Raw genomic sequence first — 60,948 nt, forward strand, 5'->3', positions numbered from 1 at the left:
TTTCTTTCTCCAGGGAACTCCCACCCTTAGGCTAAAAGTGGTAATATATGAATGTAAATGATTTGTACCAGTGTCAGTTTCTTGGTTGTGAAACAGTGCGCCTCAGATTGGGGCTTGAACCCACATGCTGGGATTTGAAGCCAGCCAAAACCTTAATTGGGAATGAACCCATGGTCTTTTACTTAGAATCACTCACCTAGTGCCGGACTTCCCAGTGATAAAGAACCCACCTGCCAGTGCAGGAGACATAAGAGACGCAAGTTCTATCCCTGGGTCAGGGAGATCCCCTGAAGTAGGACATGGCAACCCGCTCCGGTACTCTTGCCTGGAGAATCCCATGGACAGAGGAGCCTGGCGGGCTACAGTCCACGGGGTCGCAAGGAGTCGGACTTGACTGAGGCTACTTAACACACATGTAGCTAGTGCCGACTTACTGAGGCTCAGGTTCTTTGTGTTTCAGCGCAGGATGAATTCAATGAGAGGTAAAGTGACAGGCAAGTAGTAGGTTTATTAATATAGGATATTTGTGAGAGATGCAAGCGAGCAGGCAGGGGAGCTCTCCCCCAAGAATTAAGTGGGCTACGATTGTGTAATCAAAGGAAAGTGGGGGAGGAGGGAAAGACTTTTCTTTGAGTAGAAATCAGGCTTGCATCACTAGCCCCTCTTTCATATCAGGTAGGAGAGTGTCTGACCCTATGAGGCCAAGCTAGGATTACCACGGTGCTCATTCAAATCAGTAGAACAGTTGTAACCCTTTTTTCACCTAATGACCTGGGGCATATCTTGTGCTTTTACTTATGGCTTCATAGTTAAGCAAGTATATGAGGAATATACATACTTAGAGGAATCTAGAGAAATTACATATTTAGAGGAATTCTTGTTTTAGAGATATTCATATGAGTTCATCAAAAAGATGCTAACAGTTACCTCAGTTTTACCTTATAAAAAAGGCTATGGATTAGTGAATTCCCTAGCAGTCCAGTAGTTAGAATTCCATGTTTTCATTGCCAAGGGCATGGGTTTGACCCCCGGTTAGGGAACTAAGATTTCACAGGCCACAAGGCAAAGAAAAAAAGAAAAGGAAATGCAGTATTGTTGACTATAGTCACTATAATGTATGTTAGATCCCCAGAATTTATTCACCTTCTAGTTGCAACTTTATACCCTTTAAGAACATCTAATTCCCCCATTTTCCATCGCTGGTAGCCACCATTCTGCTCTATACCAGTTTGCCTTTTTTAAATTCAACATTTAAGTGACAAGTGATCCCATACTATATTTGGTAGGCTCTGTCTGGCTTATCTCACTTAGCATAAGGTCCTCAAGATCCATCCATGTTGTCACAAATAGCACGATTTCCTTCCCTCTGATGGCCGAATAATATTTCATTGTATAGATATGTATCAATCACATCTTCTTTACCCATTTTTTCATTGAAGGACACTTGGGTTGTTTCCGTATGTTGGCTATTGTGAATAATGCTATATAATAAACACAGGATTGTACATACACTTTCAATATCCTATTTTCATTTCCTTTGGATATACACCAAAAAGGGGAATTGCTGGATTATATGGTAGCTCTATTATAATTTTTTTTTTTTTGAGGACCCTCCATACTGTTTTCCATAGTCCAGAACCAATTTATATTCCCACCAACAGGATACAAGGGCTCTCTTTTCCCCACATCCTTGCCAACACTTGTTATTGTTATGCCCGATGTCCGAATCCCTGAGCGGGAAGAGAGAAGGCCTCCAAGACAATGCAACTGGCAAAAAGGGAAGTTTATTGCTGACTCGAGTCAGGGCTCCTGCCGCATCCAACGCAGTGGTGCGGGGTCAGAGAGCCCCGAGCCCAAGCTGTTACACAAATTTATAGGGTTAGCACACGCTGTTGGTAGTTGGTTTAAGCGGATTGGTTACAAGTTTGCAAAGCAATTTCATTGGTCAAAACTTTCACGCGCGCGTGGGACTTTCCCGGGGGTTTCCGCCCCGTTCCTAATTGGCAAACAGCCGTCAGTGTTAAGTGAAAGCTGATTGGTTGTATCCAGGTGGCCTGATAATCTTACCACCCAGAAGTAGGAAGGCCTACTCCTAATCTAAGCTGCCTGCCATGGCGTTACTTCTGCTCGCCTCACAGTTATATCTTGTCTTCTTGATAATGGCCATTCTAACAGATGTGAAGTGATATCCTATTGTGGTTCTGATTTGCACTTCCCTGGTAATTAGCATCTTTTCTTGTATCTGTTGGCCATTTGCATGTCTTCTTTAGAAAAATATTGATTCAGGTCCTCTGCTCACTTTTAAATCAGACTGTGTTTTGTTATCAAGTCTTATGAGTTCTTGATATATTTTATGCATTAACCCTTTATCCACATGTGGTTTGCAAACACTTTCTCCCACTCTGTAGATTGTCTTTTCATATTGTTAATTGATTCTTTTGCTGTATAATTTGATTTTTTTTTCTTTCGCGCTTTTGGTTTCATATTCAAATATATCATTGTCAAGACCAATGTCAAGGAAATTGTTCCCAAGTCTTTATTCTAGGAGTTTTACGGTATTAGGTCTTATGGTAAACTCTTTAATCCATTTAAAGTTAATTTTTGTGAGTGTTGTATGCACATTTCCTGATTTCAAACAAGTGAAAGTGAAAGGCGTTCAGTTGTGTCTGACTCTTTGTGACCCCATGAACTGTACCTTCCAGGTTCCTCTGCCCATGGAATTTTCCGGAATACTGGAGTGGGTAGCTGTTCCCTTCTCCACAGATCTTCCCAACCCAGGGATTGAACCCAGATCTCCTGCATTGCAGGTGGATTCATTACCATCTGAGCCACCATGGAAGCCCGATTTCAAACAATACTGTGTTTATATATATATATATATATATATATATATATATATATATATATATGCGTGCATGCTCAGTTGTGTCCAACTCTTTGGAGCCCCACGGACTGTAGCCCACCAGGCACCTCTGTCCATCGGATTTTCCAGGCGAAAATACTGGAGTGGGTCATTTCCTTCTCCAAGGGATCTTTCTGACCCAAGGACTGAACCTGCATCTCCTGTGTCTCCTGCATTGGCGGGCAGATTCTTTACCACTGAGCCACCTGAGAATCGCTAAGTAATAGAAACTAATAGGAACTTACATGGTGGTGTAGGTCAATTAAACCTCAAAAACAAACTCATAGAAAAAGAGATCAGATTTGTGGTTAACAGAGGCAGGGAGTAGGGGGTGGGGAAATTTGATGAAGGCAGTTCAAAAGTATAAATTTCCAGTTATAAAGTAAATAAGTATTAAGGAGGTGATGTGTGTGTGTATGCTCAGTTGCTTCAATGGTATCCAACACTTTGTAACCCAATTGGATTGTAGCGCGCCAGGCTCTTCTGTCCATGGAATTTTCCAGGCAAGAATACTGGAGCAGGTTGCCACTTCCTACTCCAGGGGAGCTTCCCAACCTAGGGAATGAACCTGCATATCTTGCGTCTCCTATATTGGCAGGTGGCTTCTTTATTGCTGAGCCTCCTGGGAAGTCAAAACAGCACCAGTGACATTCTAACTGCCTAATCAGATTTCTGTGATGTGACATGGTTGACCATACCCTGAAACTGACACAGGGAAGATGTGTTACTGAGTTGATCACTGCTGTGGGAGACTGGGGCTGAGTCCAGCAGGGTGCCCTCTGAGGATCCACACAGAATGCATTTCCGAACTGTCCCTTTCTTAAAGTTGAGCCACTGAGGCATATATTTCCTGATATCCATCCTTCACTGCGTGAGGACTACCCTGAGGGCGTTCACTTCCCTTGTCCTGCGCTCTGGTTGCAGGAGCACTGCCCGGAGAATGAGCCTTCAGAGAAAGCCCTAAGGCAGAAAAACAGCATGTCCTATGACCGCTGCCTGAGAGTGCCCATCCTAGTTACAGCGGGGGTCGGAGGTGCCCAAGGGACACCACATCATCCCCTGGTGCCTCCAAATCGGACCTGACTCCTGTATTCTCAAACTCAGTTCATTCTCTTTTTCCTCTCTTTTCTAATAGTGGGAGTGTTGTATGAGATGAGTAAGAGGAATACACTGGTAAGCTCCCAGAGGAGGAAGGGATTGGAAAAGAGTTTAGGCATTTAGGCAGAGGAACCTAACTCTGGAGGCTTAAGTTCTGTCATGTCTAGGAATACTTGAAATGAGATAGGACTCAAGGGCGAGGATGTGACAAGCATTCGTATGTGTGTGTGTGTGTGTGTGTGTGTGTGTGTGTGTGTGTGTTAAAGGCATTCAATGATGCATTTGTTTGTGAAAAAAATAATTTTTGTCATTATTCAGCATTCAGTTCAGTTCAGTCGCTCAGTCATGTCTGACTCTTTGCGACCCCATGAACCGCAGCACGCCAGGCCTCCCTGTCCATCACCAACTCCTGAAGTTTACCCAAACCCATGTCCATTGAGTCGGTGATGCCATCCAACCATCTCATCCTCTGTCGTCCCCTTCTCCTCTCGCCTTCAATCTTTCCCAGCATCACGGTCTTTTCAAATAAGTCAGCTCTTCGCATCAGGTGGCCAAAGTATTGGAGTTTCAGCTTCAACATCAGTCCTTCCAATGAACACCCAGGACTGATCTCCTTTAGGATGGACTGGTTGGATCTCCTTGCAGTCCAAGGGACTCTCAAGAGTCTTCTCCAGCACCACAGTTCAAAAGCATCAATTCTTCAGCGCTCAGCCTTCTTTATAGTACAAATCTCACATCCATACATAACCACTGGAAAAGTCTCTGCTTTTTAATATGCTATCTAGGTTGGTCATAACTTCCCTTCCAAGGAGTAAGCGTCTTTTAATTTCATGGCTGCAGTCACCATCTGCTGTGATTTTGGAGCCCAGAAAAATAAAGTCAGCCACTGTTTCCCCATCTGTTCGCCATAAAGTGATGGGACCAGATGTCATGATCTTAGTTATCTGAATGTTGAGCTTTAAGCCAACTTTTTCACTCTCCTCTTTCACTTTCATCAAGAGGCTCTTTAGTTCTTCTTTGCTTTCTGCCATAAGGGTGGTGTCACCTGCATATCTGAGGTTATTGGTATTTCTCCCGGCAATCTTGATTCCAGCTTATGCTTCCTCCAGCCCAGTGTTTCTCATGATGTACTCTCCATATAAGTTAAATAAGCAGGGTGACAATATACAGCCTTGACATACTCCTTTTCCTATTTGGAACCAGTCTGTTGTTTTTTGTCCAGTTCTAACTGTTGCTTCCTGACCTGCATACAGATTTCTCAAGAGGCAGGTCAGGTGGTCTGGTATTCCCATCTCTTTCAGAATTTTCCACAGTTTACTGTGATCCACACAGTCAAAGGCTTTGGCATAGTCAATAAAGCAGAAATAAATGTTTTCTGGAACTCTCTTGCTTTTTCGATGATCCAGTGGATGTTGGCAATTTGATCTCTGGTTCCTCTGCCTTTTCTAAATATTTAGCATTATATGGAATTTAACTTTTGGTTGTGAATTTACTATAGAAGGAGGGTTAGGGAGATTTGAAATGACCATCAGAGTAACAAAGCTCACATGGCTTTGTTGTGAATTATCTACACTTGAATACAGGAAGCCTGGCACATCTATATTAAAATCTATTTGTTTACTCATCTATTTAATAACAGAAACCCTGAGTTTTAGCTGGACATATACTATTCCTCTAATGATATTTCTCAGGTAAACATGTGGCTGGATATGGTGATATGATGAAATTCTCCCCTGTGGAAAAATGGCAAAAGTGGTGTAAAAGTGCTTTAAAAGGGAATTTTTTGCTCTCCATTTCCTCTCTTTGCCCATCCCTGCAGGCTGCAACATAGATGTAACCCTGGTGGGTGTGCTCCATCCATGAGAATGAAGACAACTCACTCATTAGGAGCTGTGGGGACAATGCTGAATGAATCCAGGCTCATGAAGAACCTCAGTGGGCCAGACCCACCCTACCAACACTTCATAACTCACTTCTGGGCTGAATGGAGAGAAATCAGTCTCTGCCTTACATCTTAGGGCCTCTTTTGTATAGAAGTTTGGCCTGTACCCTCACATGATATGCAAGCCTTTCCTTTCTCAGATCCCTCACCTCTAAACATACAATTACAGATCCAGCTCTTATGCCTGGCCCTTCCTCATCAAGCCCACAACAACTGCGCTGGGAGCGACAGTAGTGAGCAGGAACTGAATCTGGGTTGGGTACAGTGGAAACAGTGGCGGACTTTAGTTTTCTGGGCTCCAAAATCACAGCAGATGGTGATTGCAGCCATGAAATTAAAAGACGCTTACTCCTTGGAAGGGAAGTTATGACCAAACTAGACAGCATATTATAAAGCAGAGATATTACTTTGCCAACAAAGGTCTGTCTGGTCAAGGCTATGGTTTTTCCAGTGGTCATGTATGGATGTGAGAGTTGGACTATAAAGAAAGCTGAGCACTGAAGAATTGATGCTTTTGAACTGTGGTGTTGTAGAAGACTCTTGAGAGTCCCTTGGACTGCAAGGAGATCCAACCAGTCCATCCTAAAGGAGATCAGCCCTGAATATTCATTGGAAGGCGTGATGCTGAAGCTGAAACTCCAATACTTTGGCCACCTGATGCGAAGAGCTGACTTATTTGAAAAGACCCTGATGCTGGGAAAGATTGAAGGCGAGAGGAGAAGGGGACGACAGAGGATGAGATGGTTGGATGGCATCACCGACTCAGTGGACATGGGTTTGGGTGGACTCCGGGGGTTGGTGATGGACAGGGAGGCCTGGCATCCTGCAGTTCATGGGGTCGCAAAGAGTCGGACACGACTGAGTGACTGAACTGGAACTGGGTGTGTGTGCTACGCTCAGCAATCCCAAGGACTGTACCCCACCAGGCTCGTCTATCCATGGAACTTTCCAGGCAATAATACTGGAGTAGTTTGCCATTTTCTACTCCAGGGCATCTTCCCAGCCCAGGGATCGAACCCGTGTTTCTTGTGTGTCCTGCATTACCAGGCAGATTGTTTACCACTGAGCCACCTGGGAAGCCTGGATGCAAACGAGGAATCCTAGCCAACAGATCACTAGAGGCTAGAAGCCAGAAGCAAAGTGGCCCTGGCTGTTTACCCCATTTGAAAATAAGAATGTTTCAAGGAGGCAAAAACTGTAATAGGAACAAAGTTTATTGTTAGAGACAGCATAACATCTGGGAGAGTACACAGAGAAATAGTTTATTTAAGACAGAAATGAGCAAGAAATACACACCCAGAGAGAAAAGGTATGGACATCCTCTCTAATGAGGAGGAGCACAACAAGTCAGAAAGTAGGGAGAGAGATACACCTGGAGAGGAAGGCAGGCATCCGGAGTGAGGAGGAAGAGTCATTCAGAAACTAGGCAGAGATACACCCCAGAGAGGAGTGCGGAGTCCTGAACGAAGAGTGCAGTAGTCAGAAGGCAATTTCAAACACTTACATAAGGCAGTTCTTCTGGGTCTTTGTTTACATTTGGCCAATTATCTAGTTTCTTTCTCCGCACCTCATTTGTCCTTGGACCCTACCCAAGATGCATGAGCAATGTTTCGCTAAGATGGATAGTGGGTGCCTATCCACACTTATTATGGGGTGGGGCTCTCTCCCTTTTCAACCCCCACGGAGCCTTTCTGCACATGTGCAGGCAGGGAAGTTTTCCTTGATCTCAGGAGCGGGCACTTTATCTCTTTACTTTAGCAGTGCTCAGCTCTTGCCACTAGCTTCGTCCTTGGAGTGTCTGGGTGAGAACGAAGCTTGACTTTTACTCCACTTGATAAACACCAGCCGTCTGGCCCAGGAGCCCATCTGTCTCCTACCGCGGTCTCACCGTCTGGACTCCATCTGCCCTCGTTTAACTGGTCTTGCCCCTCTGCCTTGCACTGTCAATACCTCCAGGAGAGGATTCTTTTTTTTTTTTTTTAAATTTTTTATTAGTTGGAGGCTAATTACTTCACAACATTTCAGTGGGTTTTGTCATACATTGATATGAATCAGCCATAGCAGGAGAGGATTCTTGACAAAACAAATTCAACTGTCAAGTCCCTACTTAAAAATTCTCAACTTTTAATTCTCAAACCTCCAATGCAGAGGGTGCAGGTTCAATCACTTGTTGGAGAGCTAAGACCCCACATGCCTTGAGGCCCCAAACCCAAAAATGTCAAACAGAAACAATATTGTGACAAATTCAGTAAAGACTTTAAAAATGGTCCACATAAAAAAAACTTTAAAAACCCTCAAAACTATAGGGTCTCTGTTGAACAAACCACACATAGATCCCTAACCGAAGTATAAAGTGAGAGGAAAACATGGCCCCATGATACCTTCTCTGTACAAAGAAAGCCGTAAGGATACTGAGACTAGGTCAGGCTGTGCCTCGAAGTGACAGCCACTGCTATTTGCTAATTTCCCCAGAATTAAGGGATAGTTTGCCACCTGTCCCCACCCCCAGGGTTGTTAAAGAAAACTCTTAAGAGTCCCTTGGACTGCAAGGAGATCAAACCAGTCCATCCTAAAAGAAACCAGTTCTGAATATTCATTGGAAGGACTGATGCTAAAGCTGAAGCTCCAGTACTTTGGCCACCTGATGGGAAGAGCTGACTCATTGGAAAAGACCCTGATGCTGGGAAAGATTGAGGGCAGGAGGAGAAGGGGATGACAGAGGATGAGATGGTTGGATAGTATCATCAACTCAATGGACATGAGTTTGGGTAAACTCCAGGTGTTGGTGATGGACAGGGAGGCCTGGCGTGCTGCAGTCCATGGGGTTGCAAAGAGTTGGACAAGACAGAGCAACTGAACTGAACTGACATGATGTATTGTCTGTTTGGTACTGGAAGACTTGGCAACTTCTGTGAACACTATATCTTGCTTTGCTTTGTTAAAATTTTTGTTTATTTGGGTACATTTATCAACCTCTATGGTTCTAAAAAAGTTTATCAATAAATGCCCTTAGAATTGCTAGTTAGCCATATTTTATATAAACAATTTTGCTTCATATACATTCCTGCTCTATCGTATTTGCTATAATAAATATTCTTTTAATGTTATGATGAAAAGATGCTGACACTCTTAAGCACATATTAGAGAGATCAAATGAGAGGACTAAGTAAAACAGCCAAGAAGCAAGTGATAGACTTTAGGATTTCAAAGACCAGTTAACTTTCTTTTCACGTTTAGGGGACTGACATAGAACTGCAAGCTTTTTATATTTTTAATTCACGGACATTAAAAAAAATTCAATTAAATACTTTTAGTTTACAACTTACTCATTGTTTTACCTATTTTCCTCATTTCAGCATAAATTGGTGAAAATGACATCAGGCAAAATACTGGTTTCTAGTTTAATGACCAGTGAATAGCAAATTTATATTTTTAAATGATACCTTAAATAAATTCCTTATGGGTAGATGCCCTTTCCAAGCACCTGTTTACCTGGTCATTATGAGATAAAGAACTCTTATAATTTAGATACCTAATAAACAGCTGTGATATCAAGTTTGAAATACCTGGAACCTATAATTTACTTTGAACCTAATCCCTGGACTTCCCTTGTGGCTCAGACAGTAAAGTGTCTGCCTACAATGAGGGAGACCCGGGTTCGATCCCTGGGTTGGGAAGATCTCCTGGAGAAGGAAATGGCAACCCACTCCAGCACTCTTGCCTGGAAAATCCCACAAATGGAGGAGCCTGGTAGGCTACAGTCTATGGGGTCTCAGAGTCAGACTCGACTGAGCAACTTCACTTTCACTTTTCACTTTCATGCATTGGAGAAGGAAATGGCAACCCACTCCAGCACTCTTGCCTGGAAAATCCCACAGATGGAGGAGCCTGGTAGGCTGCTGTCCATGGGGTCTCAAAGAGACTTCACTTTCTTTCACTTTAGACAATAATCATATCACATGTCAAAGGTTTCATATACGTTAGCTCATCTGACCCATTTCTTTAAGTCACTTACATTTAGTTCCTTAACTGTTCTCAGGTGTAACATCATGAGGAAATTTGAAATTCACCAAATGTCAATTTTGTCTTTGTTCTGATACTCAGATCCCTTTCAGGTGGAAAATGCATATGATTTCTTTAAGCTCTATTTTAATAATGCCCTTCCCCCCTCACAAACATTTGAGCAATATGTCTCTTGCAAAATGCTAATTCCTTTTTTGTAGAGTGTTCTTGGGACTGTTACAGTGTTCTTACCCTGGGTGTGCAAATGAACTGCAGAAATGTCTAACACCTTTGAAATTATGAAAACATAAACATGTACATTTTTCTGGGGAATGGGTCAAAAGATTTCATCAGATTATCAGTAAGATTCAGGTATGAAACAGGGTTAAAAAAACCACACACACACACAGAAAACACTGCTCAACTAGAGGATATAGAAGGAAATTATAATTTAAATTTAATACTAAACCCAAACTGTTTACTAAATTAGTCCCTTTTTTCCTTGTCCTTTTGAAAATACCAATGCTAACCATTTGAATGTTTAAATTATTTGAAATAATTTGGGTTCTCTGAGCTTTTCAGACTACAGGCAGATAGATACAAAAAATAAGTAAGATCATTCTTAAGTTTTACAAAGAGTAATCAAATGACATTATATTAAGCATTTGCTAAAATCTGTGTCGATTAATTGGAAAACCGAGACAAAGGAGCTTTCCTGTGATGAAGGGATTTCAACACTGCTCTGCTAGTTGTGTCACTATAGAAGTAAGGATTTTGTATATTTAGCACAAACTAAATCAAGAGGTCAGAAGGCCTGGGGTTCTAGTGCCAGTTTTATTTGTAACTAACCATGTACAAATCACTTATCTATTAAAAAAAAAAAAAAAAGGTTAACATCTATCCTTAATTCACAAACATATTATGAAACCAAAATCTTTTCTAAGAAAAGTTCTTTGTAAACCAATATTTTACTACTAATTAGCTTATACCTAACTCAGAGGACGAGAATGACACATGAGAGAATGTCTCTTATCAATTGGTTGCACACCTTAATTCTGTAGATGGATAATGTGGTTGTGAACAGCTTGTTTCTATTTCGATCTTACAGAACAAAAAACTGTCAACAAGAAGTTACTGATGAAGAAAAGTTGGCCAAAAAATATAATTAAGATAGAGTTTTCCATGTTAAGAGCAGTGCTTGTTGACATCCCTCTATGGAACAAAAACTACAGCACCGTTTGCTGTTTTGAAGGAACATATGCCGCTAGAGTAAGAATCTTATTTCACTGAACAATGTTAGACAGGAACCTCCTGCAGATTCTCCCAGTGGCCCACTGAAGTGGCTAAGAAAACATTATTTGTGTATTTGGCTTTTTTAAACCATTTTCTCTCTCCCTCCCTTTTCTTAGTTTCAAAATCCTGTTCTCCAGGATACACTCCTCAGTACTCTGCCTGGGTGAAAAGAAATATCAGCATTTGGTCACTAGAGAACAAATATAGAAGAGGAATTAGTATGTTATTGAACAATGATTCAAGAAGATAAACTAAGTGAGTATAAAAAAATTTATAGACCATAAGCATTTGTACATATACACTATTTATCATGTATATGTATTGTGACAACCATATGTATTAACAGACCCTCAAAAAGTAAGCACCTATATGTTCTCGTATTTTACAGTATCAAATTTGTGCAACCTAAGTCTCTATTTCTAGATCTTCCCTTATTATGGTGACATAAAACAAAAAAAACAAAAATCAGACTAGAGCATGGTTCACAGAGAAATATAGGAGAGATACAAATAAATAAAATAACCAGGTACACCACTGCTTAGGGAAGTATTTTAGAGGAAACATACTCTTACTTTTGGCCCCAAATGTCATCATCCACTTATGTTATTTGTCAACTTTTAATATAAAAATACCTTCAAGCTGATAATCATTTACAGTGACTTACAAAACTGACAGAAAATTTCAATGCTACATAAAACAATTTTATACACAGCTTAAAATTTTAAAGTTCTCTTCTGGCACTTGATTTTAGAGTTGATAGACACAATAACTACTACTGATCTCAATAAAATACTGTTTTTAGCTTATACATATCTTCAAAGCCATATCACCTCACAAAAATCACTTCCTGCCAAAGAAATCTCTAAGACAAACACCAAAACTATACAGCCAAAATGTTGTAGGAAAGCATATAAACTTTTTAAGACAAGGCATGACCAATGGATTAAAACTTTACATTACCCAATCCCACGTCCAGTGAAAAAAACAACTGTTCCTCTGACTCAGTGAAACATGTATCAGGTATAGATGAAAAAATACAGCAAGTTATCTATTGTTTTTGGTTTAGAAGGGTCTAAATAGTGGTACTACTAGAATGGATGCTTTTTAAGACAGAAAAATGGTCACATTTTAGCAAATACACATTTTATATTCCAAAAATAAAAAGGAAAAATTTTTTAAGTCAGTGGAATCCTGATTTTTCTTACTTTTTGTGAGTGCTTAAGACCATTCTGTCCATTATCAGAATGAAATCACTCTTTAATAACCTCAATTATATGTCCAATTGTTTGTCTTTGCAAAAGAGAAGAAAACCAAACCAAATTTTAACAAACTATACTAAACTTAGAATACTAAAAACTGACTATGTGAGAATTTGGGAAATCTACTACTTTCATTATTCAGAAGGAAGATATAAATCTTTGAAACCCTGCCAACAATTTCTAGTCCAATTTTCTACAAAAAAATGAAAAAGCTAACTTTTCCCCCACAACACTAAACAGAATTTAAGAATGAACAGAAGACTAAATTAGATAATCAAAATATAAACTGTGTAATTAATGAAAACTATTCACTAGTGCAACAAATTCTTGAACATGGAAAAAAACCAGCAAGCATTCTAATCAATTACATGGTTCATTTTTTTTTTTTTTTGCATATTTTAATCTTGACTTTCAGCACAGTAAATTATTATAAAGCTGATTTCATGGACTGTTTACATTTTGTAACATCACATTAGCAATTCAAACATTACCCTTTCTAAACCAAATCTGCAATCCTAATCAAAGTTTTCTTTTTTCCCCAGAAAAGGAAAGGACATCTTTTTAAGATATATTCATAGCAATAGAAACATCTTAGTATTTCAAAATATTTACAAAGAACCCTGCTGATCCTGTGCATTTCGCTGAGGGGCTACCTGTACCCAGACTTCATCATCAGAAAAAGAACTTGAACTTCCTGACTCAGAGTCCAGTTCACTGAACCCATCTAAGTCCCATTCAGTACTAGACTCACTTCGTGCATCATCTTCCTCAGTGATGAAACTCTGACCAGGTTCAAGGCAGGAAGGATAAACACGAGCACAGAGGCAAATAAAGCCAGAGTCAAACTGTAGAAGACCTAACATGGTCCCTATATTAATCCACTGGTCTTCCCTTGTATCATATTCATACACAGTTACCCGGTTCTTTTTCCATTGAGGGGTTGTAGAAGTGATGAGGAGCAACTTTTGGCCATGATTGACAATCTGGTAGTTGTGGGTCTCCGAGTCCAGGGGAATATTACTAATACGCCTCCATTCTCCCCTGGCTGGGTTATACACCTTCATGACTGGGATGTCACAGATGCAATAGATCTCATCGTTGAAGACACAGGCTTCCTGAAAGTCACTCCGTTTAAGAGAAGCACAGTTCAGCCACATATTATGGCTAGGATCATAGCAGAGCATGCGCTTACTGTTCACGGCATAAAGATAGTTCTGCACCACTATGAGTTCAAAGGAATAGAAGGAATGTGGTACAGGGGCCACTAGGGCCCACTGGTTCCTCTGAACACTGTAGCACTCCACTTCCTTTAGTTTCACTCCAGTAATGGGGTCCCGCCCACCCAGGATATAGATGTAGCCATTGAGGTATGCCACATCCATGCCCTCCCGGCAGAGCAGGCGGTCAGCAAGTTGCTGCCAACTATTCTGGGCTGGTTTATACACCCAGAGGTCCTTCCTGGGCTGGGCGGCCAGATAGATGTCATGGTCTGGAGAGACACAGACAGCTGAAGAGGTGACAGTCTTAGTGTGAGCCAAACTGGTCAAAGGCGATGGCATTGTGTAAATGTCCCCCGAGTATGGGTCATAGCACAGGAAGGGGTCTCTGGGATGGCCAAAGAAGATCACCATCTCCTTGGCACACACACCCAGCCTCTGGGGTGGATTTTCTGCTATGGACACAACAGAGCTGCCGCCGCTGCTCTCCGGCTTGGGCACCAGAGCCTTGCACAACGTGTCACCGTATCGCATCTGCCGGGCCCCTTCAACAAGGTCCAGACAGTACTTCTTCACAATGGGCTTGGTCAGCAGCTCTTCCAGGTAGCCCCGATCTTCATCAGAAAAGTGGGTCCAGCGCACACACTTGAAGACTTCTGCAGCGCTGGGACCCCGCTCCTTGGGAGCCGCCTCCAACCACTGCACCGCCACGTGACACACGGTCCGCTCACTCTCGATGTCTAGACTGTCCAGGCGCAGGACAGCTAGCAGCTGGGCCAGGGTCAGATCTGCCAGGGACTCTTCCCGAATCGAACCCATACGGCTGAGCTGCTTGAAGTTGTGGGCTATAAACGACTGGGCCTGTGATCGCAGCTTGTGATGGTCGAAGGCGTCAGCGAACTTGAGGATGGCCGTGCAGTTGGCTAGATCAAGGCGGCGGGCTAGGAAGGAGGCACAGGCTTCCCGCACGTACTCCAGCTGCAGCATGTCGGAGGCCGCGTAAAGGCGCTGCACGTTGGCCTCACTTAATGACACGCGACCGGTGTAGCAGTAATCAACCAGCACCTCGAAGGACTCGGCGTCCACGTCGTGCATGGTCACGTTCGTCTGATGGCTCTCGTACATGCCGCCAGTGAACATGCTCTTGAAGTAGGGACACGCAGCCGCCAGCACGTTACGGTTGCAGGAAAAAAGGCGGCCCGTGCCGGGCCCGCTGCCGGGGGTGACCACCTCGATGGTCACATCGCAGAGCAGCCGCGCGTCGTAAAAGGACTTGAGCTGGGCCAGCAGGGCTGCAGAATGGCCCATGTCCTTCAGCTCCTCCGGGCCCGTGAAAAAAGCCGAAACCGAGGGCTTGGAAATCCTCTTGGGACGCCTCCCGCCGCGGGGACTGGCGAGGCGGCGAGAGCGCGGAGCTTCTTCCCGGGACTGCATGGTGGAGCGGGCGGCGGGGAGCGAAGGACGAGAACCGGGCTCTGGCGCCTCCTCGCTCTTTTCGCTGACGCCGAGACCACTACGTCCCTGAAAAGACTGCCGCGCTGATTTAAGTCAGCCCTGCTCCGCGGTGCCGCCTCCCTTTATCGCGTAGACAGTGCCTGACTCACCCGGTTCCAGTTCCACGCCCTTTCTCCGCCTCAGCTCGCCCTCACAGGACCTACAAACTGGAACCAAGCGATCCGCCACCGCCGCGCTGGCAATACCGGTAGGTGCCCAGGAGAACTACGGCTCCCAGGTTGCCTTTCGCGCCTCGAGGCATGCCGGGACCCCGCGGACTCTGCGGCTTAGGCGGCCTCACAGGAGCCGCTATGCATGTTGGGATCAGTAGTTCCAGTAATATCGCGAGGCTTCTGGGGGTCTAATGCTTTAACTAACAGAATCAGCAAGCGTTTATTCCAGATTTGATGGTTTAGAGCTGTGGGTTTGAAGTGTAGAGTGGAAGTCCCGTTTTAATATTCATTAGTTGTGTAACTTTTCTGTCAGAACTTTTCCCAGTGTGGAAATTGGGGATAATAGTATTTCATAGGATTCTGGGAGAATGGAATGATCTAAATTTCATAGGACATAGAATGCTTCAATAAATACTTGTTGATTAGATCAATAATTGCTTACACCGTGACTAAAATACAAACGTTGAGTAATTGTTGGCTTTTCATTTAGAACTTATGAAAAATGAGGCATCCACTTATTCGAAACCATGAGCAATTTCTACACAGAAAACTTCCAGTGTTTACTGTTGCTTCTTTTCAAAGGTTCTGAAGAGTATTAAAGTATTTTCAGTACTAAATGATATGTAGGTCCACTAGGATATCTTAGACAAAGATGAGATCCTAGAGAGCAGCATTTCTGATGGTCTTAAATGGGCAAATCAGGCACATTCACAGATATGTTGACATCTCACCTAATCAACAGTTCATCAACTAGGGAGCAAAATTATTTTCATAACTTCTTAATAAGAGGGTTACTCATATTTCTTCTTTCGCATCCTTTCCAAAAATCAATTGAAGATTCTATAATTGTCTTTACTAAGAAGTTCCAAAGAAGAGTTCTAAATTAAAATATTTAAACAAACATACCTTGTATTGTACAAAAACCGAAGATCCTCAAAACAAGGTATTCATACATGCTTACATATTCCTTGAAATAATATAGTAGTTTATGCTGTACAAAAGTATTTGTATATGACAGATCAACATTTAAATATTTAAAATCAAGTGCTTAGATTTTTTTAAGTTAAGTTAGGGGTTAAGTTTAGAGAACTTTTATTTAAAAATTAGTCTGCTCCTGTGGCTAGTTTGCCTGCCATGTGTTACCATAACCTAGTGAATTAAATCTTTAGTATTAGTACCTGAATAGGTGAATAACGCACAAAAGAATAACTCTTAGTCAAACTGTCTTTCTTTTCTGATTAACTGATGAGGGCCTAATGGAAACACTCCAGGATAGAGACATTAAACTAAGTGGGGCTCTGGGCCCCAGTATCTCTTCTGTACCTTCCTTGGGTGTCTTTCAGGTACCCCAGAGAGGATTAAGTTATTAGTAACAATGATTGCTTTCCCTCCTGCACTAACACCAGCTGGGAAAAAAGCAATTAAAACAATTTTTAATGTCTATAAAATATACTTTACATAAAGGCTACCATTTTAACAAATTTTAAATTTTTCATTGCTTTGGCATTAAGTATTTCACCTTGTTGTGCCACCATCACTACCATCCAACTGTTTATATCTTGCAAAACTACAACTTTGTCCCCATTCATAAAGTCTCTGTCTTCCTCCCCCAAATCCCTGGTAACTACCATTCTACTTCAGGTCTCTGAATGTGACTACTCTGTGTGCTCAATAAGTAAAAATAAAATGTTATTACAGCTTTGCCCATCAAAAAGCAGTGAAAAACAAAATAAAAATGCAAGTCAGAGACTAGGAAAAATTATCTGTAATACATATTATACTCAATAAACATATGAAAAGCTGTTCAACATGCAATGTTGTTCATCATCAGATGAATGCAAATTAAAGTCACAATGAGAAAACATTGCACACCCACTAGAATGACTAAACTTAAGATCGATAATATTAAAAATAAAGGTCAACAATACTAACCAACAAAAACATTGTATGTAGGGCGATTATCCTTCAATTAAACATTTTTTTAAAAAGGTCAACAATTTAAATGTTGGTGATAATAAGGAGCCATTGGAACCCTCATATATTAATACTGTGATTATAAATTGATAAATCCACTTTTAAAACCTGTTCAGTAGTTTCTTTGAATGTTAAATGCCCAACAATTTCACACCTATGCATCTGCCCAAGAGAAATTAAAACATGTCTACAGAGACTTGTGCAGGGGTTCCCTGGTGGCTCAGTGGTAAAGAATCCACCTGCCAATGTGGGAGACATAAGTTCGATCCCTGCACATGCAGCAAAGCAACTAAGACCAGGAGCCGCAACTACTGAGCCCGTGCTGTAGAGCCCAGGAGCCACAACTACTGAAGTCCAAGCGCCCGAGAGCCCGTGCTCTGCAACAAGAGAAGTCTGAGCACCGCAACTAGAGAGTAGCTTCCACTTGCTGAAACTAGAAAAGCCCACCCAGCATGAAGACGCAGCACAGCCAAAAATAAATAAATGAAGTTATTTTTTTAAAAAATGACTTGTCCAAGGATGTTCATAGAAGCTTTATCCATAATAGTCAAAACTGGGAATAGTCCAAATATGCATCAATAGAATGAAAGAAAGAAATTGTGGTATATTCATACAGTGCAATACTACTCAGAAATAAAAAGAAACAATCTGATACCTGCAATTGTAAATTGATTATCAAAAATTTTTAACAGAAGAAACTAGATATACAGGGAGTATATGCTCTATGACCATTTATGTGAAGTTCCAGAACAGTGAAAATAAGTTCTGATGAATCAAAACATGAAAGAGGCAGCCACTGTTGGGGGAGTGGGTGGAGGTAACAGATTGCTCGGTTGATTGGAAAGGAACACGAAGAAACGTTCAGGAGTGATGGAAATGTTCTCTTCTTGATTAGGCTGGTAGTTACACAGGTGAATGCAACTGTCCAAAATAACCCAATTGTAAATACAATGATTACAAAATGAGTACAGCCATGTGGCCTCCATTCAGGTCCGGAAATAGAACATTACCAGCACCCCAGAAGCTCAACCCCTGCCAACGCGTGTTTCCTAAACACTGTTGCACCCCAACACTAGAGACAAATGATTTTAAAAACAATTTCTTTATAGTAGTTTGGTGATCCTAGGTCCTTTGACTCAATTTCAAACTATCTCTAAGGTTTGTTTATTTATTTTAATATTTATTTATTTGGCTGGGCCAGGTCTTAGTTGCAGGAGGTGAGATCCAGTTCCTTGTATGAGTGGGTGCACACCTGCTCAGTCGTATCCGACTCCTTGCAACCCTATGGACTGCATGCAGCTTGCCAGGTTCCTCTATCCATGGCAAGAATACTGGAGTGCGTTGCCATTTCCTCCTCCAGGGGGATCTTCCCCGCCAGGAATCAAACAGGTGTCTCCTACGTTGGCAGGCAGGGTCTTTACCACTGAGCCACCTGGGAAGCCCCCTAATTCCCTGACCAGCGCTCAAACCCCAGCCGCTTGCATTAGGAGTATGGAGTCTTAGCCACCAAAACAGCAGGTAAGTTCCAAAATGTACTTTTTAAATAAAGTTTGTTACTCCTTGCTATTTTAAAGGTGTTGATTATAGGAGGCAATGAACTTTGGCTTTCCAGACTGTTTTACAAGAACCCTGATTTATCTTTGGCTTAAAGGCCCAGCGAGAGATGCAGGAGACACTGGTTCGCTCCCTGGGTCAGGAAGATCCCCTGGAGGAGGGGATGCTTAAAGGTCCATTCCTAATATTTTTCTACTTACAGTTAAAAATGTCAAGTTTACCTTTGTAGTTTGGGGGACTAAAGGTCTATCTGCATAGTGTAGGATTGTGAGTTTAACTGAATCTCATTGTCTGAAAATAAAGTATAGAACAACTGAAAGTATTCATTAATTAACTAACAGATGTCCTAGATCCTTGCTACTCCAAGTGGTGTCTGTGGGCCATCATGATCATCCGTCCTCACCTGGGAGCTTGTTGGAAATGCAGAATCATAGGCCCCAAACCTACTGAATCAGCATCTGCCTTATGGCAAGTTTCCCAAGTGATTTGTATAAACACCAAGGTTTGAGAAACATTAGGGCAGACTAATGAAAAACATTAAGGTAGACTATCTTCATTTTGCCTTGTTTCACACGATGTTTAATACTTACATTTCCTTAAATAAACGTTTCTCTGTTACATAACATGCCTGAAAACAAAAACCTGTTTCTGGACTTCCCTGATGGTACAGTGGATAAGAATCCTCCTGCCAATGCAGGGGACACGGGTTTGATCCCTGGTCCGAGAAGATCCCACATGCCATAGGGCAAGTAAGCCCGTACACCATATCTACTGAGCCCACAAGCCTAAAACCTGTGCTCTGCAATGAGAGAAGCCACTGCAACGAGAAGCCTGCACACCACAAGAGTAGCCCCGCCGCTCCTACCCCGCCCCGTTCACTGCAACTAGAGAAAGCCTTTGCTCAGCAACAAAGACCCAGCGCAAGCCAGATAAATAAATAAATAAAAAATTTAAAAAGAGTGTCAGCTAATAAATTTAGAATAAATGAAAGTCTGAGAGCATCACCATTTTGTAACTCTAAATGCACCAGACGTCTCAGGCAAAGCAAGAATCCTTCACTGAGGTTAAATCAATGAGATTAAAGGTCATTAGGTGTATCAGTTACATATTTGGGTGTAACAAATTACCCTAACAATTAGTGGCTGAAACCAAGAAACCATAATAATTGACTCCGTGTCTGAGGGTCACATCCTGGAGTAGGGCTCTCCTGAAATCATAGTTAAGGCTGTCCACAGTCATTTCAGGACACAACTAGGGGTACACGGTCCACTTCCAAGCCCACTTGTGTGCCAGCTGGCAGGCTGTTGAGGACTGTTGGACCGATCTGGACTCAGTTTTGTCAAACAATGAAGCTCACTCCATAGGGCTGCTAATGACAGCATCTTGCTGCCACCAGCACTAGTGACCCAAGAGAGAGGCAGAAGCAGAGCCAGAAGCGAGTCTTTCTACAACCTCGTATCAGGTGTGACAATCCCACCACTTCCATCGTATTCTACCGGTTAGAAAAGAGTCAATAAATCTGGTCCACATTCAAGGGGAGAAGATTACACAAGTGCATGAAATGCCAGGAACAGGGATCACTGGGGTCATTTCAGAAGCTGCCTTGCACAATGAGAAATCAAATGTTTATATGATGACAAAGTATTACCCTGCAGATTATATACTCATTATTAAAGAAAGCATGGTGAGCTTGCTCCATTTCCATTACTATGGAGAGTCTGCCAGCTTTCAGACTTAGTATCACTAACAGCAGGAACTTCCTGATATGATACAGTATCACAATATCATCTATGAAGTAGTCTTACCAAACGTGTTTAATCTGAATTTAACTCATCTTTAGACATAATATTACATTATAGTACATTAAATTCTCCAGGCCAGAATACTGGAGTGGGTAGCCCTTCCCTTCTCCAGGGAATCTTCCCAACCCAGGGATTGAACCCAGGTCTCCCTCATTGCAGGCGAATTCTTCACCAGCTGAGCCACTAGGGAAGCCCGTAGAATATTTAGAGGATGAATGTAGGTTACCAACAGCATGAGCAAACAGCCAGACAAATTTAGAATGTAGGCTATTCTACAAAACAACCCTGTGGGACTCTTTGAAAGGTCCATGTCATGTGGGGAAAAAATTGGGGCATAATTAAAAAACTAAAGAGATACTGGCAAATGTAACGTGTGAATCTTGGTTGTATCCTGAATTGGACAAAACAAACAAAAACAACTAAAAAAAAAAACATTTGGGGGATAATTGAAGAAATTTTAATTTGTAATAGCTATTAGGTCATATAATACAATTATTATTATTATTAATATACATTTAGTGTGATAATACATTGGGCTTCCCTGATGGCTCAGAGAGTAAAGAATCTGCCTGCAATGCAGGAGACCCAGATTGTAAAGAGCCCCTGGAGAAGGGAATGGATACCCACTCCTGCATTATTGCCTGGAGAATCCCATGGACAGAGGAGCCTTGTGGGCTTCAGTCCATGGAATCGCAGAGCTGGACATGACTGAGCATCTAACATTTTCAATTTTCAGTGTGATAATGGAATTATAATTTTGTATGAGAATGCCCTTATTCTTAGGATGTGATAAAATATTTAGGAGTAGTGTTATAAGATCAGAAACTAACTTTTAAATGGTCCAGGGATTTCCCTAGTGGTCCAGTGGTTAAGACTCCATGATGCCAATGCAGGGGACTTGGGTTTGATCCTTGGTCAAGGAACTGATTCCATATGCTGTGAAGTGCATCCAAAAGATAAATTAAAAAAAAAAAACACTTTTAAATAGTTTAGCAACCACTGTATGTGTGTAAATCAGAGAAAGAGAAAAAACAAATATGACAGATATTAACAATAGTTGAAACTAGACAATATAGCATTCATTGAACTAGTTCTTTAAAATTATTTAAATAATTTAAAATTATTTGTAAAACTTTTCTGAATACTTGATTTTCAAAATAAAAATTTCAGAAAAAATTTTCCTCTCATCTTTATTTCCAAATAGTTCAATTGGTCTTAAAACTCTATTTTAACCAGTCTTTTCTGGCATATAGTTCCTTTCTGAGGAACTCTCTAAAACAACAACCACTCTCTTTTTCACTCAAAACTTCCCAAGAACGATTACTAAATACAGTGTGCCGCTCTGAATTAGGGTTGGTGACATATTTTGGTTCCCTGTTCAGCTGGAAGCTCTGTAAGGTAAGGACTAGGTTTTACATGTCACAGCACAAAACCGACCCCAGTGAATTACTCATATTACACCACATTTGTGAACATTTATTCAGAACAATAAGAAACGGAAGCCAGAGAGTCTGCTTTAAATATTGACTTGTAGTTGGCACAGTACAGAGTTCATTCAGCTCTTACAGGGCGTGACCGTCTGTATACTAGTGCTCACCATTATTGACTCATATTCTTCACAACTTTTATTTGTTTTTTTATTTAAAAGTAGTAGTTTAAGTCCTAACACCGACATGAATAATGGTACTTTGTCTTTAAGGAAGTCTGTAAGTTTATATCACTAGATTTTACCATGGGCAAAGTCCTGAAGATTTAAAATGTATTTAAATTAATTTATAGATGGTTAAAAAAAAAAGGTATATACAGAGAACAAATGATCTGCTCTAAATCACATAGTCAATTCTCAATACTTTCTTTTTCCAACGATGCATACTTCGGTTCTACATGAAGAGTTGGACTGTACTTTACAGGAAACTTAAACTCTTAGGTCAAGAAACATGACTTGATTCATTAAAAAAATATTTTTGTGAGTATTGTGTACTTTTAGCTGCACTTTATCAACTTTCATAAAGACTTCCTTGCTTCAGTGTGCTTCTTGATGTAGGCCCATTTCATTTCTATAATAATAAATTATAAATCACACTTTATTTGACTAATTTAAGGTTTTCATCCAAAAATTCAGTAATGGCTTCTTCATCCGCTGATTGAAGCAGTCTTTGAATTAGCTGATCCAAGCACTTCTCCCCACATAAAAATTCCTGGTAAAAAACAGTTACCATGAAAACTTGATTACTAGAAACAAAGGAGAAACACAACAAAGAATTAAGCATTTATGTATTTTGTTTCTTTAAAGTCATTATTTAATAGCAACAAAAGATTACTAATCTACAATGTAATGAACACAATTGCTAACGCGGGAGGATTCCCTAGTTAATATTGACTTTTTATGTAAAAAGTGAATCTAAAAAAGTAAATGGAATTATACTCTTTCTTAATAGTTTAGCATTTTTAAATTAGCCAATCTTCCAAATTAAAATTATTTAATCCAGAAATGCTTTATAATAGTTGTGTTTTTTCTTAAATTAGGAACACATTGGCTTTAAAATCTAGACGTCCTGTGTAATTGAAAAATATTTATGCTGAAATATTTGGGGGACAAGTGTCTTGAGTCCTACAACTTGCTTTCTAGTGGTTCAGCTGCAACACAAGTGTATACATAGAAAGAGGAAGTGGAGGCGGAAGAGAAGGCAAGAATAGCAAAATATTAACAAAGGTTGCATCTAGGTCTAGGAATATATATATGAGCTAACTGTTAAACATGTGTGCTTGAACTGTCAAAATTAAAAGTTAAAGAAAAAAACCCTCTTCTGTTAAACCTCCAAATAATTCCACTGGGTGGAAATTGTTTCAGTTAAGACTTCCCAGCAGTCCTCCCTGAAGTTTCTCTAAGAAATGAGTGAAATAATGACTATGAGCACCTTTCTTGTGTTTCTGTGTAACAGAGTTGTTGGGATTAGTGATTTAGCAGAGCCTCCTCTTTTGGAAACACTCAAAATCCAGACATTCACTTAACAGAAATATTTTAATATTGACATTTGGAACACGGACCATTTTAAGTTTAGATGTAGGCATGAACTACTCTTATATTTAGTCTTTCCTGAGTAGTCTTGAAGTTAAATTTCAGATTAAGTGTACACATTTATCTCTCAAATTAAACTGTAGGGGGAAAGATATGCCTTACCATCTTTGTAGTCTACAAAACACTAGCAAAGAGTAAAATGTCAATTAAACTTGATGAAATTTTAAAACTGATTTATATACCATTTTGAACATAATTTGAAAATTGCTTATGAAATTAGTGTGCCCTGTAAGCTCAAATTATTATGATTATTGCCAGTGTGATTTCATCATCTGAAAATTATGTTAAAAGGGTCATTACTCTTATTGATAATCACATCACATTTAGAGTTCAATTGGATTACCCAGAGTGCTAGTGATACAAAGATGAAAGATGAGGGAGCTGTGTTTCCAGCTTTCAGAAGCTTACAATCTAGTGGGAGAGTTAGGTAACACATAAGCATAATACAAGGTAAGAAATTTTTTAAAAAAGGAAGAACATTTTGAATTAGATCTTAAAAAGAGAATAGTATTTCTCCAAACAGAGACAAACAGAGCACTTAGTCAAAAGAATGAGTATGAAGAGAGGTATGGAAACAGTACAATGGACACCCAGGGCAAGAGTGAATTCCCAGTGTGATTGGAAGGTAGGACAGGAGATGGGCGGGTGTAAGGCACCTGCACCGGGGAGTTCAGAAACAGAATACAAATACAAAATAATACATTACACGATGGCGGTGGTGTTTAGTCGCTAAGTCGTGTCCGACTCTTCTGTGACCCCATGGACTGTAGCTCTCCAGGCCCCTCCGTCCATGGGATTTCTTAGGCAAGAATACTGGAGTGGGTTGCCATTTCCTGACCCACAGAATCTTCTGGCCCAGGGATCGAACCCACGTCTCTTGTATCTCCTGCTTGCATGGTGATTTACCACTGAGCCCCCAGGAAGTGGCTCAGATATTACATGGTAATCTGAGCTTACTTTCTAGATAAGTAAAAAATATATATATATATCTACAAGGGAATTATCTACAAGGGAATTCATTAATAAACTTATTTCTGGCTGACTTCAGAGAACCCAAGGGCAGGAATGTACAAGGCTACTGCCACCACCCTGGGAATGAAGCTAAGCCTCAGGTATAAATTATGTGGGAATTCATACTGAGATAGGCCTGGGGGCTGGGACCCTTTGCTGCAGCGCTGCATGCTTGCAGCACTGGACACACCTCTCCAACAAAATACAAAGAAACTGAATGGGCCTAAAAATAACTTGCATGCATGGGCAGCTGGGGCAAATTCTGGACCCAAAAGATACAAAGAGACCGAAAAACCCAACTGTGATTTTTTGAGGGGCTTGGAGCAAAAAAAGAAGCTTGGTACTGTACATAACACCGTAACACCACCTAAGGGGTGGGCAAAACACCTAAGCCACCCCTACCCTCACCCCACATAAAAAACAAGCTCATCCCTGCATCCAGAAGAGGGTACCTAAGGGAACCTGTTATTTGTTCCTGCCCCAGCCGTGCTGCAGCAGGGCCTGAATGAAGCCTTACCCGAATTCCTAGTCTGGCGGCTACACAATTTATATTGATTAGTCAAGGCCAAGAACCCTCATCACTAACAATACCATCAGGATTCTCTGTATCCCATCTCCTAGTTTTGCTCCTTTCACTACATCAGCTGTGGGGCGTCCCTGCTGGTCCGGTGGTTAAGAATCCCCGTCCCAAAGCAGGGGACATGGGTTCAATCCCCGGTGGGGGAACTAAGATCCCACATGCCCCAGGGCAACTAAGCCCACGTGCTCTGAAGCCCACGTGCTCTGAAGCCCACAAGAAGATCTCGTGTGCTGCAACTAAGGCTTGACACAGCCAAATAAATAAATGCATATTAAAAAAATTAAAAGATCAATATAACAGCTTTCCAGTGTTCCCTCACTGAAGACTGCTGCTCGCCATGGCTGGAAATACGGCTTCTAACTTCTTGTAAGCTTTACGTATTTCAGCTTCATCCACCAAGACAGAAGGAGCATTTTTGTCCCTTAATTTAAAAATCCTGGGAAGAAGCTCATTGACTGGGGCTTGTCTGGATTTCCTTACCAGACAAACCAATTATTATCTTGGGCCAAGATCATGATCGTGGAAGAACAGAGCCCTCCATGAGGAGCTTTGTACACGGAGCAGGGAGGAGGCCTGGCTGTAGAAAGATGGAGGAGGGCTGAGCAGAGACCCTCAGGCGCCCACTTTGTTTCCTCTCAACTCCTCCATTCAGCCCTACGGCAGCTGCCCTGGGGGTAAGGCCCTTATCGCTTTTCCTGCCTCATCTGTTGGGTTGGCCCAGAAGTTCGTTTGAGTTTTTCCATAAGATGTTACCGAAAAACCAAACATACTTCTGGGACAACCAATACAGCTCTTCAGTTCCTAAATCATTCAGTCTGACTAGTTTCCTTCTCTGTCCTGGGTACAGATTTTCATTTGTTTTTTGAAAGATAGGACCAGTACCATTTTATTTAGTGTTGTAGGAAATTTTAGGTTACTTCTTAAAAACGAAAGCAAAGAAATTAAAAATTCCCAAAGTAACAAGGCAGGAGATAAAAATTCTATAATCCAAAAAATGCCGGGTGAGCTTTCAATCAGAGGGAGGAAGAGGTCACTTCAGTAGCTCATACATCAGCGGCAGAGAAACCACAGGGTTGAGATGGGTGTAGACCCTGGAGGTTAAGCTCTCCACCCGCCTGAGGCAACAGATCTTTCAGCCTCGAGAGGGACTATTTGTAAGTGAATAGGTCTAACAGAGCAGGGGCTCCGGGAGGGAAGATCCTGCCGAATTTTACATCAGCTGCTTCTGGCCTTCAGTCTGGCAGGCCCCTCTTCCCTCTGTGCCCCTCTGAGCCCCTGCCGTCAGCAGAGCTGGAAACCACACGTGTGCCATTCACTGCCCACACACCCCCCACTCCGGGTCCGTGGCTGTTTGTGTGGCGAACGGCAGACTTTCCTGCTCCTCCATTTCGCTACCTGGGAAGGCTGACACACAGGAAACACTCTGACTTTCCTGTTTCAAACACATAGCAGGACGTCTGTCCAAGTCCAAGGCTTCCCACTCCAGTATTCTGGCCTGGAGAAGTCCACGCACTGTATAGTCCATGGCGTCGCAAAGAATCGGACACAAAGAAAGTCACAGTGACTTTCACAGTTCTCTTTATAGGGCTAGAAATAAATCTAGTAGTGCTATAAGTTGTCTGAGAGGTTTACAGTGGTTCCCCAGGACTGTATGTGGGAGGGTATTAAATAAAACAGCTATCAGTAATTAAAAGCGAATTAGTTCAATCAAGTTACAGTATCACCCTCCAGATTAAAGAGTCCTGATATTAACTAATGTTATCAGCAAACGTGATCCTGAGAAGGAATCCTGCCGCCAATCATCTTGCCTCTTAACTTCGATACCAGAATGAGCACAGAGGGAGTTCTGTGTAGTAATTGCTCTCACCTCAAGACCTGCCCACCCCCTTGGTCTGGGACATTCTCCCCCTAGGAGAGATGTCGGGATTTGATGAGATTCTGTCTCAACAGGGACCAAAAAAAATGAGTAATATGGAAAACATCCTAATATTGGGTTACCAACAATGAAATTACCTTAAGAGTCTGAGTAGTTTAGTCACTAAGTCATGGACGGAGCGACCCCATGGACTGCAGCCCACCAGGCTCCTCTGTCCATGGGATTCTCCAGGCAAGAATACTGGAGTGGGTTGCCGTTCCCTTCTCCACAGATTTTAATGTTTTACTGCAACAATTTTTTTTTTCATATCATTTTCAAACCTTTTCCCTTCACTAATACGGAGCATTTTCTTTCTTTGCCTTTAAGTTGGTTAGTGATTAGTAGAGCATACCAATATGACTGTCCTTGTTCTTTCTAAGGCTGGCATGATAGTTTAGTTAGTAATAACATTAGTATTTAGGCCAAGGTCATATATTTTATAACTATAAAAGCCAGTTAACCTCTGTTTCATGACTGAGTACACTGCTGAGCACTTCTAAAATATATTCCTGGTCACAAAAATGTAGCTGTCTCATGGTAAACCATCACCACTGTAAGAAAAACAACTGAAAAATTATGTTGTAACTAGAACAATATGGCCAAACATGTTTGGGTGTTACTACTGTGTGTTTCCTGAGGAAAGGGAAGTTGGTAAATATTTTCTCCTTTTCAACAGGCTATGATGTTCCTATGCAAGACAGCTTGAAATTGCTGGGAAGACAGAGGAAGTGGCATAAGAAACACAGAAATTTCTAAATATGTTAAAACCATAGATATTTCTTTTGTAAAATCAGGACTTTAATTCTGTGTATAAAATGAGACAGAATCAAGTGAAAGAAGCCAGAGGTATCACACCTTAGCAAGGACAAAGATCAAAACCTTCTACCTCCTGCCTTTTCCACACAGTCCTTCAAGGGAACTTATTTTCCCCTTCAATGGAAGAAAAAAACATTTTTTTTCTGTCCTTTGTCATTAATGGATTACTGTCAATGATCCAGGCGACCTGGGATTTAGTTAGGTTAAAGTTCAAACCAAACTGACAGGGTCTTTTCCCTCAAGGCATCATTGTAACACCTGAATCTAACAATACACTTTGTGGTAGGCAGAATTCTAAGACGCCCCTTGGCGTCTACACCTTGCAAAACCCCCTTCCTTAAGAGCAGGCGTAAGCTGCAGTGACGATCTCTCCAGTGATCAGATGACTAATTAGTGATGCTTTTCCAGGTGGGGCTGACCTAAACAGGCGATCCCTTAAAAAGGCCATTTCTGCAAGAGTCTCCGAGAGAGAGGGCCCATCGAGGGGAACCAGACAGCATGCAACTGTGGGCGGCCTTTGGGAGCTGAGAGCAGCACACCGCTGATGACCAGCAAGAAGATGGGGCTCCAATCCTACAACTCAAGGAAATAGAATTCTGCCAGCAACCACATGAACTCGGAAGAGGACTCCAAGCTCTAGAAAGGCATGCCGGCTGGCCAGCACCTTGATTTCAGCTTTGTGAGACCTAGAGCAGAGAACTCAGCTCTGTCATTCCTGGATTCCTGACATACAGTAACTGAGATGATAAACAGGCATTCTTTTAAGGCAATAAATTTGCAGTTACTTGTTATACGGCAATAGAAAACTGATAGACGTCTACTGAAAATTCATTAATACACTGTGATTGCATAACAGAATTTTGAATTATATTGGCATAAAGAGTGTATTTCTTATCAGCAAACTAAGAAAAATGTTTGCAGATTTGGGGTACTGACACAAACTATCTCAGTTACATGGTAATATTTCAAAGATTACTCTAGAATTTGAGTGTACTTTCTTCAAAAATCAAAGGCATATGAAACATACTCAGCGATATTACCTTAATATTACGAACTTCATACGCTATCCTGTGGTCAGTGACTCTATCCTGGGTGAAATTATATGTCCGGATTCTCTCTGACTGGGCTCTTGTTCCCACCTGTGCCATAACAAAAAGCAATTCATATTTTAACTTTATCATTATCTTTATCACAATGGAAAAAGTGCTTGCAAATTTTCTACTTTAACAGTTTAATTATTTTCTAAATTCAAAGATACAAAGTGACCAGGAAAAAGAATGGGCAGAACTTACTGTTGAAGACTATAGATTTGTAAAGCTTAGTTATGGGATAAGAATCAATGTTTCTTTGGTACCTCAAACTCCAAATATTTAAAACCAAATTATCTTTCTGTATCAGTCAGTTCTTCCTTGTGGTTTCTGTAAATGACCCCACAGTAGGGAACTTGACATCCTACAGTCTTTGACAAACATCTCATGGGGGCTGACTATCTGCCAGGCTTTGATACAGACACTGAAAGGGCCTTCAACTCATCTCATTCTCTAAGTCCCCAGTTCCAGTGGTTTCAAGGGTCTTTTATTATACCCTGCCCTCGCCATTTTTATTATCGTTCAAGGGCTTATTACTTTCACTATATTCCTGTAAAAATCTCCTGATTAATCTCCCACTTCTCTGTTTACAGTGAGTTGCCCTGCTTAGTTTTCCTGAAGCAGTGTTTTGTTTTTTGTTTTTTTTTGGTCAATTTCCTTTTTTGGCTCCTTGACTACTAAGCACTCACAACTCAGCATTCAATGTACTTCATAACGTGGCCAACTTTCCCAATATTATTTCTGAAAATTTGTGAACCTCAAAGATACCACTTACTATGCCATTTCATTATTATGTGCAAGTCTGTTAACTCAGCTAAAACATCACCTCAAGGGATGTGCTTCCGAGCACTCTCATACTGTCTCGACTTTTCTGGTCCCAACATGAAAAATAAGTTATCTCCCTCCTTCGAAACCCCATGCACTTGGAATCTTCCTCGCGGCACACCAGTCCACGTTATGCTGTGGTTATTCGTAGTCCAGTCTGCTCACCTGCCCTCCCTCCCTCACATACAAGGCACACAATACCCTGTCTCACTCACTTCCACTTTTAATTTGACAATTTATTGTATTATTTATTGAAGCATAGTTGCTATACAATATAAGTTACAAGTATATCACTTTCACCTTTTAAGATTAAAAAAAAAAAGACATTCCTACAACTTACAAAGCAAACAATATGAAACTAAACAAGATCTTAAGTGTGGCTGAGCATCTGGGAAATTGCTGAAAGATTCCAAAGCCTAACATAAGAAACACTAAATTATGGGTAATATATTTTTAAAACATTCCCTAGGCCTTCCATTCTGCAACCAGCCAGGTCTGGAAGCCACTGTCCCCAGATACCATATTAGTGCCTTGGATCCCCCCAGATCAGTTACATCAGAATCTCAGCACCCACAAAGCTCTGCAGGTGCCAGGTGGAGCCAGGGCTCAGAGCTTGGCACAGTGCCTTCCATAGAAAAGCTCCTGCATATATTGGCAGAAGAAAAACTCCTAATCATTAGAGACACCTACTAAAAAACTTCACACAGATGGACAAAGGGAGGCAGGAAGGTCTTTTCTGGCCTTTCAAACCAAACTACTGAAGAGGATACAACCCCCCAAATCTGCAAAGGCTGATCGCCAACACTTACTTCGAAAATTACTGTGTGATGTCAAATGGCAAGTAAAACCCAATGTCTGGAACTTCCCTGGTGGTCCAGTGGCTAAGACCCTGTGCTCTCAACTCAGGGGGCTCAGGTTTGATCCTTGGTCAGGGAACTAGTTCCCACATGCTGCAACTAAGAACCAGTGCAGTCAAATAAATAAATATATATTTTTTTAAAAAACCCAATGTCTTTCATTAAATGTGGCAGAGCTGATAGTGTTTAAGATTGATATATTATTTATCCTGTCACTTTTACTATCTGCAAGTTAGTAAGGGAAATAAGAAGGGCAAAAGTGTGAAAGACTAGGACATCTACGTGAAAAGAATAATTGATGTTTCAGTTCAGTTCAGTTCAGTTCAGTTGCTCAGCTGTGTCCGACTCTTTCTGACCCCGTAAATCGCAGTATGCCAGGCCTCCCTGTCCATCACTAACTCCCGGAGTTTACTCAAACTCATGTCCATCGAGTCAGTGATGCCATCCAGCCATCTCATCCTGTCGTCCCCTTCTCCTCCGGCCCCCAATCCCTCCCAGCATCCAGGTCTTTTCCAATGAGTCAACTCTTCACATGAGGTGTTTAGTTTTATACAATCTCATTATCCTAACAGGCCACAAAATCTCCCATATTTACTGAAGTATAACTACCTGCAAATAACACACAAACAGTTATTTCTGGGTTCCACTGTCTCTTCCAGTTTCTTTCAAAGACAAACTTTACTTTTTCAGAAGTTAAAATCATACAACACTTGGTTTACTTAAAACAATGACATTTATTCATTTTGCTTAAAACTTATCTATGTATATATTTGTAAAAATAATAATATAAATGTAGATAGTACAAAATTTTAAAAGTAGAAGAGAGTATAAACAAAAAATAAATATCTTTTCTATTCCTTGTTCCCAGACTACAGCAGAATCCATCACTATTACCAGTTTTTTGCATGTCATATATTTTTGATTTCACATAAAATTATAATAAAAGCATAGGTTTTTAAATTAAAAACCTGAAAAATCTCTTAATTTCTAAAGAATTGTCTTTTACACTGATTTCCTCTTAAAGATAACTATGATATAAACAGAACACAATTGGGAAATAATTTTCAGTTTATATGTATCTCTTCTTATTTGTAAACTGGCATGTCTGAGTTTGGCCATAACCAACCAGTATTAAATTATTGCTATTTACAAATGAACATGTTTTCCAGTGCTCCAAGGTACTTCCGTCAGATTAAGAATATTTACTCCATTTCCCTACACAAGATGACGGCTTTCTGTACAGAGCCATTGAGTTATTTCACTCAATAAATCTTACCTGCAGTTTTCTCACACTTCGTTGCTGGCACTTGTCTTTCTCAATAATCTGCTGGTAGAGTCTCGCTCTCAACACACGCAGAGCTGTTTCTTTGTTTTTTATCTGTGATCGTTCTTGCTGGCATTCCACTACGAGTCCTGGAAAATAACAGGGATCAGAGGTTAACAGGGTGTGTGCACATGCTCAGTCGCTCAGACGTGTCTGATTCTTTCTGTGGCCCCATGGACTGCAGCCTGCCCAGCTCCTCTGTCCGTGGGATTTCCCAGGCAAGGATGCTGGAGCAGGCTGCCACTTCCTGACTCAGGGATTAAGCAGGTGTCTCCTGCACTGCTGGCAGATTCTTTACCACTGAGCCTCCTGGGAAACCCTGAAGTGTCTATTACATCACAATAAAACTGATACAAAAGATAGAACTGAGGAACGTTTTAAAGGGGGAAAGGTTAATCAGGAAAAGAATGAAGAACATTTCAGATGAAGTACACACTAGAAACTATACATGAGTTATGATGGTAATTGTTGTAGATGGCTCTTTAGATTCTGATATCTAAATAAGGTGTTTCAGCTTATAATACAAATACACATTTATTGAAAAAAAATCTGCATTTATATAGATCCAGGTGGTTTTAACAAAATGTGGTCCACTGGAGGAGGGAATGGCAATACTCCAGTATTCTTGCCTCAAGAACCTCACAAACAGTAAGAAAAGGCAAAAGGATATGACACCGGAAGATGAGTCCCCCAGGTCAGAAGGTGTCCAATATGCTACTAGGGGAGAGCAGAGGGCAATTACTAATAAGCTCCAGAATGAATGAAAAGACTGAACCAAAGGGGAAACGATGCTCAGTTGTGAATGTGTCTGGTGCTGAAAGTAAAGTCTGATGCTATAAAGAACAATATTGCATAGGAACCTGGAATGTTAGGTCCATGAATTAAGATAAATTGGACATGGCCAAGCAGGAGATGGCAAGAGTGAACGTCAATATCTTAGGAATCAGTGAATTAAAATGGACGGGAATGGGCAAATTTAATTCAGATGACCATTATATCTACTACTGTGGCAAGAATCCCTTAGAAGAAATGGAGTCACCCTCATAGTCAGTAAAACAGTCTGAAATGCAGTACTTGGGTGTAATCTTAAAATGACAGAATGGTTTTGGTTGGTTTCCAAGGCAAATTATTCAACATCACAGTAATCCAAGTCTATACCCCAACCCCTAATGCCAAAGAAGCTGAAGTTGAACGGTTCTATGAAGACCAACAAGACTTTATAGAACACCACCAAAAAAGTCTTTTTTATCATTGGGGACTGGAAAGCAAAGTAGGCAGTCAAGAGATAACCCAGAATATAGAAAATTTGGCCTTGGAGGAGTACAAAAGGAAGCAGGATCAACGCTAACAGAGTTTTGTTAAGAGAACACACTGGTCATAGCAAACACCCGCTTCTAACAACACAAGAGACAACTCTACACATGGACATCACCAGATGGTCGACACCGAAATCAGATCGATTATATTCTTTGCAGCTGAAGATGGAGAAGCTCTATACAGTCAGCAAAAACAAGGACTGGAGCTGACTGTGGCTCAGATCATGAACTCCTTATTGCCAAATACAGACTTAAATTGAAGAAAGTAGAGAAAACCACTAGGCCATTCAGATACAACCTAAATCAAATCCCTTATGCTTATGCATGGAGGTGACCAATCCATTCAAGGGATTAGATCTGGCAGACAGAGTGCCTGAAAAACCATGGATGGAGGTTCATAACATTCGGCAGGAGGTGGTAATCAAAACTATCCCAAAGAAAAAGAAATATAAGAAGGCAAAGTAGTTGTCTGAGGAGGCTTTACAAATAGCTGAGAAAAGAACAGAAGTGAAAAGCAAGGGAGAAAGGGAAAGATACACCCAACTGAATGCAGAGTTCCAGAGAATACCAAGGAGAGATAAAAGCCTTTTTAAGTGAACAATGCAAAGAAATACAGGAAAACAATAGAATGGGAAACACTGGAGAACTCTTCAAGAAAACTGGAGATATCAAGGGAACCTTTCACGCAGGGATCGTCACAATAAAGGACAGAAAAGGTGGCCCTAAAAGCAGCAGAAGAGATTAGAAAGAAGCGGCAAAAATACACAGAACTATATAAATAAGGTTTCAATGACCTGGACAACCATGATGGCATGGGCACTCACCTAGAACCAGACATCCTGGAGTGTGAAGACAACTGAGCCTCAGGAAACATCACTATGAACAAAGCTAGTGGAGGAGATGGAATTCCAGCTGAACTAGTTCAAATCCTAAAAGATGATGCTGTTAAAGTGCTGCACTCAATATGCCAGCAAATTTGGAAAACTCAGCAGTGGCCACAGGACTGGAAAAGGTCAGTTTTCATTCTAATCCCAAAGAAGGGCAGTGCCAAAGAATGTTCAAACTACCGGACAACTGCACTCATTTCACATGCTAGCAAGGTAATACTCAAAATCTTTCAAGCTAGGCTTTAATAGTACATGAACCGAGAACTTCTGGATGTACAAGCTGGATTTAGGGAAGGCAGAGGAACTAGAGATCAAATTGCCAACATTCCTTGGATCATAGGGAAAGTAAGGGAATTCCAGGAAAACATCTACTTCTGCTTCACTGACTAGAGTAAAACCTTTGACTGTGTGGATCACAAGAAACTGTGGAAAATTCTTCAAGAGATGAGAATACTACACCACCTTACCTCTCTTCTGAGAAACCTGTATGCAGATCAAGAAGCAACAGTTAGAACCGGACACAGAACAACGGACTGGATCAAGGCTGTATATTGTCACCCTGCTTATTTAACTTCTATGCGGAGTGCATCATGTGAAATGTTGGACTGGATGAATCACAAGCTGGAATCAAGATTGCTGGGAGAAATGTCAACAACCTCAGATATGCAGATGACACCACCCTTATGGCAGAAAGTGAAGAGGAACTAAAGAACCCTTTGATGAGGGTAAAAGAGGAGAGTGAAAAAGCTGGCTTAAAACTCAACATTCAAAAGACTAAGATCATGGCATCCGACCCCATCATTTCATGGCAGATAGAAGGGGAAAAACTGGAAACAGTGACAGACTTTATTTTCTTGGGCTTCAAAATCACTGCACAGTGACTGCAGCCATGAAATTAAAAGACTCATGCTCCTTGGAAGGAAAGCTATGACAAACCTAGACAGTGTATTAAAAAGCAGAGACATCACTTTGCCAACCAAGGTCCACAGAGTCAAAAATTATGGTTTTTCCAGTAGTCATGTACAGATGTGAGTTGGACAAAAAACACTGAGCACCAAAGAATTGATGCTTTTGAATTGGGGTGTTGAAAAAGACTCTTGAGAGTCTCCTGGACTGCAAGGAGATCAAACCAGTCCATCCTAAAGGAAATCAGTCCTGAATATTAATTGGAAGGACTGTTCTTGAAACTGAAGCTCCAGTACTTTGGCCACCTGATGGGAAAAGCTGACTCACTGGAAAAGATCCTGATGCTGGGAAAGACTGAAGGCAGGAGGAGAAGGGGAAGACAGAAGATGAGATGGTTGGATGGCATCACTGACACAATGGACATGAGTTTGAGCAAACTGTGGGAGACAGTCAAGGACAGGGAAGCCAGGCAGGCTGCAGTCCATGGTGTTGTAAAGAGTCGGACACGATTTAGTGACTAAACAACAACAAAATGCAGTTGAAACTCGTGTTGTTTAAGGGTCAATTGTATACTCCACATAGGGAAGAATATACATAATGTAAAAGAATATATATGTACCACGCAGCTTAAATAGAATATTGCTGAAAGTCACTCAGTTGTGTCCGACTCTGCGACCCAGAATACTGCAGGCCAGAATACTGGAGTGGCTAGCCTTTCTCTTCTCCAGGGGATCTTCCCAACCCAGGGACCAAACCTAGGTCTCCCACACTGTAGTCGGATTCTTTACCAGCTGAGCCAAAAAGAATATTTCTAAATGCCCTTTAAACCTCCCATTTGCCCCTTTACAAACCAGAAGCTATGTCATGCCTCCCAGAAGTAACCACTACTTAAAATTTTAAAATAACTGTTTCCTTGTATTTCTTTATATTTTAACATATATGTATAGATCCTTAAGACTTTTTATGAAGCACTATAATGAGGAATCTCAGAAACTGGGGTTGACCGTTTGGGGACTAGAAACAGAAAGTCTATATAACAACTACAATTTCAAGTCCCCTCCCTCAATCTATAGGAGGCAGGAGGTAGTCTTTAGAGAATGACATAAGGAAAGTTCCAGACTTGAGTCTTCAAAGGTACAAAGGAAGGCAAGTGTGAGGCACAAGACTGAAAAAGAGGATTAAGTAAAAGTTTGCTTATTGAATGAGGAGACCTTGACTTTACCATCTTGTGTCCCGGGTGAGCCTTCTTAGGAGAAAACTACCCAAGAGAAAAAGTTCTACAAATGCTGACATTTCAGGGGCCCTAAAAAAAAGCTGATTCACTCCCCGACCTTTGAAACTTATTACTGGGTAAGTGGTGCCCATGTGCTGAGAGTTTTTAGAACCTCACTCTTAAATGTATACACACAGCCAAGGAGGTGCTTTGTCCAAACAGAAGGGAATATGAACACAACGGGGACTTTGAACCCATGACCCAGTGTCATCTTTTTTTTTTTTTTTAGAAAATCTTTTATGTATTTATTTATTTAGGTATTTATCTGGCAGCTCTGGGTCTTACTTGCAGCATGGGGGATCTTTCATCATGGCATGCAATATCTCTTTAGTTGTGGCATGTGGGATCTAGGGATCTGACTAGGGATTGAACTCGGGCCCTCTGCAATGGGAGTGTGGAGTCTTAGCCACTGGACTACCAGGGAAGTCCCTCCAGTGTCATCTTTAAAGAGTTTGTGCAAGAAGACAGACACTAACATAAAACTCTTTCTAAATGCCAAACAGTTTTATAAGATGTGGAAAAAAGAGTTAAAAGTACAAAGGCAAAAGGACTAGCTTACCTGTGGGGATGTGGACAACTCTGACAGCACTATCAGTTGTATTAACATGCTGCCCTCCTGCTCCTTTGGCTCGAAATGTATCTATTCGCAAGTCCTTAGGGTCTACTTTCACATCTACCTAGAACCAGAAGTATAGCATGAGTAAATTCCATACTCAACAAATACTTAAATATTAAATTGATCCCAAGGTCTTTCAAATACACTGTATTGTTTTAAATCACAGCCATTTGACTAAGAGGTGAAATAACTTACAACAAAGAAAGAACCATATACACAATATTCCAACAGATGCTATTTTAAGCACTGATTTATGAGACCACTGAGTTATGTAATCTTTCAAAAGTTTTATTATCTATCATCCCACAAAGCTATATTAGATACAAAATATATTTTTTTAAAAAGACAGAAGACATGAATAGACATTTTTCTAAAGAAGACACTCAAGTGGCCAATAGGCACATGAAAAGATGCTCCACATCATTAATCATAAGAGAAACGCAAATCAAAACCACAGTAAGGTATCACCTTGCATCTGTCAGAATGGCTGTCATCAGAAAAAAGGGCTATCATCCAATGTCAGGGAGGATATGGAGAAAGGAAAACACTTGTACACCGTTGGTGGGAATGTAAATTGGTGCATCACTGTGGAAAGTAGCATGGAGGTTTCTCAAAAAACTAAAAATAGAACTAACATATCCAGCAATTCCACTCCTGGGTATGTATCTGAAAATAAAAACCTAAACTCAAAGAGATATATTCACCCCAATGTTCACAGCAGTATTATTTATAACAGCCAAGATATGCAAGCAATGTAAGTATCCATGAATGGATAAAGATGTGATACACACACACACACACACACACACACACACTGGAATATTGTTCAGCCAGAAAAAATGAAATTTTGCGATTTGCAATAACATAAATGAACTTGGAGGGTACTGTGCTTAGTGAAATAAGTTGAACAGAGAAAGACAAATATGTATAGCATCACTTATATATGGAGTCTAAAAATTAAAACACACTAGTGAATATAACAAAAAAAGAAATGGACTCAAACTAGTGGTTACCAGTGAGGAGAGCAAAAGGGGGAGGAGAAGAATAGATGGATGTAGGGGAGTAAGAAGTACAGACTATTATGTATAAAATAAATGAACTATAAGAATATATTGTACAGCACAGGGAAGAAAGCCAATATTTTATAACTATAAATGGCGTATAACCTTTCAAAATAGTGAATCACTGTGTTGTACACCTGAAACATAATATTGTAAATCAACTATACCTCAATTTTTTCAAAAAGAAAAATAATAGTGATTATATCTTATTGAATTTAAAAAATAAATCTGTAAGTCTATAATGAAGTCACAAACATACAAAATTCAATATATGAGTTTATAATGAGGTAAAATAAAAATGGAAAGAGGAGAAAGGAGGAGAGAAGGCAGTGGGGAGGAAAGTTCTTCACAGTAAAGAATGCCAGTTAATACATGCAGAAGGAATGATGAAATTAGAAAATCATCATTGTGAAACACCAAACTAAATAACTAATTCAGGCAAAGATCACTACTGGATGTTAAAGACCATGGAAGACAAGTTGTTGGGAATAGGATATATTACTTATATTACTATATTATTATATTACTTAGATTATTCCCTTATTATAAAGAGAGAAATACACTTTCACAATCAGGATTTTTTTTGTGGTCACCAACTTCACTAAATGCTCAAAGTGATCCTCACTAAAAGTGGGGTAATCTGATACTCTGACTTGTGATGAGACACAACACGAATATAACCACACCTGCGAAGTATTCTTGCTCTAAATGTATAACCTGAATAGAATGGAATATTTAAATACAACTTTCCATAGAATGCAGGAGATAAAGGAACAAGTTAAAGAGTGTCATAAGGAAACAGTCAGATGAATCCAGAATGTGGAAAATTCTACAAGACAAAAGGTCTTAAAAAAAAAAAAAAAAAGACAAAAGGTCTAGACTCTTCAAAATGTCAAAGTCGTTTAAAAAAAAAAAAGGTTGGAAGACTGTTCCAGGCATAAGGAGTTATAACAACAAACTGCAATAAGTGAAACTTGATAGCATCCTCATTTAAGAAAATAGCTATAAAGATACTTTTTGATGACTGAGGAAACTATTAACTGGACTAAGTATTAATTGTGATATTGTGATTTATGGTAAGAAATATATATTTTTCAGCTCTCAGCAGAGAGCTCCTAAAACGCTTGGGTATTTTCCTAAGTGGTAAGAGGGACAAAGGTGTCTGTGTGATTCATAACAAGCCCCTTTGAACCACATTTGACTTTATGTTAATAAGGTGATATTTGGAAAACCATGGATAACCAGGCATGCGGACTGATGGCCAGCTCCACCCCAATCTCCAGGGAGGGGAGAGGGGCTGGAGGTTGAATTAGTCCCCAAAGTCTATTGCTTCACCCAACCATGTCTATGTATGGAAGACTCCATAAAAGGCCCCCAAGCACAGGGTTCAGAGCGCTGCCAGGCTGATGAACACGTGAAGCTGCAGGCAGGGAGGCGAGCCTGGAAGGGCGTGGAAGCCCTACACCTCTCTGAGTTCTCCCAGTTTCTTCCACCTGGCCCTTCCTGAGTTATACTTTTTGTAATAAGGCAGTATAGTAATCTAGTAAGTATGAGCTTCCCAGGTGACTCAGAGGTAAAGAATCCGCCTGCCAATGCAGGAGACTAGAGTTCTATCCCTGGGTTGGGAAGATCCCCTGGAGAAAGGCGTGGCAACCCACACCGGTATTCTTGCTGGAGAATTCCACGGACAGAGGTCACAGAGAGCCTGCACGCGCTAGTAAGGACACTGTTTTCCTGTGCTCTGTGAGCCCCTTTAGTAAATTCCTGAGACTAAGGAGGGGGCACGGGACCCTCCGGACGCAGGAACACAGGAGACAGCCTGCTTTCACGCCTGGCTCTGACGTGGGGGGGCGGCCGTGCTGCGGGGCTGAGTCCAGCTTGTGGAAGCTGAGCCACTTGCCCAGGGAGACGGTGTCAGACGTGAGCTGAACTGTGGGCCGGTCACTTGCTGTCCGCAGAGAATGGAGGGGCTGCTTCATGGAGGGAAAGACGTTCACAGGTTTGGGGTGCAGAAGCATTCGCTAAGTAGACAGAACGCACAGGGGCTTTGTGTGGACAGTGACACTCCGGTGGACCTTCCCGGATAACGGTACGCGGTTCCTGCAGGGGGTACCTCATCTGGGTGGGGGAGGACGATCACCGACATCGTCCCCGTGTGAATCCGCTGCATCCGGGATGACAGGCCCACCTCGGGGATTCGCTGAACCCGGTGAATCCCACCTTCGTACTTCAAGTGCTTATAGACGTTATCACCGGAAATTCGGGCCGCTGCGTGATGTAGCCCACCTATGAAAAAAAAGTTCCAGCGTAATAATAAATTCTACTTTGAAAGGGATCAAGACCTTAAATGGCCTTCATGAAAGGCCTCTGTGAGCACAGAGCCTGAGATGAGAACATAAAGTAGGTCCAAAAAGACGTTTTCCCAACATAAGTCTATTAATATGTAATAGGAAACATACCAAAAAATTGTTTATGGTTATCTCTGGAGAACAGAACAGCATGTTTTTCATCTTAAGTTTTTTTGTTGCAAAGTTTTATGATGAACAAATTTCACTTTTATAAAAATAGCATTAGAAAAAAAGAATACTGGGACATTTTCTGCATTGAATCTATGCGATCTTAGGCTAATTTAGTGCCATATATAAGAGTGCTCAATAACACAGCAATTTGATAATGATGAATAATTCTGTAGGTCCTCCCAAGCTTTCAAGAATCTATTGAAATTTAATTCTTGCTTGTCTGTGAAGCGGGAAAATAAGCACAATGCCTAAGCTAGCTTCTTATTGAACATATTGTTTAAAAAAATCTTTTTATTGTAAAATAATACACAGACGTAGAAAACCACATGAATCAAATGCATGGTTCAAGATTAAGAAAAAGAACTTTATCAGGCACCTGCAAAGCCCTCCCATAGATCCGCCTTTCCTACAATCCCCTCCCTTTCTCAGGTAACCAGTATTTTTTATTCCCTTCTCTACTATAATTTTATTACCTAATGTGCTGCCCTAGGCACTACAGTGTAGTCTTGTCCATTTAAAAAAGTTGATACATCTTTCAAATCTCAATCTAGAAGTTCATCACCCATCTCAAGTTATCCATTGAGGAACCAGGGCTGTTGACATATAGAAATTTCCCACAGCTTGGTTTTGCTGACTGCATACTCTTGGCATGCTTCAATTTCTTTTCTGCCCTCTGTACTGGCTGCTACTGGGCAGCTGGATCCAGAAACTAGATTGAACTCTTTGGCAAGACAACAGGAGACAGACAATGTCTGGCTGTCTCTTATGTTTTTATCAAACAATGTTTGATGCTTCATGTGCCACAGAGGTTGTAGAAGGGTGACAGTCCAATTCTATGGGCTTCCCTTGTGGCTCAGCTGGTAAAGAATCCACTTGCAATGCAGGAGACCTGGGTTGGAAAGGTCCCCTGGAGAAGGGAAAAGCTACCCACTCCAGTATTCTGGTCTGGAGAATTCCAGGGACTGTATAGTCCATGGGGTTACAAAGAGTTGGACATGACTGAGTGACATTAAAAAAAAAAAAAAACAACACCTAGATTCAGCCATTTCTCCAAGAAGCCCTGGTTCCTTTCGAAGGAAAATAATATTTCAATGTTTTCAATATTGGGGAACTAGGGATATTCACTAATACTGGGTTGGTCATTGTTTCCAGACCTTTTCAATGGACAGAGATAGGAAATACCTCATGAGTTTACAGAGATGTTGAGAAACAATTCCTTATCAGTTTCTTGCATTTCTGCACATTTTGTAAACAAGGAACTGCCTGCCCTTTTGTTCCAGAATATGTTTTTAAGGGTATTTGTTTAGTGAACAGCTTTGGAGATAATGTCTCCCTCTAGAGCAAAGGACAAGTGCCTGCCAGTGTAGGAGACACGGATCCCATCCCTGGTCGGGAAGATCTCACAGGCCGCGGAGCAGCTAAGCCCATGCGCCACAGCTACTGAGCCTGTTCTCTAGAGCCGGGAGCCACAGCTACTGAGCCCACACACCCGAGAGCCCGTGCTCTGCAACAAGAGAAGCCACCGCAACTAGAGAGTAGCCCCTGCTCACCGCAACTAGAGAAAAAGCCCACATAGCCCACCCAGCTCAGCCAAGAGAAAGATTCTACCTTCCGATGCAGGGGACATGGGTTTGATCTCTGATCAGGGAACTAAGATCCTACACGCTGCAGGGCAACTAAGCCTGTGTGCACGGCAATGGAGACTCAGCAAAATAAAATAAAATAGAGAACCCCAAGCTCAGGATTCCTCTTCTGTTTTGAAACCCACCATGTGGGTAGGTGTCATCTGACCTTCCAGTTGCCTTTTGGGGTGTGGAGCTCATGAAACCAGCACAAAAATGCTGATATTCTGGTTACTGCTACTACCATAAGTCATAAACCATCCTTTGTCTCTGACCCATGAAACTGTGACTTGCTAAATTCCTGTCTTGCAAGTAGGATAAAATCTCAGACAACCTGTTCTGATAACTGATACCTTTATAAATTAAAGATCACAATGTCTTCTCTAATACTCCTGTATCACTTGCTTTCCATACTGAGAATCTTGGTTCCCAAAGACAGAGAGGATACCAGAATTAGAGTATCTCATAATTACTCTTCTACTTTATCCCATATTTCATAAACAACAGTCTCAGAATAACACTACTAGTTCTGCCACCAATACGATTTACTAAAAACATTATAAAACTTTTTTGCATGTGCTCTTCCCATTCTGCTTCCCATTTTGCAAATTATTGTACTCTATACTGTCAGATTTAACAGTCCTTATATACTGTACTTTTTCCTCTTAGTCCTCAATTAGACCTAGTTCTATAGATAATCACATATTTAATACTCCCCTTTAGGGAAAGTGAAAGTGTTAGTTGCTCAGTCCTATCTGACTCTGCAAATCCATGGACTGCAGTCTGCCAGGCTCCTCTGTCCATGGGATTCTCCCAGCAAGAATACTGGAGTGAGTTGCCATTTTCTACTCCAGGGGATCTTCCCAACCCAGGGATAGAACTCAGGTTTCCTGCATTGCAGGCAGATTCTTTACTGTCTGAGCCACCAGGAAAGCCTGGAGAAAGACTGGCAGTATAAATTTCTGGCATGTACCGACTTTCTCAAGAGGACCCAGTCTTGCCTTTATTCAAGGGGTTTTAGGTCTACAAACTGGCTCAAGTCTGGGAACTGACTAAGGGGCCATGACTTCTGTTTTTATGACACAGGTTAGACTTTTGTTCACTTGACCTAGAACTCTTCTGCTTATACAGGTCAAATAAGAATGTAGTAGGCTTTCATTCTTTACTCCCAGGGACACATGTCAACCAGCCAATGCCCTGTCTGTGTAAGTCACCCTGTTCCGATTGCTCCTTTTACTCTGCTGTCCATTATGGTAACCACGCCCATATTGCTTTTGGCCGCTGAGTGCCAACACTGCTACCTTGAGATCCAATTGCTCCAACTGCCCTTAGGTTTCCCAATTCATCTACTAGAGTTCCCACTGTAGGGTCTTGGCTGTAGATAAAAACTACCAGACAGCTCTTTAGTGATGCCAGGGCTCCGCTCATAAACTTATTTCTCAACAGTTGTGGTGAAAAGTATTACCTCTGGACACATTAAATTAACCACCACATTATTTTTATTTAATTATTTTGTTATGCCTTGATGTGTGGCTTGCAGTATCTTAGTTTACCAACCAGAGATCGAACCCATGCTCCGGCACTGGGAGCACAGCCTCTTAACCACTGGACTGCCAGGGAAGTCCCAACCACCACATTACTTTAATGACCTCTCCCTGAATTCAGCTGGTGAGCAGAAAATAACAATTATAAACATTAATCGGTTGGGAGGGAAGAGAGAATATAATAAATTTCATTTGTTGTGTTGTTGAGTCACCAAGTCACGTCCGACTCTTTTGCGACCCCATGGACTGTAGCCTGCCAGGCTCCTCTGTCCATGGTGGGACTTCCCAGGCAAGAAGACTGGAGTGGGTTGCCATTTCCTTCTCCAGGGGATCTTCCCGACCCAGGGATTGAATCCTGGGTTGGTAAGTGGATTCTTTACCACTGAGCCACTCAGGGAAGTCCCCCTTTAATTTGAAAGACATTTCTCAAGTCCCTAGAAATCAGGAATATAGAATGACAGTGATAGACCTACACTACATGTCAAGAGCCATCACCCTGCACTGCTTCTACAAAGAGTAATCTTGTAATCATGTAGTATTAACTACTTGTGTAATGGTTGAAGATTTTCCCTATCTGTCCCAAGATCACAAAACTAAAAGACTTGAAGTCATTTGATGTGTGAATTTTTACATTTCAGTGTGTTTTTCCCCAATCTTAGCTTCTAGTGCTATGTGAATCTCTGTGAGTTCCCTATATTTCAAGTAAACATTAAGTATGTACATATCATATACACATGTATATATTCTGTGCTAAGTCTCTTCAGTCGTGTCCAATCTTTGCGACCCTATGGATGGTAGCCAACCAGGCTCCCCGTCCACGGGATTCTCCTTGCAAGAATACTGGAGTGGGTTGCTCTCCTCCAGGGGATCTTCCTGACCCAGGGATCAAGCCTGAATCTCTAAAGTCTCCTGTATTGGCAAGCAGGCTGTTTACCACTAGTGCCACCTAGGAAGCCCCATACATATACTTTAACATATATATTTTGTAAGATAGATACTTTTTCCCCTGTCTCTATTTTAGTCTTTCCCTATCCATATCTTTGTCTTCTCATTACAGTAAATAAATTATATTTTACAATTTTAATGGATAAAGGTTTATTCTTAGGTTTTAATTTTAAAGGTATATGAGTAGAGTATTACATTTTTTTCCCTTTTTTTTTTTTTGGTGGCGGGTGAGACATGGGTCTTAGTTCCCCCACTAGGGATCGAACCCAGGCCCACAGCAATGAAAGCAGAGAGTCCTAACCACTGGACTGCCATGGAATTCTCCAAATGTTTTTGTTTCTGATAAAAGGAGTTTTACCTTTTTTTTCTCTTCTATTTTGTATACATTAATCTGTTTCTTTTTTAAAGATGTATTTATTTTATTTATGGCGGTGCTGGGTCTTTGCTGCAGGGCACAGGCCTTCTCCGGTTGCAGGGAGCAGGGGCTACTCTCTGGCTGCGGCGCTTGGGCCTCTGACTGCTGTGGAGGCGGGCTGTAGGCACGCCGGCCTCAGCAGCTGCAGCTGGTGGGCTCAGGAGCTCAGGCCCGGTACTTGTGGTACACGGGCTCAGCTGCTCCGTGGTGCGTGGGATCTTCCCGGACCAGGTACTGAAACCACATCTTTACCACTGAGCCACCAGGGAAGCTCAACTTGGGACTTTTTAAAATGTCTTTTATTTTATTTTGCTAGGGAGTCAGTGTATCTAAAAAAAAAAAGACTTCCCAACCATTGTTGGTCTGCTCTGTGTCCCTGGAGCAGAATCTCTCCTCCCAATCTCAAGTGCATCTCTCTTTCATTGCTGAAAGTTGAATTCAAAATACACATCTCAGAGATGACACTCTTTCCTTTCTAAGGCTGTTTCTGATTACATTCTTGACACTCTCTCCTCTCCTGTGTCCACAATATATACTGTCCTCATCCTTTTTCCTGCTTACCTGACTCCTTTTTCTCTTTTGCCAACTAGTCTGTTTTCTAAATGTGGCCATTCTCCATGGTTTGGTGCCCTCTCTATGGACTCTCCCTCACTTATTCTCTCTCAGCATCAGACATCATCTCTGTTCTATGCTGTGCTTAAGTCGCTCAGTCGTGTCCGATGTTTTCTGACCCCGTGGACTGTAGCCTACCAGGCTCCTCTGTCCGTAGGGATTCTCCAGGCAAGAATCCTGGAGTGGGTTGCCAGGTCCCCCTCCAGGGGATCTTTCCCACCCAGGAATCGAACCAGGGTCTCCTGCATTGCAGGTGGATTCTTTACCAGCTGAGCCACCAGGGAAGCCCCCATCTCTGTTCTATCAGCTATCAAATATCTCTCCTCAACTCTATTCCCTCACCAAAGCTCTGGTTACCCAGCTTCAGCACTCACTGGATATTTCTAAAGGGATGTTCTCTATAACAACACACACAATCATGCAAAAATCACTTTCACTGTTCTTCCCAAGTGGAGTCTGCCTTCCAATTTCTATTTCATTTGGCATGAATGAATATTGCAATCGTCTCAGCTAGAAAGATTAGGTCCCTATGGCTCATTTCCTTTGTGTCAGAATAAACTAATGGGATGTAGTGTGGAATTAAATCTAACCCCAGGACTGCCATTACTTATTGTGTGATCTTGGATTAGTTACTTACTCTCTGAGCCTAGATTTTCATCTGTGAAATAGGATTAACAATACCCATCTCACAGGGTTTTAAGGATCAAATGACCCACACTGCATGCCGGACACAGTTGGCAAGCAATAGCTTCTCTCATCAGTTACCAGATTTTGCCCATTCTTCCTCTGAAGGTCTCTCATATGTCTACTCCCAATTCTAACTCTTAGTTACACCTGGTTACTCTAATAACCTCTCAGCCACCTGCCTTAAATCTAGCCTCTTCAATCCATCTTTCACACTGCTGTCAAAATCTTAAAACTAAGTTTGTTTCCAATGGGGAAAGAGGGGCAGAGATTTAGAAGATTTGGATTAACATATATACACTACTATACATAAAATGGGCTTCCCTTGTGGCTCAGCTGGTAAAGAATCCGCCTACCATGCGGGAAACCTGGGTTTGACCCCTGGGTTGGGAAGACCCCCTGGAGAAGGGAAAGGCTACCCAACCCAGTATTCTGGCCTGGGGAATTCCATGGATGGTATAGTCCATGAGGTCGCAAAGAGTCAGACACATCTGAGTGACTTTCACTTCACGTACATAAAAGAAGACCAACAAGGACCTATGGTATAGCACAGACAATTATGTGTGTGTGTGTGTGTGTGTGTGTGTATGAATCACTGTGACATATACCAAAAATTGAAAAAATATTATAAACCAACTATACTTCAATAAAAAAGAAAAAATAATCTCCTTACAATATATATTATCAAATGATATTCTTATTAACAAAATGTTCAACAGCCCCCTAATAATCAAGGCCTGTTCAGCTTTCATGTCTGCTGCAAATCTACTCTTTCAAACCTATTTCCTCTCACTTCTCATCACAAATATCCCAATTAACTGGCTTCCCCACCTCTATACACACAGCAAGATGTTCCCCACCATCATGCCGTTGCTCGGATTACTCCTTCCCTCTGCTCTCCTGATCTTCCCCTTTCCTGACCACTGGCTGGACTTCAAATCTGTACCGAGCACACACTTCCTATGCTCGCCACTGGTTTTCATTTCCCTGGATTGTGTCACTATGTGAATCTTCTTTCTCCACTTTGATCATTTGTGGGTTATTACTCATGGGCCCCCTGTCTACTATGGTGTATCTTGGTGTAACCAAGCAGATTAAAAACTTCCAGATGGATTAAAAGAATGGAACAAAAGACAATTATCAGCAGTTCTAATTTAACGTACCTGAGTATTTAAAACTTTAAAGACTTGCACTAGTTTCTTATTGTTTATGTTGTCTAAGTTTTTATCAGCTTGAGTGGGAGCATCTTGAAACTAAAGATAAATGACTAACTTTTTCTGCATTCCCATAAACATCTAAGTTTATTTAGATTATAAGTACTAAGTTTATTTAGATTATAAACACATTATAAGTACTTTAGAGTAAAAAGTTTAATACAGCTTGGCTCTGAATAACAGAACAATGATTTCCCAGGCCAGGCATTTATCAACCCTCCACAGGGAAAGTTTTCTAATTCATATATTCCTTCCTAAGAGGATGCTTCTCTCTTTCCCATTCTCTTCTTCTATAGTAAGAATTCTACTGTAGTAAGCCACTGTAATTGAAGAGTCCATGTCACAATATTTAATAGATGTAGACCACATGTTTTAAAAAACAGGACAACATGGCTCTAATCAAAAGCAGGGAAAAAATAATTTTCAGCATTGTCTACGGACAAAATCCTCAAACACACCTACCATAATCAGCTGGTGTATAATTCAGAAGTTCAAATCTCCAGTGTTTGTAGCTTGAATAATTCTGGTACATATCAAATATTTCTCGGGTAAATTGTTGGCAGATATCACCTAAAAGAAAATTTAAAAATATTCAGTCAGTATACATTTTCCAAAGAAGACATACAGATGGACAACAGGCACATGAAAAGATGCTCAACATCACTAATTATTAGAGAAATGCAAATCAAAACTACAAAGGAGGTATCGATTCACACTGGTCAGAATGGCCACCATTAAAAAGTCTAGAATAACAAATGCTGGAGAAGGTGTGGAGAGAAAGGAACCCACCAACAATGCTGGTGTACATTGCTACAGTGTACATGAATGTAAGCTGGTACAGTCACTATGGAAAACAGTATGGAAAACTAAAAATAGAGTTGCCATATGACTCAGCAATCCTATTCCTGGGCATATATCTGGAGAAAACTCTAATATGAAAAGGCACATGCACCCCAGTGTTCATTGCAGCATAATTTACAATAGCCGAGACATGGAAACAGCATAAATGTCCACCGACTGATGAATAGATAAAGAAGGTCTGGTACACATATACAGTGGAATACTACTCAGCCATAGAAAAGAACAAAGTAATGCCGTCTGCACCGCAATATGGATGGACCTAGAGATTATCTTACAAAGTGAAGGAAGTCAGAAAAGAAAGACAGACAAATATCAAATGATATCGCTTCTATGTGGAATCTAAAATATGACTCAAATGAACTGATTTATGAGACAGAAACAGACTTACAGATACAGACATCAAATTTATATTTACCAAAAGGAATAGGGGATGAGGAGGCATAAATAAGAAGTCGGGGATTAGCAGACACATAATACTATATACATAATAGATCAACAACAATGTTCTACTGTATAGCACACTAGAATATATTCAATATCCTATAATAAACCAATAAAAAATATGAAAAAGAATATATATATAGGTGTAACCGAATCACTGTATACTAGAAACTAAGACAACACTGTAAATCAACTATACTTCAATAAAAAAAAATGTCTGCTTTTTCTAGGAAAAGAAATTCCAGGAAATTTTAGGAAAGTCCTCCTTGAAAGGCCCCTTAGGAGTTGAGAAGTAACTACTTCCAAAGGGAAACACATTTAACAAACTTTTAAAGTTATAGTGTGTCAAATCAAGGTAACATTCAAGTATTTTTTAAGATCATTTACAATAAAATTATTTTATTGACCTCCAGTCGTTCTTCCAGATGTCACTTCTAAAATAACATCATTTTTGTCATATTTCTCCTTTGGCAGTAGACTCTGGAAAAGCTGAAAAAGGGAGAAATATCAGTATTAGTGTGTATAGTTTCCATGGTATGCTGTTATTACTTGAACTTAGATAAGAGATTCCCAAATATTAATAAAATCAGTAATTAATAAAATCATAGATCATCCCAAGAGGTCTGGCTTTAATAAGTAGACCTAATTAGGCCTAAGATAAGCAACCAATTAACATTAAACAATGAAGTTACTTGTTGGGATAGTTTCTACAATGCTATCAGATTATCTCAATTTTCTAAAACCCAGAAGTTCAGATCAAAGTCCAGGGTTCCATTCAATTTTCTTCAGATTCTGCTTCTAGTAGTCCTGAACAGTAGCTTCTTTCATCTAATGAAAGAAAGCTTTCAAAGTATTCATATGGAGAAAATGAGGACTTTTCATATATGATTACATGTTCTCTCCCGCAATAAATGCCAGTGCCAGGCCATGCCCTGTCTTCTCAGCAGAGTTGCTATTTAAAGAGTAGATTGAGGACTCCCAAGATAAGGCTCAAATATCTTCTCAGTGTAATAAGAAAAAGAGGGACTTTCTGATAAAGAAAGTAACCAATTTCCCTCTTAGGAAGAAAAAGGAAGCAGCTTTATTTTTATTATTACTAAAAGGTCTTTCAAATCAAACTGAAATTACCCATGTATCATGACTGTTCCTACTGACAGTTTTTGAAATAGTCCATCTCTGCTAGAAATGTTATGGCCTGATGGAGAGAATATTAGACTAGGAGTCAGATGTCTGACTTCTGTTTTTGACTAGCTGTTTCCATCAGGGAAAAAAATATTGATATCTCCACCACATCCTCCTCAACCCCTCAAAAAGCCCTTCCAGAGATTATTATCATACTAAATGAAGTAAGCCAGGCAGAGAAAGACAAATATCATATACTGTTGCTTATCTGTGGAATCTTAAAAAAAAAAAAAAAAGGATACAAATGAACTTATTTACAAAACAGAAATAGATGCACAGACATAGAAAACAAACTTAGGGTCATCAAAGGGAAAAGAGGAGGGAAAAGTTAAGAGTCTGGGAGTTGGTGATGGACAGGGAGGCCTGGCGTGCTGCGATTCACGGGGTCGCAAAGAGTCGGACACGACTGAGTGACTGAACTGAACTGAACTGAACTGATACTACTATCTATAAAATAAACAACAAGGACCTACTGTATAGAAGAGGGAATTATACTGAAAATTTTGTAACAACCTATAAGGAAAAAGAAGCTGAGAAAGAAGATATGTGTGTGTGTGTGTGTGAATTATACTGAAAATTTTGTAACAACCTATAAGGAAAAAAGCTGAGAAAGAAGATGTGTGTGTGTGTGTGTGTGTGTGTGTGTGTGTGTGTGTGTGTGACAGAATAACTGTACTCTACACTTGAAACTAACACAACATTGTAAATCAACTGTACTTCAATTAAAAAGAAAAGCCCATCTACTGGATTCCTAGAGTAGGGAAGACTGAAGGTAGGAGGATGGCAAACAGGACAAAGGGGAACATAAGATGCAGTGCTGTATCTTCATTTTCTTTTAGACAATCCATCCACTGAGCTAGAAAGGGCTAAAGACTTACATTAACCCATTGTCTCTACAGTCTTGGATTCGTTCCATAATTAACCTAAGCAGCAAGGACCACTCCCTCTTTCTAAGACTTAAAAACCCTGGACTCCTCCCCTTGTTGAAGTAGATTCAGTTTTGGAATACTTTTGCCTGGAGGTAGGGGGCTTGTTCTTTTCTTTGCCATCACAATCTCTTCACTCAATCTCATTCTGTTGTAAATTACAGCACTAAACCCAACATTATCAATCTTTCGAAGAGAAGACTTAATAAAACTGGTGTTCAGAAAGTACTTTAAGCACCAAAACATAATCTAGCAAGAACAGTATTCCTTTATATTCACAGTATTAGGTTCAGTTTACCTCTTAAAACATACCTCACTGTATAACATGTTGATTTTCTGAGCAATGGTTTGCCTCTCTTCCAATGCAAGTTCTTGTAGCTGTTTTTCATCTTGTTTATTCAGACCTACAAACCATCAAATAATAGTAAAAATGTTCAAATACTCACCAAGAAACTTTTAAATAGCTACCTAATCTCAATCTACTGAATTTTATCTTGTGAAGGCAAGGGATTATAAAAAAGAACTATTAACACTAGTTAGAGAATATCAATTAAGTATTTGGTAAGTATGTCCAAAAAACTTGGGTGAAAACAAGTATAATCTTGCTCCAAAGAGCTGGTGATATGAACGTCTATAAGTAAATATAAAAATCAGTGATGAGGTCTTCCCAGCCCAAATAAGCTAAGTTTCAGAGTAAATTGGGGTGACTACTTGTCTAAAGGTCGCAGCCATTGGTTAGCCCACTGAGTACCCTAGCATGGCTAGAACCTCCATTTTTTTAAGTCAGAAATAAGAACTCTTAAAATTTTGAACGCTCTTAAAAATGCTCATCCTTAGTAAACATTTTTTTAAAACACCACATGGGTCAAAAACCCACACATCTTGGCGACCTCTGCTTTATGGAAAGAATGGTTCTTTTCACATTTCAAAGCAGAAAATTAAATCCTGGAACTCACAGAACAAGCTCTCAATGAGATAGTGGCCAAAACAGGGTGAATCCCATAACCTCTGACCCCATTGCTTTAGATGCCTAGAGACTGATGTGTGCTAAATGATTTTTTTTGATTCTTAATAATTAAAAAAATTAGAAATGAAGACTCATAAAAGACAGAAGGCTCTCTAAAATCCTTCTCTAATCATGGAAGTCATCGGGGTCTGGTGGAATTCTATGCCTCATTCCGTCTTTCAACATTTAACACTGGCTCTAGTTGCTGGGGACCCGAGGATGAATAAAACATGGTTCAGGTCTCAAGGGGCTCAGTCTGCTGGCAGAGATGGACACACTCACCTGGTTACAAGAGGTAGTAAGAGCAGTGCCACTGAGGCCTGAAGGGTGGTCTAGCCGAAGAGTCCTAAACACGGTGCCATCTGAACTGCATCTCTTCCTTTTGTGTGTGTGTGTGATCTCAGCTCCCTGACCAGGGATCAGACACACACTGCCTGTACTGGGAGGTGAGGTCTCAACCACGGGACCACCAGGAGGTCCCTGGCCTCAATTTCTAATTATAAATGGCCTGTTGCAGAACTGTACCATCACTGCTGGCCTCGCCTTGTGCCCGTAAGCCTCAGACGGTAGCCAGGCTGCCATGACTCAATGTGTCGGCTGGGTCAAAGGTGTGCCAGAAAAACCTGCTGATTTGCAACCATATAAAATTACTTTTGTGGTCTTTTATTCCTTACTGAACTGTAAAAGCCAACCTGTAAAATCAGTTTCACCAGATTCAATTCATTGTCAAGAGATCCAAGAGTCTATTATACCCTGTGTCTGGTGCTGCAGGAAATAAAAATAAGACACAGGCCCTGTACTTGAGGCTCAGGGAAAGGGACTGAAGTTAAGACAATTACATAAAGGATCAGAACACAAAACAGAGAAAGGTAATCATACTTGTTTTACAGAGGGGAGTGAAGCCAAAGTATGATATTCAAGCCATACTTTGTAAGTAGACTGAATTTCAAGAAGATGAAATTGGTGGGTTAACATGAGCAAAGATATGGGATGGTCTGAGTATATCCAGGAAATGGCAAATTGTCTATTTTGGTCAGAAGATAGAACATGCAAAGGGAATTAATAGACTACAGAGAGAGGTGGGGGTCACTCTGTGGGGACTCTTAAATGCCAAGCCAAACAATCTATATTTACAGGCAATGGGATTTACTGAAAATTCAGCAGGGAAGTAGTATAGTTAAGGTTGTACTTAGGCTGGGAACCCCTCATAGCTCAGTTGGTAAAGAATCCGCCTGCAGTCAGGAGACCCTGGTTTGATTCCCGGGGCAGGAAGATCCTCTGCAGAAGGGATAGGCTACCCAACTCCAGTATTCTTGGGCTTCCCTTGTGGCTCAGCTGGTACAGAATCTACCTTCAATGCGGGAGACCTGGGTTGGGAAGATCCCCTGGAGAAGGGAAAGGCTACCCACTGCAGTATTCTGGTCTGGAGAATTCCATGGACTGCACAGTCCATGCAGTCACTAAGAGTTGGACATGACTGAGCGATCACTCACTAGGCTGGAAAAGCTTGGAGATGAGACTACAAGTTAGGAATTTATTGTAGGCATCTTTGATGAGCTATAAGGAAGATATAAAGCAGTGGAAAGAATAGGAGAAGACTCATACAAGATATATTACAGAGGTAGACTCTATATTGGACTTTGAATCCTTGGGCAGTGAATAAGAGTAGCAGCTGTGGAATCTCATAGATTGGGTTCAAATCCCTGCTCCTCTCTGGACTAGCTAAGTGACCTTTGGCATTTTAACCTCTCGGTTTCTTCATCTATAAAGTGGGAATATTAATAAAAATTCCTACCTCATAAGGTCATTGTGAGCATTCAAATGATATTAATATTTGCAAAATACTTAGCTTAGTGCCTGGCACATAGTAAGACTTAGTAAATGTAGCTATTATCACTATTATTATAAAACAGCAGAACTGTAGTAGAAACTTTAGGAGCAATCTACTAATTGAGTCTACTAATATTGCATGATACAAATGTGGCTGAAAGAGTTTGCGTCAGTTTAATTTGGAAAACATTTAGTAAGCTCCTATTATGTGCAATAGGGTTTGATCCCTGAGTTGGGAATATTCCCTGGAGAAGGGAATGGCAACCCACTCCAGTATTCTTGCCTGGAAAATTCCATGGACAGAGGAGCCTGGCGGGCTACATATAGTCCATGGGGTCACAAAGAGTTGGACATGACTGAGTGACTAACATGCATAATATGTGCAAGCAACTTTCCCAAGTAATTACAAATTTGAGAGGAATTATGCAAAGGAGTAAAAAATAATACACATTAAAAGAGGTGAGAAGGGCTTCCCTGGTGGTCCAGTGGTTAAGAATCCGCCTTTCAGTGCAGGGGGCACGGGTTAATCCCGGGTCTGGGAAGATCCCAGACGCTGCGGGGCAACTAAGCTTGTGCACAACTACTGAAGCCCGAAAGCCCTAGGGCTTGTGCTCCACAAAAAGAGAAGCCAGCACAATGAGAAGCCCGTGAACCGCAACTAGAGAGCGGTCCCGGAACTAGAGAAAGACTGTACACAGCAAGAAACACCCAGTGCAGCCAACAATAAAATAAATACATAAAAATTTTTTAAAATATATGCATAAAAAATAAATATATGCATATTAAAAAAAAAAAGAGGTAAGAAACTCACAGGACCACTAATAGAAGGCAGAAAAAGGTTAAGGGTTTGGACATCCAGGACTTTACAGGTATAACTGTGACTGGCTGCAATATTGCTTAACATCTCTAAGGCTTAATGAAACAGGATGATACACAGAATAAAGCTTATAAACTAAACTAAAAGCTAATAGCAAAGTAAGTGTTGAATCCCAGGTTAATCCATTATACTTTTTTCTCAACTTCCATATATTTTGTAAACTGTTTATAAAAGAAAAATGTTAAGACAATAATATTAAGAGATACTAAAATTGAAAATTAACACCTCTCACATTATGTATATAAAATTAACTCAAATAGATCAATGACCTAAATATAAGGGCTAAAAATATAAAACTCTTGGAGTAAAACACAGATCTGAATCTTTGTGACTGTGGGTTTCTTAGATATGGCACCAAAACACAAACAAGAGGGAAGAAAAAAAGATAAACCTCATCAAAATGAAAAACAGTGGTGCTTCAAAGGACGACGCACAGAATGGAAGAAAAATTCTGAAAATAACGTATCTGATAAGGAACTTGTATCTATAACATAAAGAACTCTTACAACTCAATAATAAAAAAAGACAACTCAATTAAAAAATGGGCAAAGGATTTAAAGAGTCATTTATCCAAAGGTGACATACAATAGGTACATTCATCAGAGAAATGAAAGTCAAAATCACAGTAAGATACCATCTCACACACTAGGATGGCTAGAATCACAAAAGTGGATCACAAAGGTTGGAGAGGATGTGGAGAAACCTGAATTCTCATACATGGGAGATGGAATGTAAAATGGTGCAGCCACTTAGGAAAACCTGTCAGGCAGTTCCTCAAAAGATTAACCCTGGAGTTACCACACAACAATATATGTCCACACAAAAACTTGTACACAAGTATTTGTAACAGCATTGTGCATAGTAACCAAAAAGTGGAAACAAATCAATAACCAACAACTGACGAATGGATAAATAAAACGTGAGATATCTATACAATGGGACATAATTCATCAATAAAAAGAAATGACGCCCAGAAACATGCTGCAACGAAATTGAACCTTAAACATATCCTAAATGAAAGAAGCCAATCACATACGGTAACATATTGGATGATTCCATTTATATAAAATGCCTGAAATAAGTAACTGGGTAGACAGAAAGTAAGGCTGGTAGGGGTGGCGGGATTGGGATGAGATGGCTAAAGGGTGCAGGGTTTCCTCTGAGGGTGATGAAACAATTCCTGTACCACACAAGCCCTCTGATGGGGTAGAAATTGTAGTTTTGAGTCCATGGCATGTAGCATCTAGGACAGTGCTCAACAAAGATCTATTCAATAAATTAAAGCTTCTGAAAAGGTCAGTATTCAGTCTCCCAGACCTTAACAGCATCTCGGCGAGTACCATGAGGACCTCAGTCTCATAGTAGGAGTTACTCTTTAGTAACTGTCAGACACCCAGACTACAGTACAGAATCCTGTCCTTTCCAATTGTAGGGCTTATTACTTGTCGGTTTTTTAAGAGCTTGAGTTCAATATAGCTTTAACTTAGAGACTCAATCCTGTACTTGTACACACACACATCTTTTACCTACTTTTACACATTGATTCTAATTCTTCAATGGCTTGTTCAGCCTCCTGAATTTCTTTGTAAATGACCGCAAGCGGGGCCAGCTCAGCATGCCTTCGAGTCAAGGACCTCCGGTCCCCTTCACTGGCAGAGATGTGTTGCAAACAATGATCAAGTGTTTGGTACTCCTTACTCAGGTCCTCCATATATTTTTGTAGTGCTTTATGCTTCCAGAGCATGCTGGTATCTTGATGACAGTATCTCCTGGAGCAATTCTTATTTAACAGATGATGGAGAACGTGATTCCTGTTTCGCCTAAAGACCCACAGCCTTGTGTCAAGAGGGCTCTGTGTAAGCTGATGAGAATGGTGATGGACGTGGCACTGGAGGTGACCATTAAGAGACAGATGTCTAAAAAGCCAGGTAACTAGGTGACGATTCATCTCAGCGTCTGAAACAAAATAAGCGCAAGTTGAAAAATATCAACTCCACAGACAGAAAAACTAGGAGGAACCTCAAGCAATCTAGCTCAGTTCACTGCCTCAGCCAGCTCCAAACATAGTCCCCAAATTCAATAATCCACAAAGGAAAACGATTCTTCAAATCTCTGAATCAAACAAAATAAATGAAGACAGCAGTTTTCCACCCACTCACCATATATAGTTAACTAAGGCAAATGAGTAAGAGTATAATGAATAAATATATCAATAGAATAGGTTGTATCACCTATTTCTTATAACATATCCAGAATCTAAAATTGAGTGTGTGAATAAGCACAAGTACAAAATAACCATGCAAACTTAGGTGGCTCACATATTAACAGATTTTTTAATTTGAAGGAAATACTACTTCCTTGTCTAATACTTTAATTTTAGGTACCCAGATGCCCAAGGAGTCAAGTAACTTAATCATGATTATTCATTCATTCTACCAGTTTCAGGCAGAGTTGAGGTGAATACAAGTTGCCTGTTCAGAGCTCAGTGTTTTTCATTCCCAACTATGCAATCTCTCTTCAAAGATGCTTCCCTTTTAGCTGAGATTCAACGGATAAAAACGTTACATATTAATAGTAAAAAATGTAGAAATTTGGCTTAAAAAAAAAGACAATGAAGCTAATTATACTAAATGAAAAAAGCAGATTAAAAAACAATATATTATCAATTAGGTTTTCAAAATTTCTACAGTATACACAATACATGGATTTATGGGGACATAACCCCTCATAATTGAGGAAGATTTTTATTTTGAAAAAGGAAAACTAGATAAAAATACACACCAAAATGTTAATATTATGGTCTCTAGTTGTGAGATTATGGATACTTTTCCTTTTTCCCCTACTTTTTAGTGTTTTCTGAATTTCCTATACATGCAGCACATAGTATTTTTACAATCAAGGAAAAAATTACTTAAAAAATTACAAGTTAGGTGAATTTGGCTGTGTCCAATAACTATCTGTTCTCCTTCCCTCTAACAGAGATAACTAAAAGAGCTAACAAAGGTACACAATTGTGATTGTTGAATAAGAAAGGGAGAAGATAAAATGTTCTAAGAAAAATACTTTGCCCCTAGAATCCTGAGGTTCGAATTTGAAATAAGGGTCAAAACTGATCAGAATCAACCTTTATTATCTCCAGTGTTCCTACTATCCTAGGTGTTATTAATATATTAGTTCAGTTTATCATTGTAAGTCGGCTAACTTGGATATCATTATTTCCTAGGAAATAGAATGGTGTCTAAAATATTCAAAGTTTGCAGGGTTCTGCTAACAAAATGTAACTTAATCACACTTTAAAAAGGGCACCAATGTCCAGTAGCCACAAATGCTAGTCCTCCAGCAGGAGTTACTACTCGTCTTCACATTGAGACAGACTGGGACCTGGGACCCCCTTGGTGCAGGGCTACCATTCTTGCACCTGGACAAACACCTCCAGGAGCAACAAAATAGGAAGAACTATAAGGGACTTAAAATAACTGCATGCATGCGCAGTTGGGGCAAACTCTGAACAACTAGATACAGAGACCAAAAAGCCCAACTGCCACCTCCCAAGAGCCTGAAGAGCTGGAAGTAAAAGCATGGTAGTGGGCTTGACCCCTCAAAGGGATGGACAGACCACTTAAGCTACCCCCGCTTCCGACCCTCGGACACGAACAAGCTCGCCTATCTCTCTCCACCCCCAGCAAGTGAGCAAGGAAGCAACCTTGTTCTGGCTGCCCCCTGCTGTAGCAGGAGCCTCAATAAAGCCTTGTCTCCATTTCCTGACTAGCCTCTTTACACTTTCTAGTGATTAAGGAGGCCAAGAACCCTGATGGGTAGCAACATCTAGTCTCCATCACAAAAGGTGTGTCCATTTGAAAAAGGACAGAGAAAAAAACGGCAAAAAGCTTTTTGTTGAAACACTTCTAGCTAGAGTTCCTTTTTAGGAATAGTTAGTAGAAGGGGGAGGACAGAGGGTGAGATGGCTGGATGGTATCATCGACTCAATAGACAGGAGTCTAGGCAAACTCCCAGAGATAGTGAAGGGCAGGGAAGCCTGGTGAAGGGTCGGACACCACTGAGCGGCAGAATAAGTGAAATACCTCTCTAGGTCGTGCACTTCAATGCTAAGTAACCCCCAGGACCTTCACCCTCTAGGGTTATCTATACTGGAGAACTGCAAGTCTTCTCCATCACCCCTCAGCCCCTCGCCCCCATACACACAAACAGTTAACAAGATTAATCTGAAATTCTAGGAACGCTCAGCCTCTGCAACTCAGAAGCGACATTAAGCCGGCACGAGGGTATCACGTGTAAGTTACGCTAGGTTACTCGGTATCAGGAATGATCCCAAATGGAGGCACCATGGGAGGGGAAAAAGCTAGAGAAAGAAAATAGATTTTTAAGATCAGCAAAGAGAAATGAACTCTGAGTACTTAAAAAAAATTAAGGACACTAGGTTTCCTTACTGAAGTCGGAACCTTCTGTGATCCACTACATTTCAGCCCAGCGGTCACCGGATCCCTTTCACCTCCGGGTTCACCCAGTCTGGGTTAGAGCCCGACCCCGCCTCCTCGGGCGTCTCCACTCCTCTGCGGAAGAGGAGTCCTTGAGTGTGCGCAACAAGCTAACAGAGAAAACGATACAGCAAGAAAACTCCCCACGAGACGGCCGTGGGCTTGCTCATCTGGAGTCGGAACCCAAAGTGTGGCTTGCCAGGGGAGGGAGAGGGGAGGTGTGCGGGGCACGGGGGCCCGCGTGTTGAATGAACCACGACTCCCGGGAGCGCCGGCCCGGGAGTCCTGGGAGTTGTAGTTTCTGTCCGACAGGCGCTCCGCCCCCAACCCCCTAGGCCGAAGGGGCAGCTTCGTTTTCACAGCTTAAGGCGAGCTCAGAAGGGAGGTTCTCTACAGTTCTGATTAAGAGCTCGAGATATACAAAAATTTCCTTACATGTGGAGCCACTCGAGCAGAGATTCCTGATTTTTTTTAAAATGAGGATTCGAAAGTTTACAGGATTCTGAACGTCAATAGCTGTACTTCTCAGCTTTCCTTGCCTGAGAAAATACCTAATGGCTAGTTGAGACTGTACATGTATATCTTTAAAAAAAATCATACCAGTGCTCAGATAGCGAGTTGTGTTCCACACTTTGTGACCCCCATGGACTATAGGCCTCCAGGCTCCGGTGTCCATTCTCCAAGCAAGAATACTGGAGTGGTTGCCATTTCCTCCTCCAGGAGGTCGTCCCTACACTCACTGGTCAAGCCCTGGTCTCCCACACTGCAGGCAGATTCTTTACCCCTAGCACCACCTGGGAAGCCCTAAATGTCGTAAGGAGGATCCAAAATATGGGAGACCATATATAGTTACAAGTTAGTGACTTTATATCTGTTGTATATGCATAAACAGACTTTGGGGGCTCAATTTAGGTTTGTAAACCATGAGTTAAGTAAAGCATTAAAAAACATAAATAATAAACAATTCCAGCAAAATGCAAATATATTGCCTTACTTTAAATATTCAAGTAGGATACTTATTTACATTGCAGATCACATTTACAGGGCATTTGAACTCTGTGCCTCAGTATTTCTTCCTGAAAAGCAGAGGCAACAAGAATTCCATATTACCAACTTCACAGAATATTTTCTTAGGTTATGAACATAAATATAAAAAGGGGAATTAGGCACAAATATAAATATCTAACATTTATTACCTATTTCAAGGTATCCACTTCTACCAACTACATATTGGATACTATTCTAAATGGCTTAAGCCTTTAATTTAATCCTTACAACAACCCTAAAATAACCCATTTTGCATAAGAGAAAACTATGGCACAGAGAGTTTTAGTAACTTGTCCGTGGAAAAGAACTAGTGATAGAGCTTACCTGTCTTGATAATCTATGGCTCTTAAGCTCTGATACTAGCTCCCTCCTCCAGAAAAAAAAGAAAGGAAAGAATTCAGTCATTCATTCAGTAGATATGGAGCACTAGTTATGTGCTTCTCACTGTTCTAGACGTGAGAAT

General features: G+C 40.8%; 2 protein-coding genes across 3 annotated transcripts; both read right to left on the minus strand.

The window, feature by feature from the left end:
* Positions 1-10,358: 10,358 nt before the first annotated feature.
* Positions 10,359-15,428, minus strand: KBTBD7 (kelch repeat and BTB domain containing 7). Its single transcript, XM_043892005.1, has one exon. It carries the CDS (start codon positions 15,145-15,147, stop codon positions 13,105-13,107), a length of 2,043 nt encoding a protein of 680 aa, XP_043747940.1. The 5' UTR covers positions 15,148-15,428; the 3' UTR covers positions 10,359-13,104.
* Positions 15,429-22,160: 6,732 nt separating this feature from the next.
* On the minus strand, positions 22,161-59,646 carry MTRF1 (mitochondrial translation release factor 1). Of its 2 annotated transcripts, none has more exons than XM_043892006.1 (10): positions 59,391-59,644; positions 56,473-56,898; positions 51,542-51,633; positions 49,529-49,610; positions 48,282-48,389; positions 40,378-40,550; positions 37,147-37,264; positions 32,158-32,294; positions 29,152-29,250; positions 22,161-22,908 (listed from the first exon to the last, which is right to left on the minus strand). In XM_043892006.1, exons 2-10 carry the CDS (start codon positions 56,888-56,890, stop codon positions 22,795-22,797), a joined length of 1,341 nt encoding a protein of 446 aa, XP_043747941.1. In that variant the 5' UTR covers positions 56,891-56,898; positions 59,391-59,644; the 3' UTR covers positions 22,161-22,794. The 2 variants fall into 2 exon arrangements, with proteins under 2 accessions (XP_043747941.1, XP_043747942.1); XM_043892007.1 differs by having other exon boundaries at positions 22,777-22,942; positions 59,391-59,646.
* Between the last annotated feature and the right edge of the window lie 1,302 nt (positions 59,647-60,948).

Source organism: Cervus elaphus, chromosome 30 (assembly GCF_910594005.1).
Source record: "Cervus elaphus chromosome 30, mCerEla1.1, whole genome shotgun sequence".
Lineage (NCBI taxonomy): Eukaryota > Metazoa > Chordata > Mammalia > Artiodactyla > Cervidae > Cervus > Cervus elaphus.

Excerpts from the sequence above, each read along its gene's own strand:
- MTRF1 (XM_043892006.1), bottom strand. The coding sequence starts at position 56,890 with ATGAATCGTCACCTAGTTACCTGGCTTTTTAGACATCTGTCTCTTAAT. Across the intron at positions 51,634-56,472 it reads ATTAGAATCAATGTGTAAAA|GTCTGAATAAACAAGATGAA; the intron begins GTAGGTAAAAGA and ends GATGGTTTGTAG. Across the intron at positions 49,611-51,541 it reads TCAACATGTTATACAGTGAG|CTTTTCCAGAGTCTACTGCC; the intron begins GTATGTTTTAAG and ends TCCCTTTTTCAG.
- KBTBD7 (XM_043892005.1), bottom strand. The coding sequence starts at position 15,147 with ATGCAGTCCCGGGAAGAAGCTCCGCGCTCTCGCCGCCTCGCCAGTCCC.